The sequence below is a fragment of the Rhodamnia argentea genome, chromosome 6, assembly GCF_020921035.1.
Source record: "Rhodamnia argentea isolate NSW1041297 chromosome 6, ASM2092103v1, whole genome shotgun sequence".
Taxonomy (NCBI): Eukaryota; Viridiplantae; Streptophyta; class Magnoliopsida; order Myrtales; family Myrtaceae; genus Rhodamnia; species Rhodamnia argentea.
In genome coordinates this window covers 17,316,540-17,377,487 of record NC_063155.1, presented here as the reverse complement: position 1 = coordinate 17,377,487, position 60,948 = coordinate 17,316,540, and the positions used below count along the sequence as shown (strand labels likewise).

General features: G+C 38.1%; 3 protein-coding genes and 1 pseudogene across 5 annotated transcripts in view; 1 reads left to right on the top strand and 3 right to left on the bottom strand.

Annotated features, from left to right (window-relative positions):
• Window positions 1-9,549: 9,549 nt before the first annotated feature.
• Window positions 9,550-10,111, bottom strand: LOC115751229 (nuclear transcription factor Y subunit B-4). Its single transcript, XM_030689006.2, has one exon. The coding sequence runs from the start codon at window positions 10,109-10,111 to the stop codon at window positions 9,626-9,628; it is 486 nt and encodes a 161-aa protein (XP_030544866.1). The 3' UTR covers window positions 9,550-9,625.
• An 8,052-nt stretch (window positions 10,112-18,163) lies between these two features.
• LOC115751240 (probable methyltransferase At1g29790) lies at window positions 18,164-20,240 on the bottom strand. Of its 2 annotated transcripts, none has more exons than XM_030689016.2 (2): window positions 20,064-20,240; window positions 18,164-19,827 (listed from the first exon to the last, which is right to left on the bottom strand). In XM_030689016.2, exon 2 carries the CDS (start codon window positions 19,751-19,753, stop codon window positions 18,344-18,346), a length of 1,410 nt encoding a protein of 469 aa, XP_030544876.1. In that variant the 5' UTR covers window positions 19,754-19,827; window positions 20,064-20,240; the 3' UTR covers window positions 18,164-18,343. The 2 variants fall into 2 exon arrangements, with proteins under 2 accessions (XP_030544876.1, XP_030544877.1); XM_030689017.2 differs by having other exon boundaries at window positions 18,164-19,823; window positions 20,096-20,240.
• Window positions 20,241-29,667: 9,427 nt separating this feature from the next.
• LOC115751230 lies at window positions 29,668-40,129 on the bottom strand (annotated as a pseudogene).
• A 17,661-nt stretch (window positions 40,130-57,790) lies between these two features.
• Window positions 57,791-60,948, top strand: part of LOC115751262 (zinc finger protein GAI-ASSOCIATED FACTOR 1-like) — a 4,972-nt gene continuing 1,814 nt past the window's right edge. The window contains exons 1-2 of one of the 2 annotated variants that reach the window (XM_030689060.2): window positions 57,791-58,389; window positions 59,987-60,383. In XM_030689060.2, the coding sequence (XP_030544920.1) occupies window positions 58,167-58,389; window positions 59,987-60,383 (620 nt within the window). In that variant the 5' untranslated portion in view covers window positions 57,791-58,166. The remainder of the gene's footprint in view (window positions 58,390-59,986; window positions 60,384-60,948) is intronic. The other variant, XM_048280442.1, reaches the window with a different exon arrangement.

Here is a 60,948-nt window from a genome sequence, read left to right as displayed (position 1 = left end):
AAAGAGATGATCATAAGGCATTGCATGTCTAGGATCTATAGATGCACCAATGCCTCTAAGCTTGAAGGGAGTCAAAGGCATGCAATAACTCAAATACGGTGTGCTAAGACCAGTCAAGCAAGAAAAAGAGAGTGGTAGGGACGCGATTGCGCTACCGTGTAAGTCCAAGACTGGAGTTTTTGATAGATAAGAAGAAGCTATCTAGGATTATCATCAAATTGTAATTTCTTTGCAGGAGTAAAGCAGACAAATTTGTGCAATTTAGTGTTGTCATAAGACTAACAAGTCATCATCCATGGAAGAAATTCGACTGGCAGATGACCACTCTTCTTCCAAGCCTGATGTAGCCCCTTTCACGATCTTGCCAAGAACTTATGCTATGGAGGAATCGCTCTTCCATCATTGAATCAAATAATTTACAAATATATCGCAGTCTTGGAGAGGTAATACTCCAAATAGAAAGCACAACATACTATCCACTTCATATAAAAATTTAAGCACTCTATCCATGCCTTAGATTTTGATATCGGACCATCACCATAAGCTTCTCAATACATCTCTTCAGAGGTCAATGTTGTCCTTCTTCACAAAGTCTTCCCTACAGGGCAAACTAGCGCATTCGCTAACCATGAGTTGTGTTACTAGTATAATGTTTGGATTTTTCATGTTTCATTTTCTTCAGACAGTTTATATGCATCACTATTAGATAAACACTTCATATTGACAAGCCCACCTATCGATCAACAGGGACAAACTAGCACACTCCCTAACCGCGACTTGTGTTACTGGCATAGTGTTTCGACTTTTCATACTTCAACTGACTTTTTCTTCCAACAGTTTATATGCATCAACATTGGATAAACGCTTCATATTGACAAGCAACTCCCCATCCACGTCACAGCACAAAATCAGGGAATACACTGGCAAATGCCACCTTGCTATCCTTGTAATTGTTAGGAATACATGTCTACGTTGATTAAAAGATGTTCAATCTTAATCAAGGAGAAGTATCTATCTCATGCCTTATCCCTCTCAATTCATTTGACATAAGTAGAGCAAGCACAATCGCGTTGACTCTATCTGAAAAGTGTTTCCTTTCATGCAAACTATTTTTCCTTCCCATAAAATAGGGTGGCTTTGTTTATTTAATCACTCTATTTCATGAAAGTAAAAAAAAATATGGTGATTACCCTATTTTAAAAAATAATAATAAATAGGGAAATCATGAACAGGGTGATCACAATGGTGATTAGAAAAATAGGGTAATTTTTTTAAAAAAATAGGGTGATTACCCTATCTAGTAATTCAAAAAAGGGTAATAAAAATATAGGGAAATAATTAGGTTAATCACCTTTTTTTAGTCAAATGCAATAAAAAAAAAATAAGGCAATAAATCAGGTGATTAAGCTATTAAAAAAATAGGATGATTGCCCTATTGTTTTAAAAAAATGTATCGGTCAATATTTAAAAATAAGGTAATCACCCTATTTATTTAAAAATATGGTAAAACTAGGGTAAAACTAGGGCAATAAAAAGTTAGGGTAATCACACTATTTGGTATTTAAAAAATAGGGTAATTGCAAAAAAAAAATAGTAAACAGGGTAATCGTCCTATTTTTATAAGGTAGGGTAAAAATAATGCAATAAAATATAGGGACAATCGCCCCATTTAGCATTTAAAAAATAGGGTGATTACCCTTTTTTATTTAATCAACTATTATTTTTATTGCATGAAAGAATGTGGTGATTATTTTTTGTTGTACGAAAATACTCACTTTAGGTGTAATCACCCTATTTATTTAGTCGCCCTATTTTTTTCAATCGCCCTCTTTCAAATTAGACGATTGCATGTATACCCATTTGAAAACATATGGTGTTTACATTCATGCTTGATTGTATCTTGCACATTATCAATCTTCCAAGCTTTACGACACCCAAGTAACAATGTCAAACATTTTCTTAGCCTCTTCTTTATTATTCAAATTTTGCAAGACTCTAGTGATTTCTTTCCGCAACATTCTCCCTTATCCTTTTGATTTACCCAAAAAAAAGTTCAATTTTTTTTTTTTTTTCTTTGTTAATTCGATGGTTTCAAATGTTTGGCCTTTTGAGGTTAGAACTTTTATAATCATTTACATTACTTAGGGTGAATCACAGTGATCAAATTTTTAATGAAGAAAATATTATGGCCGTCCGTCAGCACGATTTCTGAAAATTTACTATCCACCACTTATTTTTTAAAATCAAATCGTATTTTCTGACCTCGAACAAAATCTGGTCAAATTTAGATAATAAAAAAATGCGAATTCTCCTATTTCAATTTTTTTTTTTCCAAATTACATTATTTGAAAGCTTTAATCTTCACAAGACCACGCACCTCATCCTGTCGGAGCTAAACTTGTTTAGTGTTTCCTTTCTATGTCAGAGACAACTAAATCTGCCAATTGCTAGATCCCAAACAAAAATACTTAGTAGTAATGGTGATTGAATAACTTAGATGGTTGCATGTTAGCTTCACTATGGAAACAAATACAAACTTAAGAGTGAGACTCGGGTAGTATTAGAGGTTGAGTTCTCCCAACTCATATTTATGGGCAATATGCAATATTTCGATGACTTGATATGCCAAGTTTCGGTTCGTAGTAGGATGAACAAATCCAAGCAAAGAAAAAACGGCAAGAAAAAGCTTTATTTTGATTAAGGGGAATACCATTATAAATATCATGTGGGATCGACTACCTCAAGTATTCATGTTGTTTTAGCCAAAGTGTTAGTGGACTATGAGAAACTACTTTCAGTTTTTTTTATACGAGCACAATCTAAAATGAATAAAAGGCTAGTTTTTTTTTTTTTTTTTAAGACAAACCTTTCACCACTCTATAATCTTAAGCGCTTGTTTCTCATTGAAAAATTTTTCTTGAGGAAAGACTCTAGAAATTCCATATCTTTAGTAAGTTACTCACTTTAGTGCCAATTTTTCGGCAATATTACTTCAATGCCCCTTTGGTATAAGAAAAAAGCATCACTTAATGTGCTATTGCCGGTTTGGGATGCCTAAAACTCGACTTTGCAATATATTAATTTTTTTACGACATGACTTGCTAGAGATCCAACGTGGTAATATTTCAGCATAAATGCCCTAAACGACGTTAATACACATTTTGCTCAAATTCAACAGAATTGGGGGACAAGTTGAGCCAATTTTCCCGTCTTCTTCAAATCATAATTCATACCGAGGCATTTTGCAGCGAAAATTAAGAGCTGCTGGAATGGACAGCAGGCTCAGGCAAGCAACTCAAGTTACTGCTACTGTGAGCTTGGACTTTCGATGCAGCTCGGTCGAAGCCCTGACTTTTGATGCTCGATGTATTGATGGAACGGATCGAATAACTTGTCGATTTTGCTGAAACTCATCACTGATTTTAACTTCAATTGGAGGATCCGGAGCCTCAATTGCTTCCTCATCCTCTTCAATGGAGGCTCATCAAAGTCGAAGACACAATCGGTGACGTCAAGAGATTGCTGATACGCTAGGAAGGAAGAGCACCTTTCAATTAGTTTTCTAACTTTTTATACTTCTTTTCCCATGTAATATATCTGCCTGCGATGTTAACAATCCATTTTGCTTTAGGATCCATTCGACCCCTTTGCAAGATAACCGATCAAAAGCCGGGTCTTTCAAATAAGCTTTTGCTAGAAACAAAGGAATTGTCAAACGTTTGTCGAGACATATTCCACTTTATCGCCGTTCTAAAAAATCAACATCTTTTGAACTATGGAAGGTATGCAATAATTACGGTGAATCCAAACTTTTCCCAGTAAAAATACTGGAGGATACAACGGCATCTATTCATTGACCCATTCAATTCTGTGATATCTTTCGTTCGCATTTTTTTCTGCAACTAGGTGAAGTTGTAGAATTTTTTGTACCAATGGTAACATCAACTCCTATTACCCACTAGGCATAACTAGCTCTTCTTGCGAAATCCGATAGGGTGACGTCAGACGGTATAATTTTATGTTTGGATGTTAACGATCTTGGCTATTAGTTGACCATTGACTTTAGCTGAAATCGTCAGAGACTTCAAATGCTGTGTTTATCAAATAAATGTTAATTAAATTGCACAATCTCCTCGTGCTCAAGTTATAATCCAGCCTTTACTATTTCGTCCATGGTAAGATTATCTTTTTCATCAGTTCTCATCGGTGATGCCTTGAAATCTCTAGGCAACTCGGCTTGAACCGTGTTTATTTCACAAGTGGCAATGATCCAAATGAAACGTTTCTCTTTCCACTAGGTGTGACCTGTGGACTTTTTTCTTCTTTCTTTTTAGATGCCTAATCTTCCAACGTGGGCTTTCAAGGTCCAGTGGGTTATAGAACTGGAAGTTTTTGTCTAATCCACATAATAGTCAAAATTTCCACTATGCATCCGGCGTCTTTGCGACGAAATCCGACGTCTCCACTTGAAGCTTATGCAAGCCACTTCACTTGGTTCCTCTCACTATTAGAGGGCACCTCGAAAGACCTTCAAAACTTCATTGACACCCAGCTAAATCTATGGCACTTAAAAAAAATCAAGTTTTCTTGCAATCCCGGAACATGCCTTACTCCAATCAATGTTATCGGGATACCATCGTGCATCTTGATTCCAACATCACAAGCACCCATAATATCGTACTTAGTGTTGTTCCTCAGGAGAGAAAAATATTGTGTTTCCTTGTCTTTGAATCACTTGATTGCCATCTATCCACCAATAAGTAGTAAATCAGTTCATGTTTGGTGTAACGTGAATGAACAACCAAAATACATAACTTATCCGTCAAACGATGAGTCCTCAATGACACACAAGATATATTTATTACTATCCCAAATACTATCGTAATAGAATCAAAGCACGTATCTCATCACTAAGTCAATCTCATGTGAACTCAATTAACTAATGACCATATTGAATTCGTTGATATGATTAGCAACCAACACACATTCACCATCTTTAAGTGAAACAGACTTCGCATCAAGTAGAGCTTATTGATAGCAGATGGATTCTTGTACATGTTTGACAAGGCATTCATCAGTCCTACAGTAGTCTCCTTTCAAGATATGACACGCGACATTACGAGTCAACATTAGTCGATTAACACCCAATGCCTGTCTATTCAGCAAACTCATTCCACTTGCTTCATCAACACTAACTTGTTCCTATATTAGGCTAAGTGCATATTCCTCCGATATAGATAATCTTCAATTTGCATTCTTTAAAAATCAAAATCATTCCCATTAAATTTTTCGAGTTTCACTTTTCCTTTTTCTATCGGCATGGATTCACTTCAAGTCATCCAAGCTTGACTCTAATACCAATTGTTCAATAAAACAAGCGGTTGAGCAATAAAAGAAATAGAATAGGCAAATAATCAAGCAATAGAGTTAGGTAGTTCAGTCGGTTTGACCTACTCCATAAGGAAAGCAACGCAGAATTCTACTATAAATCAAGCGATACAACGGATATTCAACTACACTCAAGTCCCTCAACCACTCTCATTATTTTTTAACCCACAATTACACTCATTAACTTACATAGTTTTTAGCCCTCACAATACCTCATGACGCAATCTTTCAATCTTAGAAAGGTATTCAGAAGTCGTACCACAAGATTCATTGGCTTCAAAACACTTGCAACTTCTTCGGGAGGCAAGCTCATTTGCTCTATAATTGAAAAAAACCAACATCTACCTTTTATGTAGTTATCCATAATTGGAAACCCCTTTTAGCCGACTCAAAGCAAGAAACCTACTCAAACTGGAACTCAAACTCCGATGTGGGCATAAGAAAGTTCGAATAAAATCTAATACAAAGCCCTGGTTGGATTGGACTTTCCTGTTAAGGCCGAAGATCCCTAATCCAACAAGGATTTCCTTTGTTTTGCTTTTACCATAGTCGGAGTAGGAATCAAGGTATAAACCGGACTTCGACATATTTTGATTCGGTCGGTTTCGTTCACGGGCACAAACTTGACACATATGTTAACAACATTCAGAGAGTTTTCTCTAGAATTTCACGTGTGAGCAATTGGACAATTGAATATATTTTTGGGATTTCTTGTCGATCATTATCGTCTTTGTTATGTCACGGGTTCTATTTTTCCTTTCTCCACTTCAAGCCATGGTCTCAATACACGATCAGTATTCATGGTTTTCCTATTCTGGAGAAAGGTTTAAGCGATGTGGGGATCCTAAGTATTCCCAACTTTAATGACGCACTTACTCTCTTATGATCCTTAGATTACCGGGGTACTACCATGGGGTGACTTGCTTGTTAAGAACAAATTTATGCAAACGCCACACAATCGATTTCTTGTATCACTAATTAACTATAACAATTCAATATCTGGGTCATATACTTGGACTTAGGCTTGCGTCTTATCTAGTCCATGAGGTTAGTGCGGTATTACATGAACCCAATATTCACCTTTTTTTAGTTGAGTTACCCAATCATAAACATGTCACCATCTTTTGCTGGAAGGAGATTTTCTACCCCATTTTTGCTTCCAAACTTAGATCACTGATCCATATGAGAGAGACAAATTATCACTTAATGTAACAACGAACAAGATTCAATGAGATACCACAAGAGACACCATGTGGCCGAGTAGAGGGTCTTCATCCTCTTTCCAAAGTGGTTGACCAACTTCTCATGCTCTAAGTTGCAGCACCTTAAAATTTTTACTTTCTGGAGAGTTTCGCTCATTTTTAACATATTGCAGTTTTGACGCAAGAGCTACAACGTATTCTACTAACTAACGATTCCAAGTACGCAAGAAAAGCTTTTTAAGATAGTAAGGTACAACCCTCTAAAACTTTTTACACTGATTTATAAATATAATAATCATGAATAACTTATCACTTGTGCAGTAATTTATTTAACAAAACTTTAGCATCAGGTAAAGCTAAGTGGTTTCATTAAAACTTCAACCCTTTGCAAATCTCCACCTAAACACCCAAGCTATGTTAGGAGGAAACCGCCATATTCTACTAAATAGATATCTGTGTTATCTATATCTAAGTCTTGAAAAAAAAAATGTTATTTGGAGGAATGTTACAAAAATATAAGGCCAATTATATCCCGTAGTTAAGTGATAACATACATACGTCAACAATTCCTCTTGTGCAAATCGGAAAGATACATGGATGATTATTGTCCATATAGAATAGAAGAACAATAAATAATGAGAATATATATAGTAGGGGTGAGCATGGTTCCATGGTAGAACCAAGAACCCGAAACCGGAACCCGTAGGATCTAGTCCGGTTCTAGGTTCCAAGGTATGTAGGGTAGGTTTCGGGTTCCAAAAATTGAGGAACCCGTTCCAATGGGTGGGTTCCAGGTTCCGGTACCTAGAACCCGGAACCCGGACCCTAGATCCTAAAATAAATTTTTATATTTTTCTTGTTATATGTTTTTGCACGATCCTACAATGTTTTATAGCATACGATGATGATTGTATAATCTAGAGCCAAACAAATTTTTAGATTTCAGGTTTCAACAAATAATAAACGTGTTCCAATGGATTGGTTTCGGGTTCTAAATGTAATCAGTACGGAACATAAAACCACTCATCTCTATGTTCTCTTAGATATTATAGCGTTCACTCTTATTTTGGTTAACTAAAAATGAAAAAAAAAATAAAGGAAATTGATAGGTTCTCGGGTGCCTTGGGACCGACCATGGAACCCGTGACAGGGTAGGTTCCGGGTTTCAAGATATGACAGGTAAGTTTCGGGTTCCAAAAAATGAGGAACCTATTCCGACGGGTAGGTTCCGGGTTTCAGGTGGAACTTGTAATGAACCTAGAACCGCTTACTCCTAATATACGGATAATAACTTATTAATCGGACATAAAATTCAAATAAACTTGCTCAAATTGTCATGTAGAAAGTGACTCCATATACATAAGTTCTTTTGTAATCTGTATTGAGTCGAAAATAACTTATTAAAGCTAATGCATTTGTAATGTATATGAAAAAGATTTGTCTAGATGAAAATAACCTATTAAAGCAAGTACATATTTAATAAAACGTGGAAAAGATTCATCTAGAATCATTGACACGTGTAAGAGAGAGTGAGTAGTGGTCCCTCGAAGCTTTGCCGAAACATTCCCATAAAAGATGTAATTTTTACCATAAGAGTAATAACCTCAACTGCATTAAAGAAGTACCAATCCAGATGCCCTAAAGGAAAAAACACACATGGCCGAGATTTGATTGGACATTCACGAGAAATCATGGTGTGTAAAGCCACGAAATCGTGGTCCCTGTTTCTAGGAAACCCTAAACGTAGTACAGTGTCGGAGAGCTCTCCTAGGCCCGTATGACTTGCACAACTCACCATGTGTCCACTTCAGTTCCCTGTACCCAGCAGCATATCTTTACCCTAGTCTTGATGTGTGTACATAACTTTGAGAGAGAGAGAGAGAGAGAGATGCAACTATAGCTGAGTCATGCAAATGAAATATATTTTTTTTTTTTGCAATTATAAATGAGATCAGGTGCTGAAATTTGCACTCTTTTTGGTTTCTCACACTACTGCATTTGTTAACGGGCCTTGATAAATATTAGGATTTCCTTTGAAACATGATTTTATCCACTCCCAATTGATGGAAAAGTAACGCTCTCACATTCAATTTTGGGATCTAATCATAGTGAAATCTAGTAATTCCACATATAGTTTACACAGCAATACATAGAATTTCTATATGCAGGCATGTGAAAGAACCAAAATTGAATGTGTCACCATGATTGAACTTCTCAACCGTGTTGCCTATAACATTTTAATGTTCAGTAACATTTGTAGTGTCGGCGCTGGAGCGCATCACACGATTCCATCTGTTCTCATTATTTTTCCCAACACATGTAGTCAGGCATTTATAAAATTTTGTTAAATTAAAACTACCTCAACTGGAATCCATTGACAAGCATGGGAAAACCTGAAATTTACCGTTAATTGTATTAAAAATCTTGCTCAATAACTATTCTGATGACTCTACTATATATGCAATTAAGAGTTTTCCCTCCTTTTTGTCGTTCTTACCATTCTCTTGAAGATTTGTATGTTGTTATAGTTTACACAAGCTGTGACAGGATTTTTCATCGCAGATGTTTTCATTCTGTTTCCTCTAAGGTTAGTCTACAGGGTTTTCAGGAAGGTAAAATGAAGGAAGATCTGAAAAGATCTATATTGAAATAGCTATCTCAAACTTACACTACAAATCTTCTACTATGAATATCACTGCAAAACACTAGGAAAAATGAGACATTATTGAGATCTATCTTATCTCTCCATATTTCTCCAAATCCCTCAAGAACGCGCCTAACAAAATCCACAGATGTCAACCATATCATTTCTGCAGAAATTTGAAGAAATGGGAGGAAAAGAAAATTTCTAAGAGCTCATGAGGTTACGTTTGATGTCTAAACAGTCCAGAGTTACCTTTTGGAGAAAAAACTCTCAATACCCACAATCAAACTCTAAGTAGTCTGGTAAAATCAATGTTGGGTAATCTTTGTTTTCAGCTTGTGTACATTCATCAGCTTCTTCATTTGTGAATTTGAGAAAAGAAAAGGAAGTATCACCCTCCACCTGGCTCAGATGTGGAACTCTTGCCCTTGTCAATGAATTGGAACTCTAAAGGAGCAACACTTTGGTGGGTTTCGACTTGCCTTACTCCTTGCTCTTCAATTCTGAAGTGTAGATCTTCGTCATCCTTTTTGTCCCCACTTGTAGTAGCTAGGGTTTGATTGTTGTTGTTGTTGATCCTATTTCTCTCTCTTTCATACTCCCTATATTTGTGCAAATACCTGGCCATTGCCTCAGCATAGTTGTCAAACCCTAGATTGCTGAGAGCCCAACAGATGTCGTCCCCGTTCACCGTCTTGCGATTCTCCTTGTGACACCTTTCTGACGCCTCGCCCGTCACGAAGCTTATGAACTCCGTTGCGCACTCTTGGATGGTCTGCTTTGCTTCCTTGGAGATCTTGGCGTTCGGCGGCAGGATTTGCTTCATTATGCGGCCCACGTTTGCGATTGGTAATAAGCTCTCTGGCTCATCAACCATTCTCAGCTTCTTCTCGAAAAGTTGGATATGGTGAATCGCTGAGCTCGGAGTCTATATACACATTTCTGTATGTGTATACGCCCGCATGCAAGCGTATATCTCCCAGACAACACAGATATAATGTACTGGCTAGTTCTCTTCTCTTTCGCCATGTGGGTCCTCAACTTTTTGTTTTTGGCAAACTAAAGTTGAGGGCACATAAGAATATAACAGGGCTAAGGAAGGCTCTTTACTTTTCGTTCTTTCTTTTTTTTTTTTTTTTTTATGATCCAGGATCCGCCGGCCGTAATCAAGCTTCGCCCTTTCCGACGGTAACTATACCTGGAGGAAGGCTGGCCCCGCAACCCATCAGTAAGGGCCCCCCACTTAAGTCCGAGAAACGTTGGGAGAGTTTCGAACCCTTGACCGTGGCTTACGTCGGCGCCAAAAGGCTTGATTCTCACCAAACACGCCATGCCCGTGGTGGGTATTACTTTTCGTTCTTTATTATTTTAATAATCTCAATCTATGCAAATAGCCTTTTACGAAGAAAACATCTTAGGATTATAAACATGCTATTAACCTATTTCAACTTGTACTAAATTATGCCAAGGGGAGTTTATTGAAAGAAAGGATACCTGGGACAAAGCATTTCATGGTAATAAACTAAACTAAAGATGAGAAACCAATTAGCGATATAAATAATGGATGACAATACACCAAAGGAGGAACTAAATTATTAATGGCAGCTCATCAAGGCAAAACTTTAATCATGAAACAATTGCTTTAGTTAACAATGAAACTTCATACAAACCTTCGACCAGGAAAAAAAAAAAAACAAGCTTCATATAAACTTGAGGATAACAAGTGAGTGTACTCAAAAGCAGATACGTATTCTGATCAAGAAAATTATTTACATAGTAAGTAATTCTAGGGAAATTCTGGAAACCCTAAAAGAGATTAACTATTGTTAGACCAATACAAAATGGAATGTGGTCCTTGATCCTTTACCTAATTAGTGATTATATCAACAGATTATGATCCTTATAGTGTTTGATTACCTCACTACTGATGTTTTAATAAGGACCTCGTCACTTATATGGCAGCAAAGAATCTACTTTATCAGTTCATGATGCTAAAGTTTTGTTCATTTCCAGAAAACTATAGAGATGCCAACGAAACCCGATAGGCCTACACAGAAATAAGTCAAATGTATTTTTATTACCGCACAATCGATCATGGTTTTAATATAGTATCTGCCAGATAGTTATCTCAGTTTGGCCTAAGATTGTGCATTTGGATACATAGTGGAATGGCAACACTAATGATGCCAATATGCATAACTAATAACTTAATGAGATAATGGAGCGGATAAAGAGTACTAAAGATAGCTAACGTCTTGAATGCGACGCTTCTTGGTCACTTACAAAGGATTGCGAATATATAATTCATCACGACGATGTATAAACTGGAGGTTGTTGGTTCAAGGAATTAGACATTCTCTATATAGGTGAGCTTACCGGAGAAAGCTCCAATAATCATGTTTCATGTTAGCTATGTCGCGCATATTCCATTGCTTCATGGGGTGGATCGGTTTGTCTTACACCGAGGGCGTACAATTCTAACGAATCCCAGATTGTTTCGTTTGGTGAACCAGTCAAGAACTTGAACAAGCACATGGCTATGTGTTGACATTAGTTCGGTAATTCGAGTTGTCGGTCTTCATTTACCCTGATGGCAAGTACCAATAGACATTGAGCTATTCATAAGGTTTTGAGGAACCAACACAAATTGGCCTCTAAGATTTAAAACCAACAAAGGCTTCGATTCCAAGTTTCAACCAAGCAACTCTGTTTTTTCCTTTATGATAACTACATAATGATGTGATAGCATCGTAACACTATATTAGATGGTGTATCAAACAAATTTTTGACTTCATTTTGCTTCATCTTATGTGCGGATCGTTCTCGCAATAATTTCAGCTTGTTCATCAGTAATTTAAGGTTTTAACTTGTAAGACATGAGTATCTCTAGGTTTCACTATTGCTAAAGATAAAATGAATTAGATGCACCATGAATAAAAAATGATTGAATGTGGAAATCATTCTTCTACAAATCTTTTTTTCTATATGTTGAGTTTATCTATTGATAACTAAGTCAAGAAGGGATAAGAAAAACACTCGTGGAGATACTGAAGTTTGCAGAATATTATGGACCAGAAACCAAAAAAAGAAGCTCAGCTCTTTGACTTTCTGCAAGGGGAAATACACATATAGTCATTGTTCTTTGATTTCAGATGTTTTATTTTTCCCAAATAATTTCACATGCAGTCAAATTCTACTGACATTCCTCAACCTTCTTTTAATCAAGTAACATCTTCTCGTGCTAGACCACCTTCTACAATTGGAAAAGGCTTGTTTTTTTTTTAAGGTCAGAGATGTTGTTTGTGTCACTAAAAAGTCTCACTTGTTGACTCATCTAGTGTTTGGAACCTTGGTTGGAGTTCCCCATCATGTAGAGAGAGATTGAAAGTTCCACTGAGCAAATGGGTATGGGCAAAAAACCACAAAATAGTCCCGAAAAGAAGGTCGCTTTGAGGGTCTTAAGAAAATAGTACAGTTTATGTTTTCCCCTTTTTCTTTCTGTTTTCCCCTTCACCAAACTTTTTGTCTGCACAATTTCTTGGGGGTGGCGCTATTTCCACCATCATTTCAGCTTAGCATTCCGTTTTTTTTATTAACTTACTGAAATATCTTCCTCGCTTTTTCTTCAATTTATTACTTCTTTTCTTATCAGACTAATCCACAAAGCTACCTTTATTTCAGTCATTTCTCTCATTAATTTCATAATATGAATGCTCCATTACACCCAATATATCAATTTACCATATCTTAATATCATTTTACTTAGAGAATATCGTTGATTTTAATTTATGGTCTCATCAAGAAATTTCACTTTGTGACAGCTTATGAATACATAATTAATTACTTTTTTTAAAATAATGTGAGTGAAACCATATTTCAAAGTCGAAAATTAAAATTTAATTAATTATTTAGCAGATATTGATAAAGAATCGAACAGAAAAATTAGGTTAAATGATTTACTTTGATTTACTACGGTACGGTTGGCACGACGGAAACGTTAAACATGTGGACCGTGTAAGCATCCAACGAAAATAACACCACATTACTTTACAAATCAGTTTTCATACCCATAACAATGTTCACGATCGTAGCGGCGCTATCACTATGAATAATGTAGGTATCCCTTTTCCTGTCAAGGTCTTCTTTTTAAGGGCTAAACCCTCAAGAACTCATCATCTTTTTTTCATATTTCAAAACGAAAAGTGCGGAATTCATAGACAGACTTAAAAAAAAAAAACTGAGAAAAAACGAGGTCTATGCCTCAATTATCATCATCTGGGTCGTCATCATCACTCTGGGGTTTCGGATTTTATTATTCCACCTTTCACATGCACAAAGCTTTGTTTGTCAGAACAGGTCGAGTTTCAGACTTCTAGTGCCTGTTATCCGAAATAGCTGCGACGGAGTGTTTAGGATTTAGGGTTAATGGTGTGCGTTACCTTATGAATAATGATATCCTATTAGGCAATTGGACTTGTTTCGAGTGAGAACTATTATGTTTTCTAGAGGATTATAACGACTACGTGATAATCGGCAAATAAGCAAAAAAGAGAACAAAAAAAGGAAAACTCAAGCGGTGATGCTGCCTAACCATCGCTGATAAGGGCCGGCAATGGTGAGGGGATGGTCAACAACAGTCGTCAACTGTAGGCGAGGCCCTTCCTAGCGATGGTGGGGCTGTGGCGATAGTGAGACCTCGCTTGTATTTTCTTTTTTTCTTTTTTTTTTGTACTTTTTAAAAATTTGCATATTTATCAACATTACTTAAATATAATTTATATTAAACGACATCAATTTAGCCATGTCAACTCACATAAGAAAGAAAGAAAAATCATGTCAATATTTTTCGTTAGCCAAATTGAACGGAGTTAACAGTAGGATTTGATTGCATCAATTTGACAAATTTTCAAACTTAGTTGCACTTTTTGAAAGTGTTATGACTCATTTATACTTTTTTAACGAGTTTTAGAACTTCCCACAAAACTAAATATTGGATTTGTTGCCCACCCCCATATTTATGAAAATGCTTGATTATCTTATCCTTTAACTTTCAGCTTAAAATTATAAAATATATTATTGTAATTTGAACCTATTATACTACCAATCTCTTATTATGAGTTAACCAACTATTATTCGTATTTCGATAAAAATAATAATATTGTTTGCATAGAAGGTAAATATTACTTTCAAAATTAAACGATGGTGAATAAAAAAAATGAAACTTTAAGCAAATAGGAAATAAAATTGATTAAAAAAATGCACAACTTGGAGAGAAATTCGAATTTTCCGCAAAAGTTTATACATTTCTAGACCTTGTCCGGGAGAATTTCTCCACATATTTTCTCGGTATGCACAAAAATTCACCTTTTCATAAAAAGAAAAAGGTTGAATTATACAACCTATAAGAAAATAAATCCTTTAGCACTTTTGAATCTTTTGTAAGATTTACTCAACTCTCTCTATTGAGTTTGAAGCCATGGCTAATTTCGGGAGACAAAAGGAGCTGGAGGAGGTTTTTTGTCTAGAATGCAGTGGCTTAAGCTTGGTGATCAGAACACAAGCTTCTTTCATAAGGTGGTCAAAGTGAGGGATTCCAAGACAGCTTTGAGAGCTAAACTTGCTGAAGATGGGAGGAAGATTTGAAGGCCATAAACTCAATAGCTGAAGAATCATTTGGTTACTTTTGAGAAATTGTTTAAAAAGAATTCTGGCCGTTCTGATCCACTTGTTCTTCAGGAGTGCTCTTACTTTTGTCTGTCAAACCAGCAGCAGGATGACTTGATCAAGCCGTCACTGGTTTGACTTGTTCTTCAGGAGTACACTTCCTTTCATCTGTCAAACCAGCAGCAGGATGACTTGATCAAGCCGTCACTGGTTTGGAAATGATAAGTGTTATGGTCTGTGAGTGATGGCAATGCTTCAGTGGATTTCTTTCCATCTGACAAACTTGTGAAAAGAGCGAATGCTGCTGCCAACGCTCTTGTGCCTGAGATTGAGAATGCCTCTTCCATGACTCAGTTTCGACCTGTTTCATGCTGCATTACTATGTACAAGTGCATTGCCAAACTGATTGGAAATAGACTTAAAAAGCTTTTGCCAGATTTCATAAGCTTCAATCAAGCAGCATTTGTTGAGGATAGATCTGTAGCTGATAAACATATTGTCGGCCCATGAATTACCATAGGACTATTTCATCTCCTAGAGCTATGATAAAAGCAGACGATAGGAAAGCATTTGATTCTGTCAACTGGGATATTCTGTTTGCTGATTTGAATATCATCAAAATTCCTGACAGATTCATTGAGTGGCTAAGATCTAAATTGCATTGCATCCCCTCATTACTCTTTTCATTGGAATGTGGTCTAGAGGGATTCTTTAATGTGGAGAAGGGCGGGCGACGAGGTGATCCTCTTTCAGCTTATTTGTTTGTCATAGCTATGGAAGTTTGTTTCCGCAAATGCTCAAGGAAAGTGCATTCACTGTAAGTGTTCAGGGGTTAAATTAATCCATCTTGTATTTGCAGATGATCTGATGATTTTTTTCAAAGGAGACAAGGCTTCTCTTCTTGAGATTTTAACTTTGTTTCAAAGATGTCAAGAGTTGTCTGGCTTGAAGCTTAACCCCCAAAATAACTGACACGTTCTTGGCAGGGTCTGATGAAGATAAGCAGGCTGGACTGATTCCACCAAGTGGATTTCAGAAGGGTGCTCTGCCAATGAGATATTTTGGCTTACTTCTCATCTTTGGAAGGCTAAGTGATAACGATTGTAGGCCCCTTTCTTTTGCTGGCAGATTACAAATACTCAAATCAGTGATTTACAGCATCATTAACTGTCAGAGCCAAGTCTTTGTGCTTCCTAAAACTCGCATTTTTGTGATGTGAAGCCCAAAAAAAAAAACCGAATGAGCTTTTAGTGGCTCGGGACCAGGTTTGACTACCTTAAGTATGAGGAGGTCTCAGGCTAAGAAGACTTATTCCTTGGACATTGTTAATGTCCTTAAATGTTTGTGGTCTTTATCGCATTTATCTGGTTCTCTTTGGGTTGCTTGGGTGAAGCCTAATCTTCTTCACGATCAGTGTATTTGGTCGACTGTACTTAAAGCGGACTGCACCTCTGTTTCGAGGAAAATTGAAGTAAGAGGTATATTGAGCCTTACATAATGTGTTCCATTGGTGATGGAACTTCTACTTCAGAATCAAATTGGGAAAGGGAGAAAGGGAGATAGCACTGCTACAATGGATTACATGTCGAAAGCGCAGCCTGAGGATCCATCCCCCTTTTACTCGATAGATTTTGGTGATGATGGTTTCCTAAGAAGTATTTTTAGGGCAGACTCTAGATGGATAGTTGATAATGGGTCCTTTGGACGTGTTGTCTTCTCTGACACTACTTATAGAACGAATAAGTTTGGTCAACCATTTGCTAAGTTTGCCGGGGGTTAAGCATCACGGGCAGCTCATTACTTTTGGTGCGGCTTTGCTCTATAATGGGAGTGCTGAATCCTTCAAGCTGTTGTTTCAGACTTATCTCACTGGGATGTTGGGAAGGAAACCGGAGACAATACTCACAGACCAGTCATCTTCCATAGCCTGTGCAATTGCAGAAGTATTTCCTGATACATGTTGCCGCTTTTGTGCGTGGCAAATTCTATCAGAATGCAACTGAAAATCTGAGTTATGCATTTCATTCATCACGGCAATTTGTATCAGATTTCAGTCTTTATTTACATGACTATGAAGAGGAGGAAGAGTGGCTAATGGCCTGGAATACCATGCTGGAGAAGTACAACCTGCAGGGTACTGAATGGTTACATGGCATTTTTGAGCTGATAAATAAGTGGGCGATGGAATATGGCCATCATATGCTCACTGCTGAGCCTCAACAACACCCTCATCCTCTGTTTCGAACATTGTCGGTTCTTGGCAGATAAGAGAAATCAAGAACTCCTCGGGGAGACTAAAATGAGGCAGAGTGCTCCCATAACACAAGCAAATGTTGAGATGTTAAGGTAAACGGCCGAGGTTTATACTCCATCAAAATTCACGTCTTCCGACAAGAACTCATGAAGGCATGGGATTGCACCATTTACAAGGATAGTAAATCTGATACATCAGTAACATATAAAATCCACCACAGAGCAAAATCTCAAGAAACTTTGGTTACACATGAGGCGTCGAAATATACCATTAACTGCCCTTGTCTTAAATTTACTTTTGTGGGCATTCTAAGGTATGGTTATAAATTACCCAATTAAGGAAGTTCAAGGTAACTCTCAAGGACCGGTTGGGAACCGCCGTGCCCGATCAAGTAGTTATTTTCTTGAAAATTTCAACTCTTGCAGTAGAGAGCGAGGAAATGTTCAAGCATGCAAACTGTTGAAGGACTTGCTAGGGATAAAGAAGAAATAGAGTCCGGTTGCCCTGCAATCCGAGGCAAATGCTCAAGGTAAGCTCTAATTTCTCATAGTGGAGTTTTCTACTTGTGTGAAATAATTTCTCTTTTCTCCTACACGATTTCAGGTTCAAACTTGTTTGACTACTAAAGTTGAAGGGAAGATGGGCACCCTGTCATTGTTGCTTCTTCTTCAGGAAAATAGGGATGCAGGAATGGAACTTAAAACTGTAAGCAAGTTGCTGTGGTTAATGTCAGTGGTGGCTTTGTTACCAGCTTCGCTGATGCGAGTAGCTGTGTTCTTGGGTGAATGTTGATGGGTTTTGCAGTAGAAATCAGTTTATCGCAATCATAGACTCTTAATGACATTGTGTAGCGAAAGACTCATAGATGGTTAAAACTACGGCCAACTGAAAATGAAAATAATTTAGCGATACGCTGATCGGATACTGTTGCCGAGGGGAAATAATCTTCACATGGTCATTATCAGCCACAGATAGGCAGAAAGAGAAGCAGAACAAATGAACGTTCACTCATCATGCTACATTCTTGAAAGTTAGAACTCAGCTATATTGATTTCTCCCTTCAAAGTATCACCTGCTACATTCAGTACTGACTTCACAAATTTAAAAAGGTAATACAAGAGGGCACGCACGTCTTGATTTGCGAATCAAATTTACGTACCATCGAAGAGAAAATTAATCAACAGATGTAATTTATATAGCTCTTGGAGGTTTCTCCAGTACTGCAGAGAGATACACCTCATTGTCCGACTTAGGAGCGATTGCCCATTTGTGTTTCTTGTATCTGAACTGCAGAAACATGTACATGTAGTCATCCAGATCTTTTCTCTTACAGAAGAACCGATCAATCCACAGCAATCCTCCTGGCCTCAACACCCGATCCCAGTCGAACATTATGAAGTCCATCAGCACTAGATCGATCCACCCGTCCAAGAATCCTGTCGTGTGAATCAAGTCCATTGTGTTGTCGAAAAAGGGTAGCCTCTGGTTCAGCGTCACATAGAGAGGAACCAGGCCTCTCAAGGCAATCATTTCATTGAACGGAGCCCCGAGATTCAGCGCAGTCGTGATGATTGTCACATTATTTTCTCTCATTCTCGCAGCGAAAGTTCCCGTGCCAACACCAAAGTCCAATCCAATCCGTACTTCTCCAGGCTTAATCTCTAGGATGTCACTAATAAGAAAATCCGTTATAAGAGATGTGTTAGTGACCCATTTCAGCTTCTCTTTCTCCATTTCAAAACAGCCGGAGCACTTAGAATAACCGCGCTGCGGGTTGTTGCTAGCTAGGCATTCAAAGTTCCTGCACCGGTAATTGCTCCACCTCACGTTCCTATGGTCAGGCAATCTCCACAGGGACTCATTAATGGCGTACGGCTTTTGGTAGACCTTCGAGGCCCGGGTCAAGCACCGTCTACGCGGGAGAGGATCGCAGCCATTGATCATGAGCTTCTGCGCCATGTTCCAGTCATCCTTGCAGTAGGAACCGATGTCGTAGTCCATATATTCCTCCAATTCCTTCTTGTACAGCACACAAGCATGACCGATCGTGTTGTGTACTCTCTCGCTTCCGTATATGTTGACCTTCCCTACTCTGTTCTCCTTCGGGGTTATGTACTTCCGGATCTCCTCGATTATGAACGTGTTGATCAATGGCTCCTCCTTAAAAGTAATGTTCCTTATCCCTTCGCCCTTCGGTAGCCGGATCTGTCTCAGGGCGATATGAGCACTGTAAAGAGGCCTAATCACCTCATCTTCCAAGTACTTCTTGTACTCCAGCTTTGTAATGTTAGAATTAGCCAAAGCATCTTTATTCTTCTCCATCTGTTGCACCTTGGATTCGAGCTTCTCTTGCAAGGTGTCCAACTTGTTTAGCACTTCGTCGACTCTATCCGAGAGAGCTTTCAGGTCGAAACCGCTGTGGAAATCCTTCATTCCGTAGAAATGGTGGCATATGTCCTCGTTGCGCAGGAAAAATCCGGCCTTGTAGAAGCTAAAGAGGCTCAGCAAGCTCGCGAAGATGACGAGCCCACCTAACGAGATCTGAAAGCAAGCCATTACCCTCTTGAATCCACATTTAGGAAAACAACAGCAGCTCTTCATGTTTGCCCACAGTGGTGCTTGTGTTTTCCCAAGCTCTGGAACTTCAACTTGTTCCACTCATATGCTCAACCTGATGAATAAATCAGATGCTAGGACATTAGAGAGCACATCATCATGATCCTAGGATCAACTTTTGTCAAGTCTAGCTTAAAAACAATGGAAGAATTCATGTTCATGAAAGATAATGAATAGAAGACATGCGATCTCATTGAAAGCCAAACAAATTTTAAATTTTCTGTTCTCTGCATTTCAGCAATAATCAGGGAGAAAGGGAGTTACAGTCGAAGAAAAAGAGGGGAAAATTTAACAGGATGAAGCCGAAACTTGTTGGGAAAGACATACCCAGTTGAGAAAACGAGCAGACAATGGAAAACGCTTACAGCTTTCTGGGCTTCTCTCTGGACGTTGATCCACAAGATTCATCCAATAGTTCCCCAGTCTCTGCAATATTTGTGGCACAAAGACATCCCTCTTTGACTTTAAAGGACTTCACAGAGACTCTCACTCTTTAGAGCTGGAAAACCTTAAACCTCAAGATTTTACTCTATCTACAGATACTTTGGAGGTTAATTATTTGAAATGGAATTGAGAAACTTACTTTGTAAAATAGAGAATGAGATGAGTTTGCTGATCTTTTAATCTATTTTGTTTATGGCTAAGAAGATCGCTTTAGGGGATAAATTTCGACGCCTATAACTATCTCACTAATCTCATGGACTGGATCCAGTGCAAAGCGAAAGATCAAGTGAATGGCAAGTACGTAAAAGCAAGAAAACAAAATAATAAGATTAAGCGGACTAGATAAGCGTGTTAATTTAATGGGTAGGCACAAATCTTGTGACGAAACCATCGAAAGACGGTATAATTTTTGAAATAGGGTATGATTTTTACGAGATCAATGCTTATTCTAATGTGTTGAAACGTTGACCATGGAGGGTGGGGAGCGTGGTGGGGTCATGCTTTGGTTTGGTTTTCAAGAACCGTGGGATTGGATCAGCTCAGCTCATATTGCGCAACGCTTGTTTCCAACGTCACAAAATTGACTTGATTAATTGATTTTTTTTTCTTGTAGTTTTAATTCTCTCAAAATAAAAGAAAAGTCTTTGCCCGATGTATAAGGTTTACCTTCCATCTTTTTACGTGTAGACCCATCGCTTATAGTAATAATTGTAGTAAAGAGAATCCGAAACCCACCAACACCAGCCTACACGGCAACAACAAATTGTTGCACAAAAGGAAAGATTGATACGCATTCTATTGATTGAGAAATCATAAGGCCATCAAGTCCATGAGCCAAGGAAGGCACGAGCCGAAGTTCAAAAAGTACCTTAAAGAAGTAGAGTTTTAGATGATGAGGAAAGTCGATTTAAGTAGATAAACAATTAGACCATGAAGAATTTACTGTTGAGCTCATGGATCAAGTAAGACGAGAGCAACATTATTTGTTGTCACCCACCATAATCGGCTACAAGGTGAGAATAACACGGATTTTCTATTTAAAATGGGGGAAAATATTCGAGATCCAACGCTTTTGTCCTAAAGGTGCAAAGAGGACTAAAATGATAAACAACATTGCTTGTGTCTACTTGCCCAAATCTTGGGTTACTTACGGTCTCTTATGAGTAAAATGCAAGGAGTTGACCAAGCATAAAGGAATGGAAAGTGGCCAGTTTTTAGGATTATCTAGATGATGTGAATACTTGCTATAGTCAAGAAATATAAGATTGCCCACAGTTTTAGTGCGATCTGACCTAATTTTACCACCAAAATAAAAATCTAATTTTAGGTATGGAAGTCCGTACACCTGACTATATGTCATTTGATATAGCTACGTAATCTCAAAATTACATTTATAACCCTGAATTTTAACAATAGTTTCAATTTAGTCCTCAATATTTGAAATTTGTGAACTTTCCTAAAATTTCTAATTACGTGAGACTTCCGATCCATGACTTATTTATTCTTTTTTCACGGTTTTGCATCGCATTGAAGATAATTCACATATCTTGGGCGCGACCAAGTTAAACGTCAACGTGGTTTCATAGGTTATATAAAAAAGGCTGAAATCGATCTTTGTAAAATCGAAAGGGTTAATGCCGTGAAAAACCCCAAATTAGTCCACCTATGACAAATTTACGCCAAACTAATTTTTTAACCATCAAAAATCCCAAACTTGTACACATGTGATAAATTTAACACGGACTAATTTTTTTATCATAAAAAATCTCAAACTGGTATAGATATGACAAATTTACCCTCCGTTAATTCTTATAAAATTGAGTTAACACCACGAAAAATTTCAAATTGGTACACCTACAATAAATAGAGAGTGAAAACCCCAAATCGATAAACCCATCAACTAGCATGTGTCATCTTACTTGGCGATTTAAGGGTAGAATTTAACAAAAATCAATAGAAGGTAAATTTGTCACATATGTACTAGTTTGGGGTAAATTTATTACAAATATACTATTTTTGTAGTTTTTTGTGATGCAAAATTAGTTCGGAGTAAATTTGTCACATGTGTACCAATTTGGAGTTTTTCGTGATATTAACTCAAATCGAAATGTGAGTTAGATTAGAGAGATCATAGTCCCATGAAACTGGATATAACATGAGTAAGGTCCTCAAATTTCAAATGATTTTCTTTTGTTGTAACATCCAAATTCTCGAAATGGGGTCAAGCTCACAACAAATAGACCGAATGGACAAAAACCAAAATAAATGTATTTGTAGTCATGACGTACTAGAGAACTTTTTTTTTTATGTGGTTTCTTTCTTCTTCTTTTTTAGAGTGTGCACACTAATTGACATTTTTATCCCTTAATCGAAGTGTCAAAGCTAAGTCCAATTCGATATGGAAATAGAGAACGGGCCGAGTTATAGATCCATCTACTGATGCTAGTTGCCTGGGCCTTCAAAAAGCCCAAATAACCTTCCAAACGATGGGCAGGTGAAATGGCTTAGGCTGAGGTCACTTCGTTGTTCGGGTCGGCTTCAAGCCTTCAATCCTCCAATCAACTCTACATCTCTTTGTTTGCTCGAATTCCTGATAAATTTTTCCACTCAAATTCACCATCATATATATGGAGGGGTAGAAGACCTTTGATGCCAAATGTTAGATCTAGCGATCGGATGCATTTGGACTAAGTTGATAGTTTGGCTTGCAGATTCATCTCGAGATAAACCTAGCCCAATAAGGGTATATTTTTAAGACATTCAAGTAGCTCATTACCTTTGAGAATCCAACCACATAGCGAACTGGGTCGTTAAAGCCCATAGACTTGGCGCTCTCCCTTGTAATTGGGTATATAACCTCCTCCTCGGACCTTTCTCGAGGCGGGTTCTTCTTGAGCGATTTCCTAATTTAGTTTCCTTCGGTTGTACTGTCAACCAAGTAATGGAAGTTCCAGCTTCTTGGCATGCCCAGTTTGTGAGAGGACTGACTAGACTCATCCCTTGTATGCTCACCGATATATTTCTCCGCATTTGAAAACCTTCAACTGAACAGATTTATCTTGTGCTTCTGCAAGGTGGGGATCTTGTATCAAAGGACAATATGAAGAAAGCGCTCGAAATTATTTTGGAAACTCGCTGGGAAGGTGATGACCTCGTAACAGTAAAGCAGCAGAGGTCACATCTGTTTGAGATAGCTAGGATAGAGGTGGGGATTGATCTCAAGACGAGAAATTAGACTCAATTTGGAATTAACCCATGGGGTTGCTAAGTTTAGGCATAATGATAGGCGAATAGCCCTAGAGCTCTCTAATGTTCTTGATTTGGCTGACCATAGTTTGTTTCTGAGGGTTCCGAGTCATTCCTAAGCAATTCAAACATCAGTGTGGAAAATATCTTTCAATCCTAAATTTTCGCGCAACAAATGACCTCCTCAAGTGTTCATTTTTGACGCAACAAATGAACCCTTTAGCATATCCCCTTGATGTAGCCAACAAGATTGAACAAGTAAACAATTATCGTCGTATTTTCACTTTTACACTCCGTCCTATAGACGGACTACACTTGTCTATAAGTTACCAACGTTACCAAAACACTCATCAATCATGGTTAGTTATTTTTTTTGTAATTATTTCAAGTTTTTTAAATAGGTTACAGAAGACACACTACAAAAAAACAAAGTTTTAGCCACGAAATTTGCAACGAAAATTTGGGAAAAATTCGTGGCAAATCGATTTTGCCATGACATTTGCAACGAAAAAAATTTCGTCGAGAATCAGGCGTCGCAAATTTTGCCACGACAATTTTTATGTTTCGTTGCAAATTTGCCACGAATTTTGCAACGAAACCGTATTCGTCGGCAATTTGCAACGAAAGCATGTTCGTGGTACATCCGCCACAAAACAAATCTTCGTCGCAACTTTGCGACGACCATTTTATTTCGTGGGAAATTTATGACGATAATGGTCGTGGAAAATTTGCGACGAAATATTGTTCGTCGTAAATTCGCGACGAAGATTTATTTCGTGGCAGGTTTGCAACGGTCATAGTTTCGTGGCAAATTCCCCACGAATATTTATTTCGTGGCAGATTTCCAACGGACATGGTTTTGTCACCAATGCACGACGAATATTCTTTTTGTGGTAGCTACAAAAAAACTTTTTTAGTACTTATGTTGCGACGAAATTTGCGACGAATCGATATTTCGTGGCTAAAACGGCGTCGCAAAATTTGCAACAGAAATTTTGTATTCGTGGTAAATTTGCGACGGACATGGTTTTGTCGCCTTTTTTTTGGGCCAATTTATTATTTATATACATTAGCGATGGCAACATTAGGAAATTTAGCGACAAATATTTTTTTTTGGCACGAACATTTTTGGGATTGTGAATAATACATTCAAACCACAAAGCACTCGGCATTTCAATTCGGCACACACATTTAGACCATCTAAGGGTTGTGAATCCCTCGGAGGAATTGGGGAATCAAATGCTCGGACCAACGGCTTCATTCCCTACATACTACCTACGTACAACTTGCAATCTAGGGGTTCAATCTACCGGAAGCAACAACACAACGAAACAAAGCCCATTGATCAAAGAGTTCACACCGCCCTAGACCTGAAAATTCTGGGCACAGGTTCTTGCTTTCAATGGAGAAACTTCAATTCCATTGTCTAGTTGATGCCAACTTGCACGGAAGGAAATTATTCAAACTTTCTCAGATTTGGGCCAATAGCTACCTTGAGAAATGTGGTCACATATGCTGGTCGAACCAATCGAAATCGCAAAGTAGAAGCTATTGCCATCTCCCGACCTGTCACAATGGAAAAAAAGCAAGTATCAGACAATGAGGTTACAAGAATCGGGAAGCTTAGTCTCCACCGTATACATGGGCATGTTGTGAACTTGTATTTCTATGTTCTTCTTTAGTCCAGTCGTAAATCACCAGCAAGGGTAACATTCAAGCCAAGCCATAAAAATTGAAGTTGAACAACTTCCTCGGTGATTTCACAAGCTAAGAAAAGCATCGGGAACATAATCATCCACGGTCAAACAAATGGTATGGTCATCTGAGATGGGAACCTTCACATGTCATAGTCAAAAGACATTGCCTTTATGATTGGCTCTAGTGAGGCATAATAAAGCAAGATTAAAATAAAACTAAAAGATGATCTCATTGTATACGTCGTCGAAGCTATTATACTAGACAGAGCATATCAAATCCAATCCCATAATATGGACATTTCTCAATCTATGTCGACAGTGATACTAACAGCATAGTTATTCTCTATGAACACTTCTTTATACCAGAGGCATAATAAGGCAAGATTAAAATAAAACAAATGGTGTGGTCATCCGAGATTGGTGTACACCAATCATGGTAAGTAATTTTTTTTCCTTCATTATTGCGAATTTTTATATTTAATATTTTCGTTTTCGCAGGTGAAGACCGCGGTAGAGATGAAGGGGAGGCTTCATAATAAATTTTTGCTGCATTGCAAGTCTTAGGTTTTATTTGGTTTAGAAGTGTTCGTAATTTATGTTAAACAAAATAATAAATAAATAATGTAAGTGCATTCATGATTGAATTAGGTGCATTTGGTTAGTTTAATCACATAGCATTTAAGAATCTTTTCTTAGATTTAGTTAAAATTTGTATTTAATCGAATAGCATTTATGGAACTTCATTAGCATCAAAACGGTTGTAGAAAAACGAGTCACTTCTGTGTTCTTTTGCATTAGCATCTTGTCGTTTACAAAGTTCAGCAGTTACAATCAATGGAGACTCGAGTATGAAATGACAATAGGTCGTTGGCTGGATAGGGTTTATCTCCGATTCCATTATATCCGCTAGTAGGTTCTTTTCGCATTTTCCTTTAGTTTTTTTCGCGACTTTTGGTTTTAATGTCTGTGAAATGCACAAAAAATGCACGTGATATGCACGAAAAATGCACGTGATACGCTTGGCCACGAGTGAGCTCAAACAATTAAGTTGCCGGTTTTATTTAAGATGAGGTCAATTGAGGTACATAAATTTAAAAAAAAAGTTCAGATATTTATTGTAAATAAAACCAACTAAAACATAAATAGTACAAATTTTGGTTTCTATAGTATAAAGTGGATTATTGGGTCATTAATGGTTAGAAATAGAGACTTCGATAAGTCTGTTTAGTTTTAAGTTTAGATTTAGCTTAGTTTCATTTGGTTAGTATACAATTAGTTCATGGGTTTTAGTGAACACCTTTGATATGTTTAGTCTAGACCAGAAATTTAACTCAATTTGTGTTTAACTCATCGAGTTGCTAAACTTAGGCATACTGATAGGCGGATAGCCGTAGACCTCTCTAAAGTTCTTGATTTGGCTTACCACAGTTTCTATGGTTCCAAGTCATTCCTAAGCAATTCAAACCCCGGTGCGAAAAATGTTTTCGATCCTAAATTTTTGTGCAACAAATGAACCTTTTATAGTTTGAATTGCACACACTATCGTTCATGGGAGAGGTTCAAAACGTGATGCACAACCATGGTAAGCACTACATTACGGTGGTAGTTGCCATCAACTAGCCACCATCACAATCATTGGGGGCTTCTTCTTTTTATGGAGGTGGAGACGCTGCTGTCAATCTCCTGCAGCAGTGCCAGCCGAGGCGCCGATGAAGGCGCTTGAGGAGGTTGAGCTCACGGACCTATTGTCCAATCAACTAGCCACCATCGTGATGCACATCCCTTCTTAACCACAACCATGGTAAGCACTACATTACAGTGGTAGTTGCCATCAACTAGCCACCATCACATTCGTTGGGGGCTTCTTCTTTTTATGGAAGTGGAGACGTTGCTGTCAGTCTCCCGCAGCAGCGCCAGCTGAGGCGCCGACAAAGGCGCTTGAGTAGGTTGAGCTCACAAACCTATCGTCCAATCCGAAGTGTCATCCCGGAGTCTAGTTAGGTTATACTGGTATAGTTTTAGTAAGTTTAGTTAGGTTATACTGGTATAGTTTTAGTAAAGTTAGTTGTCTTACCTAATGTTTACTAGAAATGGATGTGTAAAATTAGGATAGTCACCAACACGTAGATGGTATTCATGATGTTGTCGCAAGACTCGCAACTCTCAGATAGCAATTACAAAAAGGGATGATTGATTCAGAGATTCTCTTTAACATTCCTCACTCATCACAATGTCGAAGAAATAACCTCTACTTCAATCACACTATACTTGACCAACCAGAATTGAAACCTACCGCGAAAAAAATGGCATTTGCGTGGACGACCTATCATACAAACATCTTCATAGGATTGCAAAGAAGCATAGCTAAACTCAAGTTAAATTGTGAACATGGTCAATGTGTCTTTGCACAATTGGCCAGCCAAATTTTCACCAACCAGCGAGCCCGTGCACCTGAAGAAAGACACGTGAGATGCACGAAAAATGCACGTGCTAGAGGCTCCAACAAAGACTGAATTTACTGTTAAAAAAAGCCATGAAACGAGGTTTGCTCTAGCCCCTGCTAGAGTGTAGGAAAGCCATAAAGCGAGATTTCCTTCCTTGACAAGTTAACCTAACCATATGAAATGTGCTGTTAATGGACAAAAGAGAGTCCTCTTGGGGACAATCTCTTATAAGCTTAACCATCATCTCACAATGAAATTGAGATAATATTAATGATTTCAAATGATGGGAAGCCACTTACCACTCGGAAGGGCATTCCAAGTATATAGCACCACAGGGACCCTCCCTTGGTTTCACATTTTTGATAGGATCTCTTTGTTTCTCATTTCTAACACGATTATTCACTTTGGCACATCCACGACTGGAACTCACCTATTCCGTTACTCTTCTTCCTCGAGTAGAAGTGTTGCAAGTCTTTGCCGAGTAGAAGTGTTGAAGTGTTAATCACATCAAAGTAAGGAGGAAACAGAGATTTGACAAGAATACCATTGGCACAACACCACATAACGAGGACAGAGTTAGAAGCCTCCCGAAGATACAATCAAACTGAAATGACCTGGTAATGCAAAACAAACTTGGAAAAGAATTGTTCATTGAGATTACAATGGCAGAGGGTATCTTACTTCCAGCTGTCATTTCTTGACAAGCGTAATCCTTGCAAGCCTCAATTTTGTAATGAAGAATAGCAGGTTGTTTATCTCATCCATCATGATCACCAAGGAGGCAGTCATCTATGTTTTATAAGAAGCTATCGCTTAAAATCCCGAAAGATCACTGGCAAAAGCGTACCTCTTCCCTAACAAAAGCTTCTTCATACCTCTCTAGACCGAGGCTACGTAACCATCCAAGCAGTGAAGAGATATCAACAGCTAGCTGGGGAGAACTAACAGGTGAGCCGACAGCTTCTGTGGACAAGGTGAAGGTGCCCCATCGGCATCGGGAAATAGAACCTGCAGATATATTTCAGGCTTAGATAGTTCCTGATTTTCAAGCCCATACATAGACGGGGAAAATGCTAAAATAGATCTACGTTTCTTCTATAATAAACCAGTAGGTCAAAGTAGAAAAACGAAGATGGAAGTATGAGGGGAGCTTTCCCAAGAGCGGTCTTGACCCAAGAGGTGATGTGCCAGAACAGAGATTGTGAACACAAACGTGAATACAGAAGCACAACAAATGACAATATATACTTGAGCAGATTAGGAGACTTGCCTCATTGGCATCTCCCTTGTCAAGATAATCATTAGTATTATTAGAAAGTCCAAGCCATTACGCTAATAGGTGGAGGAAGACCATATAAATATAAAGAGCATATAGGGTCCGTTGTCAAGCGATGTAAGACAACAACTTCAACAGATATGCATCTGCGTTGACTCATCGCTTAGATCTGAAATGTCCACTCCACATAAAGGACAACAAACCAACTCGCTATTGCAATCCCAACCTTCTGCTGCTTTCTCTCCATCTTTGTCATCGGAGCAATGCACTGGTCCCTCATCATCACAGAGCTTAATCAACAGATCAAGGTCCAAACTCACCTCAAATTGCTCATCACACTCGTCATCATGCACACCGGAAACCCCATCGTCACAGTCACTCAGCCCACAATCCGCTTTCGCTGCAATCAACCCAGACTTGATCAAATTGCTCACAGAACCCCCATTCACCACCGACCCATTTGGTCATAAAGTTACGATAATTTTTAAAAATAACTGCAGAATTAGTTTTCTTTTTTTTGGTCGAATACTGCATAATTAGTTTGCTCGATGCATCATGATAACAGAGAAATAAAAATTCGAAAAACTCTCAAAATCCCTACTATTTCACTATTAAAGCTGATCACGATAGATTTATACTGAGTACAAAATACTCAGAAAGAAAACATCGCACGCCGAGTATAATTTCTGCATTGATCAAGGACATCACTTTTGTTACATAACTCTTGAAAGAGTTCCTACTCTCAAAATTTATCATTAACATGATCTAATCAGTCACAGGAAACTGCAAACTCTTTTACTAAAATTGCTCTGTTTTACGCTATTTTCCTAAATGCTCCTAAAACAAGAAAAGTTGAAGGGATTGATTAAAAAGCACCTTCAATGATCTCTACTGTTCCTAATGTTGGAAAAGAATGGCTTTGTGCAGATGGTGGTTAGGCTTTAGCAATAATGATCCTCCCTTGTTTTTCTAGCTCGTAAAGAATGGTCAGCACAGCGGAGTCAAACGAGCTCTTCTTATCGGCTTTAGGATCTCCAGTAGACACCATGTCGCCATGGATGGTTGGGTATGTGCAAGATGATTTTCGATGTGAAACTATTGAAGCCAGTTCTCTTCTCGGCACCTTCGCCAAATTCAATCGGGGTCCTGTGAGAGATTCGTATCGATTAGGCCAGACCAAGCACGGAGCAGAAATTTTTGAGACAAAAAAAGCTTAGAAAGGTGCTCAAAAGAGGTAACAGTATTTATGAACTTTGATTTTTCTTCGGTTGTTTTGAATTTCGGCATCGGCCACTGGAGTTTCCTGCATAGCTCAAAGAGAAACATTCGAGGCCTGCCTTTTTCATGTCGACGGCTAGGACAACTGCAATAGTAAGGACCAGACCAATGTTAAAAACTGGAGAAAATGATAACACATAGTAACATACAGCTCAACATTAGCAAAATTCCGAACAAATGACATTATTCAAGTTCTATGCTTACTCTGGGAACTCATAAAATTGCAAAAATGCCATAACTCTAAGCCCTGGTGCATTACAAATGTTACAAACCTGGTTCAGAAGAATCAAAATTGGATTCCTTTGAACTGCAATCCACCGACACAATTTTTTCGGCTGCCTCTGTGGACAATGGACTTCCAGTAGTCCTTTGTTTCTTACAAGGTTCTGGGCCTGAAGAATCTTCATTAATTCCATGACCGTCTTTGTCAACGCTTGCTTCTAAAGGAGACGAATAAGCATCATCCTCAGAACCGCGTTTCTTCTTTTTTGCGACTGAGCGGTTGAATGATATTCCCCTTTTCTGCCACATTGAACACAAGCAGCACTGTCATTTTAAATGCAGCTAACAAGTGCTAAGTGCATGCATTCTGCCATACCTCTAAAAGCCAGTTCGCGTGTTTATTTTGGGGAAAAAGAGAAGCAAAGACAAGACATTGTACTTGTACATTTGAGTGCGACAATAACAAACCTCAAGTTGCTTTAACAAATGAAGAGCCACTTTCCCTTTGGTGTCTTTTTACATCGCTCATAACCCTGGCCAATCAACAGCACATCATCAAGCAGCAAACGAATCTCGGCATGCACAGTTTCCCCCTCGATGACCCAATTCTCTTTGAGGAAGTACCCAAGATGGTCACACAGCTAGTTCAGTTCACGCCAAGAAGGCAATTCAAGCTTCTTGGGGTGTGACAATTGGAGATAAAAGGGGTTCGAATATTCTCCATACTTCATTCAGATTAAGCTTTGTATCAATAAGGATAGCGCCTGCAATACTTTCGACCATGTCTCCAAGAGCCTGCAGAATCATAGAAAGAATGAACATGAGCATGAGACGTGAAGAGTACATATTTCACATATGTATAAGGACATTCGAAGCCACACTGGGCGCGTGCCATCTAGAAAGGGCATTTCTACAGACCATGAAGCTACAAGAATTTAGAAGTCCTAAATTTGATGACCATCTTGTCATCAGCAAAAAGATTACTGTCACAAAAAAGACATCATGCAAGAAGGTGCTGGCCTTGCCCCAATACAAATTTCATCTAATAGATAATGTATTTGACATCTCAATGATGTTGTTTACATTTTACTACACATTGCAATTACAACAAACATTAAAACGGATAAACAAGAAAGGTTCCTCTACTTCCGCAGCTCACTATTCCATCATAGGCTCTCATATTCCTTCCTCTCGGGATCAATTAAAGAGTTGCTAAAGAAATCTCTGCCTTCTCTTGGCGCACGAAAAAGAAACCGTACTGATTCTTTGAATATATGGTTTAGGAAGTAGAATCTGTATCTCTCCATCAGCAAGAAAAACCAGATACATAATGGGCTATTAGGCAGGTGCTAGTGTATCAATTTGTTCTGGTTCTTCAGTTCTGCAATAACTCGAGACAAATAATAAACAGTACTATCCATAAAGTTGTTTGTAGCCAATGCTTCGTTTGCCCACCCATGAAAAATAGACCAATATGGCATCTTACCTTAGGGCCTTTCATATGTTGCAGGTCTCGTGTCAATTTCACGTCTGTTAAATGATTGTACGTACTCCGTGATTTGGCTTTGAAGAAAGGATGAGCAATGCTGAAGATGCTTTTCGAAGTTGTGGTGCACAGCAACTTGAACGAAATTTTCATTATTAACAGAAGCTGAACGCAAGTCAGTCAACTCACCAGGGTCGACATCAGCATGGCTCTGATAGAGATACCCCGTAATAAGAATGTCCAGTACAGAGTCGCCAAGAAATTCAAGCCTCTGCATGGAATCGAGTCTTTAATGGTAAGAAATAGTCAAAAAATTTATTTTCATGTCATTATTTAATAAGACATCTTACATTTGCCACCAGTTATTCTCTCAAATATAATCCAGTAACAATTAAGCAAGAGACTTTGCTCGTTACCTGATAACAGTACGCCAGCCCTTGTTCTTGGCAAGATGCATGTGTTACAGCTTCTTGCAACAGCCCTTTGACAGAAAATGTGTACCCAATTTTCCTCTCCAAAGTTGCAAGATCATCGGTTGAAGAGATGACCGAATATAGAGATGCGCCATTAATGGCTTCGACAACAAATGAAGGCTCAACTTCAGCATCAATTCCAAGCCACTTCATCAAATGAAGAGCAGCAACTAATCCACCAGAGACATGGTATGAACCTATGAGGGCTTCCATACAATCCGATATGGTTTTTGAGCCCATCCATCGGTGGCCCAGGTCATGGCACTTTCCAACCACTATCTTTAGGTCTTCAGTAAAAAAATTTCCATCCCGAGGAACTTCCGATGCGTCCACACCACAAGTACAAGGACAAGGGAATGGAGTGCGCCGTCCTGGAGCCACCCAACGACGTGGATCAAATGCAGTATCTCGGATGTATCCCTTTAGCATAAATCAAAATGTATTAGAAGATCAAACATATCTGTTAGAAGAATATCCATGCTACTCATGGCTTGATGTAGTAAACATTACTACTCTCTATACAGGATAAGATAAAACTTTAGGACAAGATAAACTTTGCTATTCAAACAAATGAGAACACAAACCGAAAAATCATGGTAAGTGCACACATCAATGACAAGGAAACATCTAAAGAAATTCCCGAACAACAAGATATGCATGGGATTCACTCGTACGGCCTGCAAGATTAAATACCTGCAATTGACGATCCATCCCCTGTTTATGCAAGGTTGCATTACAAACAGCCCATGATCGCTGAGCTGGTAGTTGTCCTTCATGCTTCTTGGGATATTTAAGAAAGAGATGGTTACTGACAGCATACTTCAGGACAGAGTCACCCAGCAATTCCAAGCGTTCCATCGAAAAAATCTCATAGCATCTGAGGGTTGTAAGTGCCTCTAGGATCTAATCATAGATCACCGTATTTTAATTTAGCATATTTCCATCACCATCAAGACATAGGAATGTAAACTGTCGGTTTTATGTGAGAATCAGACAAACCAGAGAGCTTGGCACGTGAAAATTGCTAATTTGACAGTTGATCTCCCCTAAGTTGGCTGGCTAAAATCAAGGATTCTAAGCGATGCAACAAAGATGGTAGCAAGTAGAATGCTTTCATTGCATATACTGGAACATCAACAGTAAGTCAAAGTTTCGGGTGGCATATAAACATGATTCAATGGCTTCTCGACATAGCCAGGTTGTGATGCCTTGCTCTTGCAACCTGCCGAAGAAAGAAAGAAAATAAAGATCAAGTAGAAAGCAATTCAAGACAAATGTTGACCACATAAGTGAAAAGATAATAGAACAGACAGAGAAGCAACAGATCATGCTCACTGATTTAACCACAAAGAAACCTGAAACCACACAATTCATTCCTTTTTCCACAAAATTCACTAGAAGATTGTACGGATTATCACTTTGCTTTAACCGCAACAAAGGCTGTCCTGGGTATTTTAACACTATGCAATACCTGATAAAAAATTTATAAAAGTCAAAAAGATGCCTGAAAAATTATCGATAAGCTTTGGAGTAATGCTGGAAATAAAAAGCATTATATGGAATCAACAATTCCCTACTTTTTGTTAAAGTACTCAGCATAAGAACTAAATTTTGAGGAGCTACCATCCACATTTCCCTCAAAAGGAGCATCTGCGGACATATCAGAGGCAACAGCACAAATCAAGTAGATCCTTCCAGTGTGAAGAATAGCCACGATCACTACTTGTTTAAGTTTGCAAGCACTGAAGGAACCATTGGCAAAGTGTATTTTTTCATCCTCATCCATCTCGGCAGGTAGAGTCCCAGTAGGAAATGAGCTTACTGTCTTACCTTTGCTATCTTCAGTACCAAAAGAATATTCTTTCTTCATAAACTCAACTGCGTCGAAGAAGGAAGTTATTGCTGTCCAATTGATTGTCCAAGAATCACCACTTGATGTTATCGATGTCTCCAGGGGGAGAAGTAAATACATGTAATCTGGGTTCCAGCATAAGTTTGCTTCCTTGTTGAAAAGAAATTCCCTCTGCTTTCTAGATGATTTGGCGCCAACAAATAATCTCCCAAATAAACCATTAAAGAAGAATTCTTGGAAGCGCTTTGCTTTCATCGTCTAGTACATGAAAACAAAACACTCAAGCTAAAATAAAGATATCTAAATGCAGAATCGTTGCATAAAAGCTTCAGTATAGTAAACTCGGAAGCTCGGGTTTTACCTGTTCACTATCCAATTGCACCTGTCCACATGAAGATACCGAAGCCTTAACTGTCTTTTTAAGCAAGTAAAGATCCACTTCCGTATTGGCCACATCATCATCAAGCTTACGCTCAATCAGAAGAACAAATGGACAGTAAAATTCGCCAGCGATAGTACTGGAGAAATCAAATTTATAGGCCTCAAAAATTGCCCCATCAGTTTTTTCACCGCATGTCCCTGATAATGCACGGATGCTGCTTGTTCCGTGTAACTCCTTTCTTTTTGTTGTACCTTGGGAAACAAAAGGTATATACATTTTCAGAAGGGAAAACCAAACTACAAACAAGATTTATACATTGAAAGAAGTCGTTAACACTCAAAACCATGACACTATTAAGATTCGAAACATGATCAGCCAGTTACATCCATTTTCAACCAACATGAGCAACCCATAGCTAACATGGTGAATGGATAACAGTGTCAACATTGCAATTTGCAGGAATAAGAAAACCAAATTCATCACCAGCCACATAATATGAACGGTTGTTTGTTGTGATGAGAACATCTAAAAGGAAACAGAAGATGTGCACAACTCTAAAAATTTCAACATAATCTAAACAGTATCAAGTTGCAATATTAGATCATATGAACATCATATTGTTTCAAGAGAAGAGGGAAAAAAACAGGTGATCTGTGATCGTAACACTTGAAACTGCACATTGAGATCCCATAGAATTGCACAATGCTGGAAAAAGGAGCTGGCACAGAGAACAATACCTGCACCCGCAACTGCACTTGCACCTGCAGATGATTCTTTGCTTTTAGAAGTAGCAGCCTTTTCTGAGGTCTCCTTGATGCAAGGAAGAAGACGATCGTCTAAAGCACCCATTTGATGCAGCTTCTTACAAGCTTCCAAGCATACTCGTTGCTTGGCTAAATGACAATTCCTGCTCAAGGGACCTACCAATGTCTGAAAGGCTGCATTAGGAGGCAACGTCAAAGCGCACTCACAAGATCCACCTCAAAATGAAAATTGAAAGTCTGGCTTTGGGGTGAAGTACCTGCGTTACACCAGAGCCTCATCACGTAAATCACTTGAATTACCTGTAACATTGTGTACAGAAAAAGAACAATCGCAACTCATATAAGAATGTATGACCAGTTGAAATAATCGATTTTCATAATTGTCATGTGGAAGTTTCTCACAATATCGATAAATGAGACTAATTCTCGACTCTGCAGTGACTGTGGCTCCGGTTATATCAACAAAATATGCACCCATTTCCTCTAATGTGCATACTTTCAAGTTGCACTCAAAAGGATCTCCGTTTATGGCTGTGTCGATCATGGATTGTTCACTCCTAATGAGGTCATATAGTTGATCCCTTTGCTTTACGTTTCCCCTGAAATAATGACGAAGGGAAACACATGTCAAGGTAGGTAAAAATTGCTGCCAGAATGCTAGTTATTCATCCAGAGTGCTTAAATTTTGTAAAGAATTACCAAGGATGAGACGTTACCTCTCAAGCATGACAATAAACTGGGAGTTATCCTGCCGTGCCCGTCCACGAGACTGGACATAACTCCGGACCGTCTTTGGAAGGTCAAAGCGTATTACATATGAACAGTTCGGCACATGAATCCCTTCCTCAACCACGTCAGTTGCAAATAGTAGATTCACCAATACAGACTTATTTTGGTTGACTTAAACATTAGGAGGCTCAGTACCTAACTTCCCATGACTTGTATCACTTTAAATTAATAGATACCTTGCCAGCGCGAAATGATTCCAAGTTTTCCTTTAGCACTTTTGGTGCCAGGGCATCAACTGAGGAATTGCTTCCACTTATGTATGACATTGTGAAATGAGTTAGGACAAAGACTCTCAACAAATCTCACTATCACTTTTGCCGTGACAATTCTGTCAACAAAGATGAGGCAAAGTGCTAGCCCTGCACCTCTGCAAACCAAATGAACAAAACGATGACCTCAGAACTCTATATGAAATGAGCAAACATTGACAGATGATGTAGCTCTTATCACCCAAATGAAAGGAAAATCTGAAGGAGTTCGTGTAGCTTCAAAGCTATGTAGCCCATCTCCAATGCTGTTCGACAGTTTTCCCCAGTTTCTAGAGTAAACTCATCACCTGCAACACAAATCGGATCTATGGAATTTCTCATACATGAAGCAGACCAATGCTGCTTACTGCACAATGATGATACTGAAAGTAGGGAAATGTCATCATCTTTCTTATTTATTATCAGCAAGTTCCAAGAGCTTTATTTTGCATAGTTATTTCAAGTTAAACATTATCAGCAAGTTCCAAGAGCTTTATTTTGAATAGATGATACAGACCAGCACTAAACTCCCTCTCTCAAGAAAGTGCTGCAATTGATGTAAATGAGACAGAGCCAAAAGGATAGTATCATACCAAGTGACAAGGAGTTCCCAATTAACTGTTGACACTTCCTCAAGATAATATCTACACTGCAAGGAACTCTCTCTATAGATACCACATTCCTCTTCGGTGTTTGGAGCATTCTCTAAACAGACTTTGACAGCCTACCAATTAAAAGAAAATGTGAGAAGTCGTGAAAAAGCAGAACTCATAATCAATCCAGCAATGTAACTACCAATTGTACTATTAAACTTCCCACAGGTTCGGCTGTCCACCCTTTGATGAGGAACTAGACTACTAAAGATTGCCAGAAGCACCCTGTGTTCACTGACAGCAACACTAAAGGATTTCTGAGCCTGAGTCTAGCAATATTCCTTCTTGGCCATACCTGCACATTGAGTTTAGAGACACACTCGGACTAATCTATCCTAACAGCTTGTGTTTAACTTACGAGACTGACTCCTGGTCGGCCAGCCATATAATAGGTCTGATTGGTGGGCCTATTCCCATCATAACAGCAAATCAATGTCTAGAACTAAAATAGAATTCACTGTTTCCGAAGTTTCTGCAATGAGGAACTTCACGAAGTTCTTTGGTGTCTGAACCTGACTATCAGATAATGAGGAGGAACAGGTGCAATCTCTTTCTCATGGTATTTCAGTCAAATCAAGTTGTATAGACAATACGCACCATCCAAAATTCCTACCCTAACGATTATAGCTGCTTTAGGCTATATAAGTTATGTGAAAAAAAGAGAGAGTAACTTGTCTGCCAAACTTATGGCTCAAGCATAAAATATAACTTTCACATACCTCATAAGCACAAATGAGACCAAGATCATCAAGGCAATACGTAATCTTTGAGTGGTCGTTGGACAACCGCTTCTGCAAAGTCCTAAACTTTTCGTCAATGTCTTTGAAACGACTTTCAAGGGAACCTTGCAACTTCAACAAGGAAGCATCAAACTGCCAAGACAAAATAAAACCTCTTTGCAATAGATTCAGCCAACATATGTAAAAGCTTGACATGGAATATTCAAGTATCATGAGGTGAACAAACATGTGCATTTAATTAGAATACCTTGGACCATGAAGCTTCCATCTTTTCCTTCAAAGATGCATTTGAAAAATGCGGTTGGTCAAAGAACCAACATACATGTTTGGTAGATGGAACATGTACTTCTATCTCTGTTGTGTCCTTGACAATGTATATCTGTCCATGTAAATATATTTCCACATGAATATGCTACGCATTCATGATAATGTAATCAATGAAACAGTAAAACAGGAAGTCTTTTGCTACCTGGGAATCCAAAATGCTCTCAAGCTCCGATATCTGTCCGTCACATTGCACAGTGGAGGAAACCCCTAAAATCATGATACTTCTCGAATCAGTTGCAAGTCGAACTAAACATCACACAGAAGCATAAGCATAAGGAAAAGGCATTTGTGGTGGTGTGTAAGCTTACTCAATGTGAAGCAATATTTCAAGTTTTATACATATAGTTAGATGTCTTTTACAAATTCCTTCATATGAATTCCTTTTGCGAGTTCAGTCATACAAGGGTAAATAGTATCTATTCCTTTCTCAATGATGTTTGGCTGAACTTAGGATCAAACTTGGAGTAGAGGCAGCTTATGAGCATACCAAAGTTACTTCCCTATCAGACGTGACTAGACCCTTTTCAATTATTTTTTTGTTTGGTAAGGAGACCCTTTTCAATTATTTAAAGCTGGTTAATTTGGTTTCTCCTCATGTCAAATAGATCAACAACATTCACAGTTTATATACTTCTAAACCATCATTAAACAGTTGACACAAACTAAATTGACAGGTTTGTTCCAGGAATAGATTGAAGTTTCAAAGACAAAAGAGGCCTTTTTTTTCCTTTGCAACAAATCATAAGGATAGGTGCTTATAGAAAAGCACATTAGAAAGCAGCTAGAGCAAAATGAATTATACTGAACTTTGATGGCATCACATTAATTTCCAGTAATTATATCTCAGAGATCAGATCATTGTCATTTTGTGATGGAATCTCAGGATCATTAATTTAACTAGACCGCCTTTTTTGGTAACTTATCGATGGTAGGAAGAACTAGGACACAGATATTATTCATTGCATTCTCGTGCCCATAATGAGAAGCGTTGGGAGAAATAAATCTATGATCAATCATGAAAGAAAGAAATATCAAATTAGGCTTCTCAATCGCTGTTTTTATCTCTCCTTGCTGCTACAAGAACTCTGCCATTCCGTTTCCGAGGACTGGACAACTTCATCACAGTCACAACAGTCTTCAGTTTAATTGTTCCAAAAGAAAACTTGTTTAGCTTGCATCATCAAATGCGGATTATGGTCAGATGGTTAGATCTGGAACTGATAACAGCACTACTATTACAAAAGAACAGAGGCATGTGACTCAGAAAACAGTTTCTTCATGATACGAGTGAATCCTGCATTCCTTGAAAAATTTTAACTCCATCTATATGCTTCACCTTAATATTTCTGGATGAAGGTAGGGACAACTTATTCACGTAACTCCTGAATAACTAAGGCCACATGGTGGCAAGAGAGAGTAAAGAATTGTCTGGAAAGGATTTTTATTTTTTTTCCCCTTTTAGAGCTGTTTATGCAGATCGACATTCCAAAACAAGAGCACAAAGGCAGAAAACACTATTATGTAGATTCGCAACAAGTAATGGACAAAATCAGACTAGAAAAGAAAGATGAGTCAACAAAGGCAAAGCCTTTTATCTCTAGCAAGGACAAAGATGGTTGACTTAGACATTTCTTACCTCTATACGACACAAGCGAAGTTGTCATTCCAAACTGATCGGAAGTTGATATCGCTCTTCTGATAAGGCCATGGCAGGTCGAAATCAGTTGTAGCTCCTAAAGTAACTTACTCCTCTCACTCAATATAGCTGATGCTCAAGATAAGCTGGGTGTGGTATAATCCGGTACGAAAAATTCATTGGCCCCACTATTTTTGGAGACAACTAAAGAAGGAAAGCCAGCCTGACTTTAGCTCTCCAGACGCCACATAGGGTAATTCCGCAGCTGAAATCAGTCGGCCCATGAGGCAAGGAATTGGAAATTCCAACTGGAGGAGTTACTGAGACTCCGCATGTTGAGGCTGGTTATTGGGTACCAAAACATGGGCAATTGAGTTGGATATCAGGACATCTGGTGACTCCATAGTGCTTTGTTCAATTCGTGCAAGTACGTACTAGTTGGTATAAGAACAAGTAATTTTGGTTTGGAATGTTTCACGGGAAAATAATGGGATGAGCGAAGGTAATAAAAAAAATATTTTTCATTCTAAACAACGGAAAATCTTTTCCTTTTTATTTTTAGGCTGCAGTCAAACACACACAAAATATATATATATATATATATATATGATCCTGAAAAATATTTTTTAAAAATATATATCTGGGAGAGTGATAGACTCATGATAGAGATCACGTTGCGGAATCTTATAACGTGCTTTGAAGACACGTTAGATTTTCCTATTAAACATCAATCAATTCACGTTGAAATTTTTGCCCCCACTTTCCTCACTCTTCCCCAGATTACAATCAAGACACGTTAGATTTTCCTATCAAACATCAATCAATTCACTTGGAGGAAATTTCAAGGAAGATTAATGTCACATAGTTTAAATTGAAGCTGCATATCTCTCTTTCCAATCGTGCTCCCGTACGGAGAGCTGTTCTATTACTTAGGCAGCTCCAATTGGAGAATCTTGATCCTCGGTGATAATAAATTGTAATAAAAACATAATGAAACTGTTGGGTCTAATGGATGGGTCGTGGGCCGGTCATGTTGGGCTAACCCGGGCTAAGTCCACAGCTTTGCACTTGTAACCGTTCTTAGCAATTACTTGGTCGTGAACGTTAAAAGAAACGTTCTCATATCTGTTCTCTTTCGGCTGAAACGACGTTCTATACACTGAGAACAAGAACAGTGAAGAAATCGACGACGATTCTCTCGGCTGCAACGGGAATATCTAATATGTGAAATCGAGTTATGTTCGTCGCGTAATGTACTTCTTTGATTATTGATTCGAGTATGGTTTTGGACAAGTTATTTCCGTGTAATCTGCTGCGTTGTAATGAGAATCCGTTTCTTTCAGAGACAAGTGGTAATTTTCTTTTTTGGATCCGTTCGTTTCGCAAAAAGTGAGTGATTTGAAAAACATTTTTCTAAAAACTATCGTTTACAAAAATGAATAAAATAGACAATCATTTTTTGAAAAATATTTTTTAAATTATTCATTTTTTGCTTATTGAAATAAACGGAGCTTTCATTTAGCAGTAAAAAGAAAATGGTGATGACAAATTATAGGGATCGTAGGCTGTTTGCTTGCCTTAATCAACAATTATAAGGTGGTGGATGACTCTCATCATCGGCTTTATTTAAATTTTTGTCACTTATTTTTATGAATTATAGCTCTTAAAACTTTTTAGGACAGCCACTCCTAAGTCACCCTAATATTAGACGAGCAGATCTCGGCATCTGCTGGAAAGAGGCTTTATTTGGCAATGGAAAATGAGTCCGAAAGGCAAACATTTCTACTTGGGAAAGAAATAAACTAATAAATTCCAAGTGAATGATCCTGAAGCGAAAGCAGCAGTTGGAAGAGATTTTAAAGTGATTTGGATTAATGAATAGAAAGGTTAATACGACGAAAATCCATAAATTGATACATCTATAATAAATTTATCTCCCACAAAAAATTCAAACCTGTAGACATGTGATTAATTTATCCTCCATTAATTTTCGTTAAATTTGACAGTCAAATTGCTGAGTTAGATCACACGTGACGGTTGACGGGTATACTAGTTTGAGATTTTTACCCTCCGTTTATAACATGTGTACCAGTTAGAGATTTTTTGTGATATTAACCCACTTTAACGGAAATTAACATAGAAAAATTTATCACGGGCATATTAATTTAGGTTAAATTTTTCACGGATGTATCACTTTGAGATTTTTTGTGGTTAAAAAAATTAATTTTGGGTAAATTTATCACGAATGTACCAGTTTTATATTTTTTGTAGTCAAAAAATTAGTTCGGAATAAATGTGGCACAGGTCTACCAATTTAAGGTTTTTCGTTGTACTAATCTTGAATGGAAAAAACACTTGTAATAAGAAGGTTCGCAACAATAGGAGTTTAATTAGGAACCCGGCATTGACAATCCATAAATCTAATTTGAGTTCAATTATTTGAGGGTTTTCGAACCTAAAACAATACATTTTGCTAAATTTAGCGCTAGTTTTTGGTTTCTATTTTTTATTTTTTATTTTTTGTAAAAGGATGGGGAGGGCCGACCAGCTCTAGCAATCCCCAACAAGCTCTAACAATCCCCTGTGAGCGTTATGATAAAAATCCCACACCTCGACTGGTTTCAGAGGTTACTGTTTGTTTGATGATTACAAGCTTCTACGTCTTTCTTGGAGTTAACGGGAAATTACCAAAATAGTGCTAATTTTATAAAATTTGTATCGCTTCAGTTTTAACTCTTTCATTATGCCAATTAAGTCATAAACTTTTTAATAATTTGTCAATTTTGGCCGAAAATTACCGACGTGAAAGTCAACCGTATTACTTGGCACAATCAATGCTAGCTTGGACAATTTTTATAATTATTAAAAAACAATATTTTATTTTATTTTATTTTCTCGTTTCTTTGTTTTTCATTTTCCTTCTCCCTTCGCTAATCGTCGGGCTTTGACGAGGGCCAACCTCACCAACTTCGGGCAAGGCTCGAGCTTGTCGGGATAGGGCAAGGGCTTGCACCACAATTCAAAACTTTAACTCACAATTTAGTCCTCGCTAATAAAATTTGCAATTTATCCCGAAAATATTACCAATGTGAGACTTTTTGAATCATGAGTGATATTTTTTTAATGCTTTTGCATTGCATTGACAAAGATTTACATTTCTTGGACGCGAGTGAGTTAAATGACAACGTGGTTACACGATCTATGTAAGAGGTTTACAACTGATCCTAGTAAAATTTAAATGCGAGTTAGATTGTTAGATATCATTCTATCATATTGTACTGGATTATGTGCAATGTGGATTGCGGCCTTGTTGTCACAGTACAACTTCATAGGCATTTTCAACGGTACTTGAAGTTCTTCTAGTACTCGTCTTAGCCACAACATCTCACCCATTCCATGGGTCATTGCTAGATATTTTGCTTATGCACTGCTTTGTGCCATCACATTCTGCTTTTTAATTCGCCAAGTAACCAAGTTCCCCGTATATATGTACAATATCCTAAAGTCGACCTTTTGTCAGTATTAGAGATAGTGATTGGACAAGTTACAGATCCATCTGTTTTGGACTAGATGAACTGGGCCTTCAAAGCCCAAATAAATTTCCAAATGAAGGCAGAATTGACATGGGGTAAGCTTCCAGCCTCCAATCACATAATTAACTTTGTATCTTTCCATCTCTACATAAAATGTCTGAAACTGTACATATTGTCGATGAATTTTCACACTACGCTGTAGTCTTCCCGTCCTAAAGCAAGACGGTAATTTTCCAAGTGCTCCAAGCCTATGACTTCACATTTTATGTACATGTATTATTTTGTTAAAAATATGTCTCCATATTAAACCTGAAAAAAAAAGTTCCCTAATTTGTTTAGATTTCTTAGTTGGAGTTGGTTTCATATTTGAATGGTTACCTAGCATGAGTAGATTTCATGTTTTGGATCCAACTCTTGTCTAGATATAAAATTTGTCTTCGTTGTGAAGAGTGTCCAAGATGCTACTTTTTTGTGAGTTACACATTGACGCAATTTTGAGTGTGTTTAAGCCAGTAAATCTTGTGGCAAGATTTGTGATTAATTTGTTAGATCGAGAGTTGTTTCTTGATGAACTGTGAGGTTAACCACTGCATAACTCATTGGGTGTAAAAGAGGGCGGAAAACATCAAGAGTATTTGAGTGATTCAAGTGTGGTTATAATTACCGTTGTATCGCTTGGTTTTTCATGAAATTCTTTGCTACTCTTGATAAAGCCAAATATCGATCTAGCAACTGGATGCATTCACATTAAGACGGATTGTTTAGTTTCACGGATTCATATCAGGATCGACCGAGCTAATCCAGAGATGTGTGGCCAAAAGATGTACTCCTAATGAACGCTTAATTAGCTACGGGGAACATCATATAATATCACAACTATATGTCAATGCTCTTCGTGACTGCACAAAGGGTTCTCCTTTTTTCTGGATGCCATGATCATTGTGTTGAACCATCACCCTTTGTTTTGGATAGGCTCGTGGCAGAGATCATGCTGTGGGAATCATATAACGTACTTTCCAGACACGTTAGATTTTTCCTATCAGACATCAATTCACGTTGAAACTTTTGGTTTCTCCCCCAACTTTCCTCGCCTTTTTCCTGCACGGCAAGAATTGCAGAATTGGAGGAAATTTCAAACAAGAAAAGGTCATAAAAGTTAAATTGTGCTGCACATCTCTCTTTCAAATCACGCTCTCTTATGAAATGCCCGTACGATTAATAGCTCGATCGAGTACTTAAGCAGCTCCAATTGGTGAATCTTGTTCCTCAGTGATAATTATAGTAATCAAAACATTACGAATAATGGCAATTTTATTTGTCATTTCACAAAAAAAAAAATGGTGGTGACAAATTTATAGGGATCATGAGCTTTTGCTTTCCTCAAATCAACAATTGCGAGGTGGAGGATGACAGCCATCATCAGCTTTGTTTGAAATTATTGTCTGATTTCCATTTAGCTCTCTCAAAGCTTTTTAGGACAGCCACTGCCTAAGTCACCCTATTAAGAGACAAGCAAATCTCGGGATCTGCTCGAAAGTAGCTTTATTTGGCAATGGAAAATGAGTCCAAAAGGCAAACATTTCCAATTGGGAAAAGGAAGAGCTTTTCATGTAAATGATCCAGAAGTGAAAGCAGGGTAGTTAGGAAGAGATTTTAATGTGATTTGGACTAATGACAAAAATAAATAGCAATAGGAAGGCTCACGACAATAGCAGAAGTTTAATTATGGACGCTGACTATGATTATTCGTAATTTTACTTGAGTCCGCTAATTATAGGGTTTTCGAACCTAAAAACATACTCTTTTTCTCACATCTAACTTAGCTTTAAGGTTTATTTTCAATTAATAGTAAAAGAATCGGTGAGGGAACGACCGTTGATAGCAATCCCCTTCGAAATTTACCAAAAGGTTCCCGTACCTATTTTCCAAAATTTAGGCTCCTTTTGTTTTAAGTCTGTTTGAATTCATTTACTAGTTTAATTTTTTAGAGATAATGACACAAATAGTTCCTAAACTTTGACCCAATATGCAATGCAATCCTTGAACTTTTAATTTGACTAATATGGTCCTTAAACTTTAACCTAATATGCAATGTGATCCCTAAACTTTTAATTTGACCAATATAGTTCTTGAACTTTTGGAACATATTCAACTTAATTCCTAAATTGTAGGAAGATGTTCAATGTGGTCCTTCCATTTATTCAAGTTTAGGAATTAAGTTGAACATGTTCCAAAAGTTCAAGGACTATATTGGTTAAGTTAAAAGTTCATGAATCACATTGCACATTGGGTTAAAGTTTATGGATCATATTGGTCAAATTAAAAATTTAGGGACTACATTGCACATTGAGTCAAAGTTCAAGGACCATTTGTATCATTTTATCAAGTTTTTAATCATGAGATTTCATTCTTAATTGTTACCCACATATTAATGCGCTTCGATTGTGATTGCTAAAAAAAAATAATATTTGTACCTTCCATTGCGGAAATTCGACTCCTCGTGAGTATTAATTACTTAGTTATGTTCCATTTCTTTCCTTTGAATAGAGAAAAAAAAAATAAACCTTTTAGCACCTATTTATCTGATGGATTTTTTAATTTGTGATGTGTTTCACTTATATTAGAAAAATGAGATGATGAAATTTTGAGTGGGACAAGATGTGATGGGAAGAGGTCCACAAGGAGAGGGTCGGTGATGTAGACGCTGGAAAGATGTTGATTATATCTCTAAAACGTAACTTCGTTGTCAAAGTCTTCTTCATGGGCCACTCCAAGCATACAAGTGGCTCTTATCATACTATTTGTCACATCACGTTAGTCTTGATTAAAACTGAGTAGAGTTTTCATTTTTCTCATTTTTTTGAGTACATAGTTAAAATAAGAAATGATATCGTAAATTAGTAACTCCGATCTGTTTCTATTGTTGATAAATCGCTGCTACTATGACAAACAAAAGCGGGAAATGTACGAATCTCTCACTTAATTTCCTCAAATTTTGAGCATACTCGAGAAGAATTTACAATACGATACCCTACATTTAAATTAACAAAGTTATGAAGAACCTACGGCTTTGTTATTACGTTTGTGGGAGAGAGCAATCACACATTGATTTAATAAAAAAAATTATTTTTTTTATTCATGCTTCCTACATTATTAATTTTAGAAAAAAGAGCCTTATTATATACGGGGGACTAACGTGTAATCGAAAAGGAACCACAATCATAGCAATCAGAAAAGGTGCAACAATCTGTGCACAAACGCTCAAGCCAGAGAAGACAAGAAAGCAATCCACATGCAAATTTCCATTTTTTTTATAACATTGCACTGTGCACGGCTGTGTTTGATGGTTACGGGTTGAAAGCAAAACCTTTCCCCCTCTGTGTCACCGTGCATTTTGGCTTCATCGAACGCGCAAATATTCCTTTTCCAGCTTCATTATGATTCCCCCTATAGAAATTCTGCTGCGAGGGCCGCGACGCCCTCACCCAACGTCGGCATGGGCATCCTGGCCCGCACCTGTGGCTACTGATCCTCGCCGGCCCTAGGTCTAAGAAAAAAAAGGAAAGGAAAAAAAAAGAAAAAGCCAGAAAAAAATTATGAGAAAATATCTACGTCGGTGCCAACTGTGCCACATAAGATGGCTGGCATTCACGTCCGTAATTTCCAGCCGGATGGACTCAATTGACAAAATATAAAAAGTTTAAAGCTAAATTGATACAATTGAAATGTTTATAACTAAATTGGCGAGAATGTAATAAAAAAAAAATTTAGCTATGTTTCCTCGGTTTCCGTGGGTTGAGTTAATGCAAATCAATACCATTGACGACTGGTCTGGATGGACGGAAAGGTCCTGCGCTTCGAAACTACTTACGAATCTTTTCTAACTTTCTGCTAATTTGGCGCGACGTTCTCTTCGTCGTAATGGTCAATGGTGTTCGATGATGGTTAGGGTTTCTGTGTCAAGAAAGATTGAATACGTCAGGACAAAGGATAGGAACAATAAGATTACAAAATGTGTCGGCAGCTCTCTTTTCTGGCTATTGCTTTGACTGGTTTTTTTAGGCTAGCGTGTGTTTGATGATTCCAAGCTTCTCTGTCTTTCTTGGAGCGAACGTATCGGCCTCATTCTTCTCAGGTTGTCCCCAGGTCATTCCAACTTCTAATTTGTTTTCTGGCCAACATAGATTAGTAAAGAAAACAAAACTTCTGATTTGTTTTGGTACGTTGATGTGTACCCTAAGGAGTAGACACAAATAATGGAATATCTCGTCTGTTCTTAGGAAGATAGATAGGCGGGATTGGTGCCAATTAGATCATGCGGTTCCTGCATGGTGCCAATCGAACTACCTGTTCAAATTTTGTCGTCGTGATATGGATGAACATTTTTTTTTTTTTCATTTTTACTAACCAACAAAACACAAATCAACATTGTCATTTCTTTTTCCTTTTCTTTTTGTCGACAGAATTTTGTATCCATTGCTAAAGAAAGATACATGAAAAGTACATAGAGTTCACAGCAAAGCAAATCCAAACAGAGCAAAGTCCGGAATATTGCACAACAAAGTCAAATCTAGAAAACAATGAGGATAGCACTCAGATATAGAACTAGATCGAGAGAGTTCAAACACTCAGATTTAGAATTAGATCGTGATAAAAGAACTCCCACATCTATATCGGGAGAGAAGAAGATATAAGAGGGAAAAAAAAAACACAACAGAAATCAACAAGAGAGGAAGGGAGGTTGAGACTAGCTCAAACCCTCCCACATGGCTGAAGGTCGAAGAAGACAATGAAGAGAGAAGACAGAGAGGGAAGCAGGAGAGACAAGAACGGAACCTTTTGATTCAGCATTGTCATTCCAGGAAGAATAGTTTCTAGAGCCGTAGAATCAAAGATTATAAGTGGCAGAGGGAATACCATGTCTAATAGATAACATTATGGACGCAATGGTTTGTTTCATAACTTATACCATGGTAGCATAAGTTAAGTTGCCTAAAATTATGGGGATAAAAGAGTTGGAAAGGCATTAACCCTGTATGTCTAAATACGCGGTGTTAGTAATATCTATGAGGTAAATGAATGAATGAATTTCATCTTAATTTGAGGTTTTACTGATGAGACAAATGTTTTTTTTTTTTTTTTGTGGGGGGGGGGGAGGGGGGTAAAGATAAGAAGTATATTGAACTATAAAAGTGCAAATATCAAAACAAACCTCCCCTGCACAGCACAACGTGTCGCTAAAAGCGCAAGGGTAGGTTGGGTGAAAAAATAAAAGATATCAGGGGCCAAACAAGCGGCCAGCAAGCATGTACAAAAGAGGCTGAGTGTACAGCCGAAGATCAGACAACACCTATACAAAGAACTACCCGGAAATGAAGGCCAAACAGTCGGCTAGCCCCCCAAAAATGAGCAGAGCCAAAACAACAGCCAAAAGTCAATCAAAAATTGAAGTAGTAATGCCCTTGCTGGCTTGCATCCTACGATTACGAGAAGAATCCTCTACGTGTGTAAATGCTAGTGTCTTATCCTTGACAACTTTCTGAAGATGTAGCTTAAGAGCATACATGTTAAGTTGCTTGTTACGAAAGAGAATATGATTCCGTTCTATCCGTATCATGTGACACAATGCATCGAAGGAGAATCTAGCAATACATTAGTAGAAGTGTTGACTGCGAATGTGTTGCATTACCCATCGAAGATTGTCGTGCTAGGTATAGTTATACTAGGCCAAATTACATTTGGTAGCCCAAAAAGTGGAAGGACACCCATAAAGCGACAGCCAAAGAACAAGTGATCAGTAGAGTCCGGGCAGCATCCGCAAAAGGCACAAACTCCATCCATAATTCTATGATAGCTAAGTGAAAGTACCTAGGTTGGTAGCTTGTTGAGGGTAAAGAGCCACAAATTGAAAGAGTGTCGAGGGGCAACATGTCGATCCCAAATAAATGAGCACCAAGGTACAACCTGTCCTCTGCCGCGAGTAAGATCTCAAGTCGAGGCAATCGAAAAAACTCCGAAGGAATGACCAAGCTAGAGAAGAATATCACTACTCTCCGGGACAAGTGATGGAAAAGGTTCCACTCATGAGTCAATGGTGGCCATCACCTAGGAGGGGTAAGGAGTTGTGGATAGAAAATCCAGCACCATGGCCTTACGAGAAATGCTCGAGCGATATATATATCCATATCAGAGAAAATCTTGTAAAGAGATCCCTTCGGGTGCCAAGAGTCGAACCAAAAAGAAATGGTATCGCCCTTACCAACCCTCCAAGGGAAAAGATGGTGATAATTCAGGCGAAGATCTAGAATTTTTTTCTAGGCTTACGGGCAAAAAGTTGGCTGCTTGGCAACCCAAAAGTTCTTGTTTTTTAGAAAAGTTGAATGAATCCATTTGCACCATATGGACTCTTTATCTATAAAAATTATCCAAATATGTTTGAGCATAGCCTCTCTATTACAATCCGAAAGTTTGCGAATACCAAGCCCCCCTTCTTCCTTCAGGAGGCACGTATCATCCCAAGAAACCTTAACACCGCCGATGCCTAACCTCGAGTCTTTCCATAAGAATTGCTTGAGAATTTGCTCAATGCAAAGTAGGACTGATTTTGGAAGTATAAAAACACTTGCCCAAAAGATATGGATAGCATGTAGTACCGTTTTAACCAGTTGCAATTGTCCAGCAAATGATAGGAACCATTGGGACCAGGATTGGGCTCTAGCAGTAATAGAGTTAACCAACGGGTTGCAGTCCACCTTACTCGGTCTAGCGGTAGTTATGGGGACTCCAAGATAACGAACCGGTACTTGAAAAGCAAGAGAGGAGAGGAGTTGCTGATAAAGCTCTTCCGAGCCCCCCGAGCAGAAAATCTCACTCTTGTTTATATTTTGTTTAAGCCTAGACTATTCGGAGAATTTTTCAAGACCCACCTTGAGCAAAGAAGCAGAGGTATGGTTGGCCTCGACAAAGATAAGGACGTCATCCGCAAAGAAAAGATGGGAAAGCCGAGTGGCTTCGTATCTCCAATAAAATTTGAAACCTGGTTGGCGGGTTTGAATATTAATAATACCCGTGAAGATCTCCATGACTAGGGTAAAAAAATAAGCTGACATAGGATTGCCTTGGCGGATGCCTCTACCACTTGAGAAAAACCACGAGGAGCTCCCCATTTATAGAGATAGAGAACTTTGGGGTTTAAACACAAATCATGATGAGGCTGGAGAACAATTCCGAGAAACCAAAGGCTTCCAAGACCATCAGTAAAAAGTCCCAATCCACAATATCGTAGGCTTTTTGAAAATCTACTTTGATAGCACATTTCGACAAAAACGGATCATGATGAAAACCACAGAACGGCTCTTGGGCAAGGAGGATGTTGTTGCTGATGCATCGACTTTTGACGAAGGCATTTTGAGGCGGGCTGGCAAGAGAAGTAAGGATGCAAGAGATCCTATTATCCATAGTCTTTGTGATGCATTTGTAGATGGTGTTGCAACAAGCAATGCGTCTAAAGTCACTCATAGTAGTGGCATTCAGGACCATAGGCACCAAGGAGATAATGGTAGCATTGATTTCCTGAAGTAGGCAACCGAGAATGAAGAAATTCTGTATAGTCAGAGTCACCGACTAGCCAATGATATCCCAAGATCCTTTGAAGAATTCAACGTTAAAACCATCCGGGCCCGATGCTTTACCAGTGGTGAGGGAGAACATAGTGTTGCAAATCTCAAGAGCCGTGACAGTGATGAGACAAATGATAGAACCCAAACAAATGAATATTTTCATTGTTTGTCGTAGTATAGTGTCAATGACATTTTTATATGTGGCATATCAAATTATAGTACATTTTGTTGCAAAACTAAGTGATCAAACACCATTAAGAGTCCGACCCTAAAAAAAAAAACCCCCATTAAGAAACACTAAATAAGGGAATAGATCGAATATGGGTTTTCGTGGTTTAGTTGGTGGGACATACTTCACAAGAAGAGCAACATAAGATTCTATTATTGATCGAATAATATAATGGAGAATACATCCACAGTTGAGTCACAAGTCTAGGCATTTCCCCACCTATGATTACGCCTTATAGTGAGACATCATAATTTCTCACGAAATAAGATCTCAATTTTAAAAAAAAAATCACAAATATTACCTCGAAAGTTATTGGCTCAAATACCCAAAAAGATTCTCTTGGATGCAATTGAAGAAAAAAGATTCACTTTTCATATAGAAAAGATTTGGATCCAAAATAGATAATCTCTTTCAAAAACCTACTAAACTACTAAAATTAGGAAACATACTAGAATTAAAAAATCTTATTGGATTGAATTTTCTTTACGGAGCCCGAGACATATTTTGAACACTTTTTGTGAGATGAATGATTTTTTTTTTTTTTGGTCAAATAAAATGAATGAATTAATGGATGATTGAATTGACTTTTTTAACAATAAAATTCAATGTCAAAATTATCTAAATTTGCTTTTGAAATTCATAAATCAAGAAGAAAGTGAGAATTGGCTTTCTAATATTGACTACACATCTATATATCATACAAAAAGCAGGAGCTTTTTGGATGCCCAACAACTCCAACTAACTATAAAAACAAAATTAAAATCAAACTAAACTTAAACTAAACTCTCAAACATGCCACATCATGATTTTGCCATTCATGCCCCCAATCATTTCATTATATAATGTAGAACTAGACATGGCCAAATGGAACCGGGGATTCGAAACCGGCCCGTTGACTGGGCCCACGGTTCTGACCCGGAACAGGAACCAAAATCGGCCCTCAAGGGCCGGTTCCGGTTTCTAAATTGTCGAAACCGGCCCGGAACAGCTGGTTCCGACCCATTTTTTTTTTTTTTAAAAGGAGAGGACCGAGGGGAAAGAGCCATTGGGCCCGGGAATCGGCGGTTCCCAACAGGAACCGAAATCGGCCTGGAACCGAAACCGGCCTAGAACCGGAACCGGCCCCTTCAAGAGCCGGTTCCGATTCCGGTTCCACCTTTTCTAGAAACCGGAACCGCCGGTTCGGACGAACCGGCCACGTCTATGTAGAACTACCCGACCCGGAACACCTAAGGCCAAACCATGGATATGCTACAATGTCCAAAATGAAGAATGAATAATTTGATTTGTGGCCCTCTAGTGGACTAATTGCTATGGATTCATTTCATTGAAGTTTGTTCATTTTTTTTTTTTTCTGTTTTTCTAAAACTTTAGTGTTCTAAACTTGATTGACAACGACCCACAAAGTATCCCTCTTAATTATTTTATTCGACTAAACTATAGTTCATGGCCGAATTGGAGCTCCATTATGCTCTCATCCCCATCTTTTCCGCCCCATTTACTATTTGCGTTTTTCTAGTGGGGTCAAGTCTCTCTCTATCTCTCTATCTCTAGTCCAAATGGTGTCCTTATCAATCAAAGACAGGTTGATGGATCTCCCTCAGCTTGCTGACTCTTGTCTTTGGAAAGTGACAACAGAAGCTGCATTAAAAACTGGGGAAGGAGTCGTTGGTGACATGAAATGCATGCATACGAAGTCTTCTTGAACATAAACAAAACCTTTTCTTGACGACTTGATAAGCATCTACTGGCCCATTCGACCAAAAAAAAAAGGCATCTACTGGCCCAATTATGAAGTTTAATCTATGGTCGTTCATTGCCTTTCCAAGCCGTCGAACTTGAGCTGCAACAGTTGTGCTGGTTCATTAGGATATAGGTTACTTAACGTGACCGAAAACGGTTAGGTAAAATAGCTAGGAAATTCATTGAAAACCCAAAAAAAAAAAAAAAAGATGCAAGACAAGAAGAGAGACCTTTGTCTTTTGATAAGCTCGTTGCGTCCTGAAATTCAAAAGCTTCCTTGAATTGCAATCCACAGCTTTTGTTGTCTTTCTGCAAGAAAGTGCCCGATTGTACTTGAACAGATCTAACGTCCATCAAGAAATTACCACGACGCTTCCACAAACCTTTTCGGCCACGACACTCACTCGAACACAGCTTGGAATTCCACAGCACATGAAACCCATGTTTTAAATTGAACCTCATGTTGGGGAAATTGTCCTCAAAGTCTTAAACGTATTGTAAGGCGACCAATTCAGTCCTAAATTTTTTAATTGTGTCAATTTAGTCCTAAACTTTTGCACGATTTGCCGATTCAATCCCAAACCTTTAAATTTTATTAATTTAGTCTTAAACATTTAAACGATTTGCCAAGTAGTCCTGAATCATTTTGGCGATTTGTCAATATAGTCCTTTCAGTTAATTATTCAAATAATAGGACTGAGACTAAATTGGCAAAACTTCAAAAGTTTCTAAATTGAAAAGCCGTCAAAAGGTTTATGATTAAATTGACATAATTGAAATGTTTAGAACTGAATTAATCGACGTACCATATGTTCAAGACTTTTTGTACAATTATCTCGTTTCCCACTGCAACGTGCACTCTCTTATGTTGGGGACAGTGCATGTGAGGCAGCAAGATCATGAATTTGAGCAACGACTATTCATCTTCATTCCCGAAAAAAAATATGCAAAAACTAAATTAGCAGTGACGTATAACGTTAATGAAGTGATTTTGATGAAAGAGATTCAGTCCGCTATGTAATGGGTGTCCGAGAGCATTGTGACTTGTGAGGACATTCATTAAGCAAATGATGCCAACCCTAATCAGATTTAAACGAATAAACAAGGAGATGCTTGGAATTGAGTAAATCAAATGGACCCAATATAATATATTTATTCACCACAAAATATAAGTTTATGCACACGCTGTATAGTGATTTAGATGACGTGTTAGAGATATTAGTTGAGTAATTTATTAAACTAATGAAAACCATGAGCCTTTACGTGAAGCTTTGCAGAAAGAATGCAACTTATTTTTGGTTGCTTCTACCATGAATGACGTATTGTCAACTTCTCTTGTACATATCTTAAATGTAAGGCTGTTTGGTCATGACTGGTGGACTCAACTAAAATGGTTAAAAAGGTAAAGAGCTCGCATTGAAAAAGGAAAATAAGTTCCTTTTGGATGATGGTTTCTGAAAAGTTGAGTCAGCAAACAGTGTCCATATTGCAGGCCAGAATATTCAACTTAAGATCTGGACAGTCTTATTACAAAAAAAAAAAAAAATTCAATTAAGCAGTCAAAGTGCTATCATTTCTTAGATAAGAGCTTAAGTTGACATTATTTTAAATAAGGACTTGAATTGAACTCATTATTTTAAATAAAGATTTGCAGTTGCCATGACTATATTAGACAAGGGCCTAGCCTTACCGACCGGCTAAATATTCCGGCCGATCAAGGATATTTTCATCAAAATACAATTTAAACCTAATTTTCAGTTAAATTGAATTTGAAAAGCCAAACCACCCCCCTAAAAAAGGCAGAAAACGAGGCGAAAGACGGGCTAGCAACCCGTCGCATCAACCAAAGGTGACGGGTTGCTAGCCCTCGCCAAGGCCGGGCAAGGACTGGCGACCCACACCCGGATCTGGTTGGACAAGGGTTGCCTACCCCCGCCCGGTTCTAGCGAGGGCCAAAGGCCCTTCCTTCTAGTTGGTGGGTTCGTTGGCCCTCATCAAGGCATCGGTGAACCCATAGGAGATGCCTGATACCTCATCGGCGATGGGGGCAGCCACAAGGGAGAGGGAGCCCTCTTGCTATCTCCCGCCTACAGTTCTTCCTCTTCCTTTTTTTTTTTTTTTTTGACTTTTAAATTCTCAAAAAACATAAAAAGGAAAATAGATGATGAAAATGCCCTTAACTAACTGGTGAGTTAGGCTCTTTTTTTAGATGATATCGACACTTCATGCCCTTATTGAAATAATATCCACTTCATGCACTTCTTTGAAACAAAGAGGGTACTTCATGTCCTTATTTGAAATAATGTCCACTCCATATCCTTATTTGAAAAAATGAAAACACTTCAAGCTCTTTTTTAAATTTTTCCTCAAAAAAAATTCAAATAAGAATATAAAATGCTCTCATTTTTTTCAAATAAGGGCTTGAAGCAAACATTATTTCAAATAAGGACCTAGAGTGTCTTCATTTTTCTCAAATAAGAGTCATAAGTGGCCATGACAGTTTCAAATAAGAGCCTGACCTTTCGGTTAGTTAAGGGCATTTTCACCCTTTACATGTTTGAAATTTTCAATTGTTCTTCCTTTTTCTATTATTTCTATCCTTTTCACTTGTGGCCAGCCATGGGTGATGCTCAAAGAGGGCTAGGCGAGGGTCGCTTCGCCTTGCCTCGGCACGGCCAACGAGGGCCTAGGTGAAGCTACCCCCGCCGGTCACCAACCGCAACAAAGAAAAAAAAAGAATGAGAAAAAAGAAACAAAAATAATATAAAAATTAATTCTCTAGAGACGAAAATGCCCTTGGCCTACCAACCAGGTTAGGTCCTTGTTTGAAACTGTCATGGCCAATTGAGGCCCTTATTTGAGACTAACATGGCAATTTCACGCCCTTATTTGAAATAAGATCCAATCAAGCAAACCAATCCTACCTAAACCCTCCCTATCCCTCATAATCCTTTCCCCCAATTTCTTTCTATCCATCCAAACATGATAATTTTTTAAGATTGTTTCTCTTCCCTCTAATCCCTTCTAACAAGCTCAATGTCAAGCCCTCATTCGTTACATAAGAATCCCTATGCTAAGGTAAAATACTGAAATATTGAAAAATGGAGATTAACTTACCATTACAAAGTTCCATATAATGAATAGATTCATAATGTAGCATGTAAAAGAAAAAGACAACGTGTCGATATCGGTGAAGACTACGTGAAGTGTGAACAGAGAACGGAGAACAAAGAGGCTAATGTGACGACGCCTGATTATGTTCTTCAAATTTTGTGTTCTTGAGCTCTTAGCCTATAAGATCTTGGATTCTAGACATTTCAGGTGAAACCCAATAAAATTTTAGATAATTGATACAGGCTTACAAGTATATTTTCACGAACAAAATTAACTGTAAGAAAAGGAACACGGCTATCAATTCAATTCAGATCGTCCTATTATAAGCCAAGATTCAAAGTTGAACCGAACCGACCCAAATCAATCAACTAAATAAGCCAAAATGAATTCGTTCGATTCGGCTCGGTTTGTCCAATCTGATTCGATTCGATTATCGGTTTTCAATTTTCTTTCAACGCCTATACTCATTTGATGTCTGTCCCCCTCTCCTTAGTCCATGTTGTCTACCCCCAAGCCGTGCACGTGAATAGGAGAATTTTGATTTCTTCGTCTAGTCCTTTTCGACGAAGGCATTCGCTCTCGCAGTGACCACCCGTGACCCATCGAGGGCCATTTCCGTCCTTTCCCGCTTCACGGCGGCTGATTCTGGGATGCTACTTTTGGTAATTTCAGTCCACCACGAGGGGTGTTCTGGGTACAAAAGTTGGTCCGGTTAAAATATCCCCACAAACGGACAAAGGTCAGACCGGGAGCCCTCGTCCGCCAGCAATCTTTGAAATAATCGAGAATTATTGGCGTCCATAAAATATTCGATTTACCTAACTACCCCTTGGATTCGTCGTGCACACCAAAGACTGTAGATAAAACCAAAGTTAAGAATGCATTACGTGTTTCATGGACATGATTATTCGTTTAACTGCAAGAAGATTTAATTAATACAAAATTTGCAATTTCAAAGGGATTTGGTTATGCTTAAAATGATGTGGTCCGGCATTCTAGGTCGATGTTGTCTTTCTTTTAGTTTTGTCATATGAAAATTTGGATACTATTGACTGGAACCCATGAAATTTAAGGATGCATGCCTTATTATTTTTTCTTGAATCGGTACTTCATATATCGAATATAATTAGTGCCAAGAACACACTGCATATTTAGTTCAAGAATTTGTAAATTTCCCAAACCTTTTTTTTTTCCTTTTTTTTTTTTGGTAAAAGAGAGAAGAAAGGAAGTTTCCTCAAATAATGTACTCTCATCCCTCCAACCCTAATCAGCTATAACATTGTTCAAGTTCGTGTCATATTTTGCTAAATAAAAGATGAAATGGTAATTTCGAATGTTTAAGATAAAACAACCATAACCTCCTCCTTATGTCTTTCATAGATTACAAACTCAAACTAAAATTTTCACATTCTCCAATAATCTACATTCACTTATATATAAAAAAAACCCAAAATCACATTTTGTCCTCCTTAATAATTTTTTTTTCCATTTTTTCCACACACTTGTGTGTTTGTGTCTTGTTTTTGAGTATAAGTGAGAACAAGCTAAACAAAACCTATTAGAGAGGATCATTTCCATAATAAGCCAGAAGATTCAAATTTGAACCAGCTTATGAAGTTTTCAATTTGTGTCCCACACATAGCTTTTCATTTCCCTATACTCCATGGAAAGGGCAGCTCCTCTCTTATTAGATTTGAAAAGGACCCAGAAATCTCTAAATTAAAAAAAGAAAAAGAAAAAAAGGCCAGAAGCACTGGGGCAATTTGGGGATAAAACATGCAGCTGTCTCCCTTGACATGATATATATGAATATTAAACTGAGTTAAGAAAACTCCATCTTGTTGTGTTCTTCTGGTGCCAAGCAATCAAAGAGCTCTCATCTCCACCAGAAATGAAGGAGAATTCCATGGTCTTTGTCTTCCCCTAGTCCCCAACAAATCCCCGGATCTCCCTGTTGTTATTCTCCATTTTATCTTTTTCCTCTCTTTCCATCCCTTTTCTGAGGATCACTCTTTTGAGAGATGAGAACAAGATAGAACCAAAGTGAAAGCCAAAAAACAAGAAAAGAAAGGCAAGAAAGAGAGTTTGGAAGGTAGAGAGAGAGAGAGGGGAGAGAGACAAAACAAAAATCCCCGGAAATAAGCAATTTTGATCTTTTTCCTGGCCACCCTTTTATCCCTTTTTCATCTTTGTCTTCTTCAAGATGTCAAATATCACAGGTGAAGGTGGGAGCTTCTCTTCAGGCAATACTGGTGAAGCTGAAGTTCAACCACAGGAGCTTCTGAATCAGTTTTTTGGTGCTAATAGTTCATTATTATCATCAGCTTCAGCTAATAATGATGGTCTCACCGCAAGTGCTCATGATGAGAGGCAACAGCTTCAAGCTCCACAAGCTAAGAAGAAAAGAAGCTTACCAGGAAACCCAGGTAAAACCAAAAAGATATTCTTGTTATTAGTCTGGAGATTCATCCCATGCAGTTGAAATTTTTCATTTTCAGATTCATAAGACAGGTCTTCTTTCCGCTTGGGCCCACACTTTTAAACTTTTGCTCTTTTCTTCTTGAAGAAGAATAGCAGCTAGCTTTTCTAGCTACATGATGATTCAACTCCTGTTGATTGGAGCATGTTTGTTCTTGGGTTGAGCTGATTAAATGGCATGTTATATCTCATGCTTAAATCAAGAACTTGATATTTTATGTTGTTGGGGTGACAATTGGATCCAATATCTGAAGTAAAAGAATCCAAGCTTTTGGGTTCAAGTTTAGGAAAACTAATTTGAGTTTGAGGCTATATAAACAATACAGAAAATATGAGGGGACACAGATCAAGAGGGATGGAAGCAAAGGCAGTCCAAAATGAAATCAAAGGCACTCATTTATCGTGAAATATTTCACTTTGAAGGAGAATTTTACCAGCTCCTCCATAGCTAAAATGGGTTCCAGAAATGAAAGAATTATTGGTGAGTGAAAGTTGGGGAGGAGGAGGCTCCATTATTGGCTCTGCATTCCAATCATTGTAGTAAACTGTTGGGCTTGCATTTTTCTATCGGTCTCCCTTTTTTCTTTATCCTTTGTTTTTGTTTCTAGCTGTATCGGGCAAGAGAATCATTTTTCTGTCAGTGGAATGATAATTAGTTTAATCCTAATTTGCGGACGTATTTAGATAATTAAATCAGTGTGTTCCATCATTATGGATAGTGTTGCTATAGATTTGTACTTGAGCTTATAGGATCCACTTACTTTGGTTTCTAGTTGTGACCCTAGTTTTATGTTTGAGCCATGCACATGAAACATTAGGCACAATATATGGTACTATATATATGCTCTGTAGCAATAACCAAAAAATGAATTTTATTAAACCATTGAAATATGTGAGTGGACGCCCACTGATTATGAACATAATTGGCATCATAACACCTTTTTCGCTTTTTCCTGATCACACTTGTCCAATCAACAGTAAATCATACAAAAGGAGATTTGAATCATTTGGCAATGAAAAGCAAGCAGGCTGTGTGCAACAATGGCTTATTTCAAAATACGAAGAACCACGTCATAATTTTCGTAATCTTCGTTCTACGCTCATTTTTGTGCCAAGAATTCTTTTTTTTTTAATTATTTGAGTGTCATAATTTTGGTACGATACTCACTTACGTGTTATAACTTTTTTTCGGATCACTCGAGTGTTATATATCTTTTCAATTGATTATTTGGATGCCATAATTTTTTCAAAACTGTCATTATAAGTGTCATGCCTCGTCGGATTTCCGAGACTTGGGTGAACCTTTTTTGAAAGTTATGATATTTAGCTGATCGATGAAAGGTTGTGGAGCTTAAGTGAACTTTTTTTAGAAATCATGTCACTGAAGTGATTGGAAAAAAAGTTATGGCCCTCAAATGCGTGTCGTACGAAAATTATGGAGCCGTGGTGTCCTTATCCCTTAAATACGTTAACACGCGAATTAATCCCCTTGAACCCCATCAACATTGAAAAGTATAAAGGACTTTACTGTTTTCTTGAATGCAGACCCAAGCGCAGAAGTCATTGCTCTATCCCCAAACGCGCTCATGGCGACGAACCGTTTCGTGTGCGAGATATGCAACAAGGGCTTCCAGAGGGACCAGAACCTGCAGCTCCACCGGCGAGGGCACAATCTCCCGTGGAAGCTCAAGCAGAGAGGGAGCGCCGAGATCAGGAAGCGGGTCTATGTGTGCCCCGAGCCGAGCTGCGTGCACCACAACCCGGCCCGAGCGCTTGGCGACCTGACGGGGATAAAGAAGCACTTCTGCAGGAAGCATGGTGAGAAGAAGTGGAAGTGCGAGAGGTGCTCCAAGAAGTATGCGGTTCAATCGGATTGGAAGGCTCATTCCAAGACTTGTGGGACAAGAGAATACAAATGTGACTGTGGCACTATATTCTCCAGGTTTGTCCCTAACTATATGTCTCCATCTACTTAATTTCGACTTATTCAATCATTGGTTTGTTCTTTCAACTGGCTATCTAGTTGATCAGGTCAAGGGTGGTCTTTCTGGACATGTAAAATCTCTTGATTCACCCAAGCTAGCTAGCTTAAGATACTAGACGTTATTTTAGGTCCGTTATATTTATTCACATGCCAACTTAACTAAAATTAACCTTTATTTATGTTAAAATCTACGACCCACCAATCAGAAGTCCGGTTGGAGGAAGTTCAATAAAACATGACTCGATTACGTCCATACACCTTATTCAAGCAATTGTAGATAAGTCAAATTGGTAGATATACTTTAGAATATATCCGACCCTTATTGACTTTCCCTACCAGCATAAATGGTAGTTATGACCATGTTTCCAAATTCAAGTATTTTACACAACCCCCATGCATGGATTGAGATTTGGTACGGACATAAGAACTCAGAAGCATGTACATAAGCAGTAAATTATGAGATTTTGCTATTTCTTGGTTTCATTACAATGTATCATATTGTAATATTGTCGGGGAATAATCA

Bases quoted from the DNA above. Each gene is read 5' to 3' on its own strand.
- LOC115751229 (XM_030689006.2), bottom strand. From the start codon at position 10,111: ATGGTTGATGAGCCAGAGAGCTTATTACCAATCGCAAACGTGGGCCGC.
- LOC115751240 (XM_030689016.2), bottom strand. From the start codon at position 19,753: ATGAAGAGCTGCTGTTGTTTTCCTAAATGTGGATTCAAGAGGGTAATG.